General features: G+C 33.3%; 5 protein-coding genes across 7 annotated transcripts; 3 read left to right on the plus strand and 2 right to left on the minus strand.

The window, feature by feature from the left end:
* Positions 1-19,563: 19,563 nt before the first annotated feature.
* LOC11422178 (E3 ubiquitin-protein ligase RGLG5) lies at positions 19,564-23,739 on the minus strand. Of its 2 annotated transcripts, none has more exons than XM_003601845.4 (12): positions 23,583-23,739; positions 23,090-23,410; positions 22,156-22,240; positions 21,934-22,074; positions 21,723-21,836; positions 21,333-21,430; positions 20,963-21,042; positions 20,789-20,894; positions 20,570-20,697; positions 20,270-20,459; positions 20,057-20,113; positions 19,564-19,955 (listed from the first exon to the last, which is right to left on the minus strand). In XM_003601845.4, exons 1-12 carry the CDS (start codon positions 23,592-23,594, stop codon positions 19,875-19,877), a joined length of 1,413 nt encoding a protein of 470 aa, XP_003601893.2. In that variant the 5' UTR covers positions 23,595-23,739; the 3' UTR covers positions 19,564-19,874. The 2 variants fall into 2 exon arrangements, with proteins under 2 accessions (XP_003601893.2, XP_003601891.1); XM_003601843.4 differs by having other exon boundaries at positions 23,517-23,670.
* A 2,694-nt stretch (positions 23,740-26,433) lies between these two features.
* On the plus strand, positions 26,434-31,142 carry LOC11415007 (serine/threonine-protein kinase AFC1). Of its 2 annotated transcripts, XM_003601846.4 has the most exons (12): positions 26,434-26,793; positions 27,736-27,925; positions 28,470-28,496; positions 28,595-28,748; positions 28,836-28,884; positions 28,981-29,095; positions 29,422-29,513; positions 29,661-29,817; positions 29,961-30,025; positions 30,120-30,217; positions 30,301-30,403; positions 30,483-31,142. In XM_003601846.4, exons 1-12 carry the CDS (start codon positions 26,707-26,709, stop codon positions 30,630-30,632), a joined length of 1,287 nt encoding a protein of 428 aa, XP_003601894.1. In that variant the 5' UTR covers positions 26,434-26,706; the 3' UTR covers positions 30,633-31,142. The 2 variants fall into 2 exon arrangements, with proteins under 2 accessions (XP_003601894.1, XP_024635685.1); XM_024779917.2 differs by lacking the exon at positions 27,736-27,925 and having other exon boundaries at positions 26,437-26,793.
* Positions 31,143-37,986: 6,844 nt separating this feature from the next.
* On the plus strand, positions 37,987-42,078 carry LOC11418094 (protein-tyrosine-phosphatase MKP1). Its single transcript, XM_003601847.4, has 2 exons — positions 37,987-40,322; positions 41,202-42,078. Exons 1-2 carry the CDS (start codon positions 38,391-38,393, stop codon positions 41,217-41,219), a joined length of 1,950 nt encoding a protein of 649 aa, XP_003601895.2. The 5' UTR covers positions 37,987-38,390; the 3' UTR covers positions 41,220-42,078.
* On the minus strand, positions 41,107-47,783 carry LOC11427783 (coilin). Its single transcript, XM_003601848.4, has 13 exons — positions 47,441-47,783; positions 46,972-47,036; positions 46,615-46,875; positions 46,057-46,245; positions 45,654-45,690; positions 44,988-45,101; positions 44,528-44,699; positions 44,381-44,412; positions 42,886-43,506; positions 42,589-42,660; positions 42,342-42,503; positions 41,717-41,912; positions 41,107-41,618 (listed from the first exon to the last, which is right to left on the minus strand). The coding sequence occupies exons 1-13, from the start codon at positions 47,669-47,671 to the stop codon at positions 41,422-41,424; spliced, it is 2,349 nt and encodes a 782-aa protein (XP_003601896.1). The 5' UTR covers positions 47,672-47,783; the 3' UTR covers positions 41,107-41,421.
* Positions 47,784-52,734: 4,951 nt separating this feature from the next.
* On the plus strand, positions 52,735-60,068 carry LOC11427785 (protein PECTIC ARABINOGALACTAN SYNTHESIS-RELATED). Its single transcript, XM_003601850.4, has 11 exons — positions 52,735-53,194; positions 53,401-53,451; positions 53,543-53,633; positions 54,370-54,446; positions 55,126-55,214; positions 56,939-57,058; positions 57,933-58,049; positions 58,136-58,279; positions 58,370-58,493; positions 58,622-58,813; positions 59,095-60,068. Exons 1-11 carry the CDS (start codon positions 52,910-52,912, stop codon positions 59,452-59,454), a joined length of 1,650 nt encoding a protein of 549 aa, XP_003601898.2. The 5' UTR covers positions 52,735-52,909; the 3' UTR covers positions 59,455-60,068.
* Positions 60,069-60,732: the final 664 nt, after the last annotated feature.

Raw genomic sequence — 60,732 nt, forward strand, 5'->3', positions numbered from 1 at the left:
TCCCTTATGTATTGTGTTTATTTATGACATAATTTTTTAGCAACCTATTAAATATAATTCTTTTTTTGGGAGTTGTCTTATCATGGATTTGGGCATATTACATTGTCGAAGACTCTCTAAAATTACTATGAGACCGTGTTCTTCAATTCATTGTTGATCATAATTTGCATTTCAAGTTTGTTGGTGAACGGAAAAAAAAAATCTGCATTTCACGTAGAGTCAATGAATTTGGGTGTAATAAAATTGATATTATTTGATCTCATTATGTGATTCTTTGAACGCTAACCTCATATATTGAATGTTGTTCGTTGAATCATTACACAATTGACTTCAATCTGTTCAATACATAAGTCTCTAATGAAAGCTGTGTGTGTGACTTGGTTAGACGAAATATCAATTGATTTAGTATACACATTAACTTTTTTTTTTTAAGAAGGCAAAATGAAACTTATATCAAATGACATAAGGTGTGTCAAGGAAGATCAACAAAGTTCAAATACAACATTTCACCAAAAAGAAGAAGCAAAATAAAAACATCTAACCAACATCCTAGCAATCTAAAGGACTCCGTCATCATCCAAATAACTCAATAGAAACATTTACAATATTTTTCTTCAGTCACCACATCGATAAATATTTGACCTTATCCAATAAATTAGACATAGATTTTGCTTTATTATTAAAGATTCTATCATTTCTTTCTTGCCAAATCACCAATTATGGTGTGCTACAGTAGCATATGCATTAATTAAATCATGAAATGGTTACAAACAAAATACAAACACTTTAGTGTGGAATGTTTGATGATACAACAATTAATTCTTGCCAAATCACCCAAACTATAGCAATCTTTTATACGTGAACTGTGGCTTGCTACAATGGCATATGCATTAATTAAATCATGAAATGGTTACAAAAAATTTACAAACACTTTAGTGTGGAATGTCAAAGCAATTGATGATACAAGAATTAATATTTCGTAATGTGATCAAATGGTATCATATGATATCCTCTCTTAATTTCCACTGTTTTTAAATGTTAAAGAAATTTCTTATGTCCTCTAAAAAAAAATCATATGTAACCATGATACAACAATTGATAGCAATTAATGTAGTATATGATATCTTCTCTTAATTTCCACCTTAAATTTGCAAACGGTTACAAAAAATTAGAATTAAAGCGATCAAAATACGGTGATATAAAAAAATTATGTTTATTTTCATTACCTATGAATACAAATAAAATATGTTAAATTCAAAACAACCATGTGTATTAAAATTTATACAAAATTTTAATACAAAATACGGTGTTTGATTTTTACATGAATGTAATCCAAATTTAAAATGTTTTTGCTACACAAAACCGTATATTAACTTTTTTAACATGGTTATACAAAAATTATAAATAACAAACGGGTCTTTTTAACGAGTGTCCCGGAATACTCTTTAAAGATTTCTAAAGATGTTTTATAAAAAAAAGTCAAATATTTTCTCAAAAAAAAAAAAAGTCAAATATTTTGATTTAAGGGTCTTAAAGAGTGCTCCGGGAGCACTCGCTAACATTTCTCATAACAATATTGAGTGTGTAGTATAACCGTGTAAAGGAAAAGAATTTTACAAGTACTAGTATGGAAACCCGTGCCAAGCACGGCTAGACTTTCACCAAATTTAATATATTAAGTGAAGATATGGCATCATGCACATTTGTATGGTCGCTTTGTGTTCAATGAGTCAATCCACACCAGTGTTGTCTCTCCTGTACGCTCCAACGACAATACCACAGTTTGGTTCAATTTTGTGGGGGAAACAATAGTAGTTCTTGGTGGTAGATTATAGAGATGCAGAGAGTCCCATACTTGAGAGAAAGAGGTTAACGTGTCAAGTGTGATTTAAAGTTCTATATTGGATGCAATAATAGATGTTGAACAACATATAAGTGATATAACCCATATATTAATGACTTAAGGTTTAGGGTGAAGATGTGGTGCCAAACTCACTTGTGTGGTTTCTTTTAATCTAACGTGATGATCAAACTCAATATAGGATCCCCCAAAACTCACAACATTAAGATGTACTGTTTTTTTTAGTTTTCGGAAGTCCATTTGTTTAATTTTGGCTTAATTGTAGCTTTGGTCATCCCACTTTCACTCACTCAGATAATTTGTCCCTCCATTTCAGAATCACCTAGTTTTAGTCCCTCTTTTAGATTTTTAAACTTAAAGATGGTGATATGTCATGTTAAAATTGAAACTTATAGAGAGTTTTCAGATAATTACATTGGTATTGATCATTTTACATCATTAGATTGTATGTCATGTCATTTAAAATATGTCCATCACTGTTTTTTAGTCTTAAAATAGGAGAAAGAGACCAAAATTGAATGATTTAAAAACGAACGGACCAATTTCAAGAGTTACTGAAAATAGGGGACTAAAACTGCAATTAAGTATTTAATTTTTCAATTTTAAATTTTAATTTTTGGATGCTATTCTCTTTCTTGTGATTTTTGGATGCTATTTTCTTTTGGTTAATGGTGACAAATGATAATGAAAAATTGAAGATGTGTTATGCTGGGTTGATAAATACATGTTTATTACATATTTAAAATTATGTAGCGTTTTTTAATTGAATCTAATTTTTTTGGTAAAATAATTATTCAAAAATCTCCAACTTCTTCAACAAACTCGTAGATTTATCAACTCACGCTATTTTCTATACTCTCACAAACAAAACACACAATACTTATTTTTTTTCATTTAGCTTCTCTCATATTCAAATTCTTTTTTGTTATCCTTGTTTTTCCATCTAATTTCCTTTCCCCCCTTCTAATGTAAGAAAGGAACATAGACCTCTTGCAATGAAACCATCACAAACGAACTTTTTTAAACATATTGCATCTTCCTTTGATCTTATTTGACTATATCACATAATTATGGACACAGAGAGTTGCAAATTTGAATAAGAGGTATAAATGTGTCAAGTGTGGGTTTAAAGTTTATATTGGATGGAAGGGTAAGTTTTGGACAACATATAAGCGAGATGAAATGATATCAATTTCACTTGTGTATCGTCTCTTAGTCTAATGTGGCGATAAAGCTCAAGGTAGGATCCCTTAGAAGTCTCGAAATTAAGATGAATTGTTTTGTTAGCTTTTCGATCTCATTTATTTAATTTTTGTATTTTTAATTTTAGTTATTGGAAATCATTCGTTTTCATGCTATTTTTTTATTCAACCTCCCTTATTTCAAATTCTTTTACTTTTGGTCTTTGGTAGAACTTCACACTGGAAAAATGCATTTGTGTTTTGCTAAGTTGACAAAATACATGCTTATTTGAAATTTTAAATTGGTGTTGCAATTTTTTAATTGAGTCTAATTTGTGGTATATTAATTATTCCAAATTCTTCAACAAACCCACAAAATTACCGGCAACGAACAATATTTCATATACTCTCACGGTCAAAGCACCCACTCCTTAGTTTTTTCCTAACCATTTCTCTCAAGTTAAAATATCTTTTTCATCTTATTTTTTTCTGGTTTAATTTCTTTATACTCATGAATAAGAGGAATAGAAACATCACTTCATAAAATTACTGTCGATCTATCTTTTTAATCATGTTGTGACTCAATATGACTTTATTTGGTTATGTTACCAGATTACAGATGTAGAGAGTCTCACATTTAAGAGAGAAGTTAATTTGTCATATATGAGTGAGTAGGTGGTAAGAAAAATATAAGTGAGATGACTCATATACATAATGCTTTAAGGTTATAAATGAACATGTGGTGTTCTTTTCTCTTTTATGGGTTCTCTTAATGTAATGTGATTGTTCAACTCAGTTTATACTCCCCTGAAAGTAACATTGTGATAAACTATTTTGTTAGTTTTAGTCTTTTAGATGTCCTTTGTTTAATTTTTTTATCTAAAATTTTTGTTTTTGGATGACATTCGGTTTTATGCTATTTTTTAGTCAATCTTTATTATTTTAAGATTATAAAATTGTAGATGTGTTATGCTCAGTTGACAAAATAAATGTTGAATGTTAGTAACACTCACTTTTGCACACTCTCTTTAGCACTCACTATTTTATTTGAAGAAATCAATGTAGGCTTAAATATGATTTTCGTCCCTGTAAAAAAAAAGTTTGAAAAACATCTCTGTAAATCTTTTTTTGTTTGAAAAAGTCCTTGACCCCACTAAAACGTTGAAGTGGCATGGTTTTTGCCACGTGGCAGTTGCTGACTGTGCAACTTATGCCACGTGGCATGCCACATAATATTAATTTTTTAAAAATAATTTTTAAATTCTAAAAATTGTTTTTAAAATTTAAAAATATAAAAATAAAAATAAAAATCTGAAAAAAATTTAAAAATATTAAAATAATTTTCTGAAATTATTTTTATCATATAATTTTAAAAAAAAAATATATTTTTTAAATTATAGAATCTGAAATTTCTGAAAATAAATTTTCGAAAAAAAATGAAATGATTTTTTAAAATATGAAGAAAAAAATATAATTTTCAAATTAAAAAAAATTAATGGTCGAAAATTTAATTTTAACAGTTTTTTTTTTCGAATTTTTTTAAAGATTTTTGAATTTATTTTCATATTTTTTTAATTTTTAAAAATAATTTTAATTTTTTAATTACGTGGACTGCCACGTCAGCGCCACATGGCAGAAGTTGCACAGTCCGCAACTGCCACGTGGCAAACCCATGCCATATCATTAAAAATGTGGGGCCAGGGACCTTTTTCAAACAAAAAAAAATTATAGGGATGTTTTTCAAACTTTTTTTTTACAGGGACGAAAATCATATTTAAGCCATTAATGTATGTCTCACCACTTTATGCGAGTTCTATTTCCAAAGTGTAGATCTGCAATGATTTAAATCAATAAGAGAGAGGGTATTGGAGAGAGTATTCAAAAGAGAGTGTTGATAGCACTACTCTATTAGACATTTTAAGTGCATATGTGGTGTCAGTCTCACTTGTGTGATTGCTATTAACATAATATAATATTTCAACCGATTGTAGGCTTCCTTTGTAGACTCAACATTATGATGAACTATTTTGTCTGTGTTTGGATGTCATTTGCTATTTTTTGTAGAGTAAATTAAATAAAATGTCTTTATAAATATCAAGAATTTCATTTTTAATTCCTGCCAAAATAAATCGCACATTTTGGTCCTTGTAAAATTTTTCCGTCAGCATTTTTAGTCCCTATAAAATTTTCCGTCAACAATTTTGGTCCATAAAAAGTTCAAAGTAAAATGTTACAACGATTAAAAATGTGATTTATTTCTAGGGACTAAAAAACCATATTTATATGGAATATTTATTTAATTAACCTTTTTTCTGTAAAGCTTTGTTGTTGGATGTCATTACCTTTCATTATATTTTTGTATTCAGCCTCTACTATTTCAAATTCCTTTACGTCTAGTCTTTGGGGGGTGTGACAATGGAAAATACAAATGAGTTATGATGACTTTACAAAATACATGTTTATTAGATATTTTAAAATGATGCGATGTTTTTTTTAATGAAGTCATACTTTTTGGTAATAATAGCCCAAAAATATTAAACTTCTTCAACAAAACCATATAATTACCGATAACTCAAACTATTATATACTCTCACCGATAAAACATAGTACATATGTTCCTCTTATTGTTTCTCTTATGTTCAAATTATTTTTTATCTTCTTTCCTTTTCTAATTTATTTTCTAACTTCTCATGAACTTAAAGAACATAAACCTTCATCCATTAAATCACCATCAACGGCCTTTTTTACTATGAAATGACTTCATCTAATTTTATTTGGCTGTGTTAATAAATCACTAATGCGGAGAGTCTGACACGTAAAGAAAGAGATGTTAATATTTTTTATATCAATTAAAGTTCTAGCTTTGATGCAATATTAGAGAGTGGAAAATATATAAGTAAGGCGACCTTTATATCAAATGCCTTTGGAATTTGGATGAAGTTGTGATGTTAATCTCACTTGTCCAGTTTCTCTTAGTCTGATATGGTTATTTGGCTATGTTGTGCTTCCTTCTTGCCTTATTTGGCTATGTCTCTATATCGTAGCCGCAGAGAGTCTCACACTTAAGGGAGAGATTTTAATATGTCAAGTGTGAGTTAAAGTTCTATGTTAAATGCAAAAGTATGTGTTGAACAAAATATAAATGAGATGACTGATATATCTGATGACTTAAGGTTTTGGTTCAACATGTAGTGTCATTTTTTCAATTCCTTAAAAAAAAAACCATAAAGTTACCAACAACTTTTTGAAAATAAGTTTTACGAAGTGATGCCAATCAGCAAGAATAATTAAACCATTAATTTTTTTTAAGTAAAAAATCAAGATGAAAGATGTTTTAGGTATAAGGGATATTTCGTTTTCCATGATTAATTTGAAATAAAAATCCATTTTTTGGTTTATTGCAATTTTCCAACTCTAAGGGTTTAGTCTAGTAGTAAAACAACAAACCTTGAATATAGAGATTCCGAGTTTCAAGCCCTGCTAGTATCTTAAAGATATGTAAATATAAATATATTTGTGAGAGCTCTTTTATCTCTAAGGTCTTCCCTACATTGCACAAAATCATCACTCTTTTATCTCTTGAATATTTTTCAGAGAATAAATGGAATGTTTAAGGTATATTATGCAATGTCTCTACCAACTCGAGACAATATAATAATCATTTACTAAATGATTTTTAATTTTTGAAAATAGGTGCATATAATGTCTTATTAAGTAATTATTCATTGTAACAAAAAAAAAAGTAATTATTCATTATTATTTTTTTAAAGAAGTAGTCATTCATTATTGTTTTATGGTTTTAAAGAACCATATTCAATTACCTATCTGAATTAAGGAACATATTAATTGAGGAATCAATTAACGATCCCTCTTAATAATCCATTATAATATTGTTTTGTGGTTTTTAAAGATTTCTTTAAAAAAAATTCATTTAGAATACGCCGAACAAACTTTAATTTTTCATAAAAAGATTGAGGCTTTTCAACAAATACTATCGGAATCTACAATTTACAATTTAAACAAAATTGTGTTTTTTTTTATTATAAAATATTTTGGTGAGTTAGACTCTGGAGAACACATTAACGTCAGGACATGTCATATGACTCAATGAAAACTTACCTACCTGTAAAGAGATTATCATGCTAGTAGCGGGGATTGAATCCACGCCCATAAGATTGAGTCAACTCATTATTAGTTGAGCCAACCTTGATTAGGAATGCTATTATTAGTACTAATAGCAAAAATAGTCAATCAAAAGATGTTACCATATAATGATATAATTTAAATAATGTTTCTTTTCATCTAACCCAATAAATGAGACATTTAATATAATCATTTTAATTTAAATGACCACATTAATTTAAAATGAAAAAAATCACAAAAAGGAAAATATTAAATATGTTAAATTATTCAAATTAAAGTATTTGAAATCGAGATTTGATTTTTTGAAAATTTAACGAATTTTTTTTCAAATACATGAAATATTCCCAAAAAACAAAAAATAAAAATTTTGTTTATTTAAAAAAACTTAAAATATTAAATAATTTTTTCTAACTAATCTAAATTATTTGAATTTCGATAGCACATCATTCTTTCTTTACAATATAATTTAAATTTTTTATTTAGTTTAATTAATGGCTGCAATTAAGGATATTATTTAAAGAATATTTTAATTTTTTGATGACCTCTTTAAAAAAAATGTCTGGCCTATTAAACAACACAATTTAATATTTATAGGATCAACCCAATTAAAATGACGCATAAAATATAATTATTATAAATTATAAAAATATAATATTTTAAAATTAATGACAATTTTTTTTGTTTGTAAATTAAATAGTACCTCAAAAGAAATGAAGGTAAAACATTAATAAAAAAAAGTTAAAAGATTCAAATAATTTAGTTTTTTTATACGGATAGAAAAATTGAACTTTTTGAATTTTAAATATCTTTCATTTATTTGATATAATATACTTCAATATTGATTTGTTTCCATCTTTTTTTGGTTAAGTTGTTTCCTTTAATTAAGGGTTATAATTAACGCTATTATTTAATTTCTTTTTCTTTTTCCTTCTCATCCATCAAATGAGGTATTTTCATTCTAAAATAATTAAATGAGACATTTTAACCTTTATAAAATCATTCTAATTTAAATTAAATGACATATTAATTACTCTTAAATTACTTTATCATTATTAAGTATACAAATATATGAAACTTTCGTGTAAATATAATTCATTTTGCCTTGTTAATAATATCAAATACGTGAAACTTAGAAAGAAAAAAAGAAAACAAAAAGAAAAAAGACACGACATTGAGACAAAAGATTGAAAAGAATACAATTTTTTATTGAAATTGTGCATGGAATTGCTTGCAAATGGATGTTATTTATAATACAATGTAGATAGCAAAAATTTTAATAGTCGCTGAAAAAATTATTTAATAGTAACTATCTAATTGACAAATCAAAGGAGAAAAAAAGTCATATATTGATTGTCAAATAAATGAGATGAAATGACACTTAAAAGATTATGCCCTATATTGTCAAAAAAAATAAACCATGATAATTGATCGATGTTACTTGGACTTATAGCATTAAACACCATGTCTATGAAAAAGGACAGTGCTTCGGGTTCGTTCCCAGCCTTGAAAAAGCCCTGGATGAGTGTGTGTGTGTGTGTGTGTGTGTGTGTGTGTTGTATGTGACTACGTCAGCTTGAAGCTGGTTCTGTTCCCTCATTTGATGGAAGAACGTATATGCACAGTCCAATTCCCCTTCTTTGCAGCGACCGTAGAGAATAGTGTTGAAGATGTAATTGTCAGGCCTCACGAAATTCCGTAGAGTAGGTTGATTGCGGCGTTTGTGCCTTCACGCCTGCAAAGCCCCTCAATCAAGGTTCCATAAGTCACCTGGTTCAAAACGAAACCGCTATCAACCAGTTTGTGGTGCAACTCCATGGCACCAACCACGGAGTACCCTCTGAATAAGGTGGCGAAGGTCCACACGTCTGGTTCCAGACCAAGTATCACAGATTTTCCCAAAATACACTTTGCCATTTTCAAATTTGCAACTTGAACCAGTGAGTTGATGATTATATTCATAGTAATTACATCCGGTCTAACCCCTGCCACATTCAACTTCTTGAACAGTGAAATCGCGACATTGTGTTGGTGAGATTTCATGAAATACGATAATACCTGGTTGAATTTTATAATTGAAGGAGGGGAGACTTTCTCGTCATTCTGTTGAATTCGGTGATCTTATCTATATCACTTGACCGCAGAAAAGATGTTGTCAGGATGAAGATTGTTGTAATTTTTAATTTTTATTTTTAGGAAATTAAAAAATTATGGAAAGACAATAAGAAGTTATCATATGTTTGTGTCTCCATTGTATACCATGTGTGTTTTTAAATCCAGCAATTAATCACAAATCGTAAATGACATGTGGAAAGTGTTTAATATATTTTGCAAAAAATTAACGGAGATGACTAATTTGATGGATGGAAGTAAAGATAAGAGACTAAATTGAGACACTTTATAATTAGGGGACCAAAATAAAATCTAAAAATAAGTTAAGGAATCATGTATTAAGCCTAATAATTATTCTCAGGAGGATATATGCTGATTTATTTTATTCGTACAACAACTTATGTATCTAGTCATCCAAAATTGAGAGTTATGATAGTTGGATGTACTTAAAAATGAAGGTCTTTGGAAAGAAGGAACCCGTGAAACATTGACAAGTTAAAAAAGTGAAAGAATGGAGCGGTGCACTAATTATTTATGGTGTACAACATTGGAATGACGTGTTTTGATTAATGCATATTATAATTTTTCCATACTTTAGTGTCTCAGTGGTTTTTTTAATAAGTCATTGGAAAACAAATTTAGAATTTACGGCTATAGGATAATTAATGATGATTCATATTTATGTGAGTTTAAAGTGTTATTCATTTAAGAGGGAAAAAAGTTTTGTTAGTCGTTAGGGTTAGAGTTAAGTTGTAACAGACTTAACAGACATTTATACTAATAAATAGATAGATAGATAGATGTTTGGTGGACCTTTTTCTTTTCGAACTTGTAAAGGATCGATTGTTGTAGTTTTTTGCTCTGAAGATACAATAAGATACATTGTGGAAAAAGAGTATGGTGATGTATGAGTATGTATCGCCCAATATGGTTGTACGATTGAGTGCTAGTTCTTGGTGAATTAGAGTTAAGATTATTTAGGTGATGCTTATGCTCACCTCTTTCCTTCTTGAGATGAAATATGTTCATAATCTTCTTTATCTATTAATCCAGTTTTTTCATAATATTATTTATGTTTTCTTCCATCTTCATTTTTGTGGTTAAGCCCAAATCCTCTTTAGTGGTTAAGTTCATAATGCAGTTCAACTAGTGATCGAGTCATACGATTCAAACTGATTCACTCATGTGGTTCAATTAGTGATCCCGTGTCCTTGCCATGTCAACGACCAACCCAATTTTTAAAACATTACTTTGCGATAAAATTGAATTTTTATCTCATGTCTTTCTTGAAATGGTTAAAATTTATAAAATATTTTGGCTACCAAGAAACATAATTTAGGTTTTCCAAAAGTTTATTTAATTTTAGAAAATATTTATGTAGTGAAAATATTCTGTGGAGTGAAGTCAAATGTGAGAAGGGGTAAAACTGAATTTTTCAATGGGGTGAAAATACAAATACGAGGGAAATTTTGTAAATTTTCCTTTTTTATTGAATCGATACCTATCATATAAAACCATAAGATAATTTGTTATAGATGTCATTAATTTTTTTAGAATTTGCAGGGTCCGTGATTTTTATAAGGGTAATGCTACCCAGTGCTCCAAAGGCACTGATTAAGGAACATTAAATTAAAATGTCCCACTTATTTTACCTCAATTAACATGAAAAATAAGTTAACTAATTAAATTAAAAAGAAAGTTGTATTCAATGCTCTTTAAAAAGGCACAACCATTTAACTCAGCCATTTAATCTTGCTTCTCAATTTCATAAAGTAAAATATCTCTACCACCAATTTTCTACAGCTCTTTTTTTATTATTGTACGCTGTTTCCTATAGATATATTTTTTGTGTTTGAATAAGGTTTGAATTTTCTCTTTCTTTTATATTGGTATGCATACGTGTGTATAGGCTTTCCATGAATTGTTTTCAAAGAAAAAAATTATTAAAAAAATTCACGGAAAAAAAATTGGCTTGTTTAAAATTTACAGGAAAACAAACTTTTGATAAGAAATGAAGGGAGGATACCAGAGATATAATGGAACAATTACTGAAATTGAGTGTGTAGTATAACCGTGTAAAGGAAAAGAATTTTACAAGTATTAAATACAACTGTTTCAAATTATTCTCATTAATTAACTTATTTAAATTTTAATTGAGGGAATTCAATTATTTATTGCTCCTTAACCGATGCCCCTGAAACACCGGTTAGCAGCACCCATAAAAATATATCAGCACACATGCGTCGCGAGGGTCACACTCTAATAAATCTCAATTCATAAAGATGTTGAACGTCTGATGCCCAAAAAAAAAGATGTTGAACATCATCTCAAACAACTTTTTAGTTATTCTAAAATCACATGATATACCAGAACCCAAGATGATTGTTGTGAATATACAAGCTTATATAGAAGATACAAAATTCCTTCAAGTAAATGGAAATACCTTTGAAGAGAGACTAAAATGTTTCTTTATATTTTTAAAATAAATTTAATAAAATTGAAACATAAACTCCCTTTAAAACAGAAGGAACAAGGCCCAAACACAACGTGTAGAATAACAAGCATACTAATCAACAAGAGAATAATCTACCTAATAGTGTAGATGTCTAAAGTACCAATCCAAGTAGGGCTGTTTTGAGGGGGATGTACCATATCCAATTGGAAGAACTAATTTTGGCATTTTATTGTCATCCCCTTTATACTCTATGTATTTGTCAGATGGAAGATCAATGACATACACATTATTGTTTTTATAACCCCACATGTGTGGATTGGTCAATGCATAATACCTTTTTTCCGGAGCATAAAATAATGCAATGTCATCTAAAGTTTTCAACTTGACATAATTCATGGTTGAGAAATCTATCTTGTACACATTAAATATTGCATTGGACCTAATATTCAGCACTAAAAGATATTCATCACATCTAACCAGCCTTACGTGTGACATAGCAGGAGTTACACTACGAGTACTCTTGAATTCTAAAAAAATTATATTCGCAGAATTCAAGTTGAGTATCCCTATGTTGGCTTTGTTAGTGACAACGTATATGGTATTGTGCAAAACAACAAAGTCAACAACCTTATGTGATGTCAAATAAGTAACCCAATCAAGATTTCGAGATTGATAGACATGCAAATTGTGATAAATTTTAAACAAAACCACCAAGTCAAATTCAGTTGAGCCTCTAGAAAAAACAAGCAAGACTTGGCAAGCAAAACCATAGATATCAACTTCAAAGGGTGAGTGGTTGATTACCATCATTCTTCTTGTAAATGGATTAAGTAGTATAAATGACTTATATTCTGACAATATCAAATATCCGCTAGAAGACCCTTGATAGGCATACATGAAGTAGTTATTGATCATGAATTTGATTGATAAGCTTTATGATGTAAGCTCAAGAAGAAAAAAGATTTCTTAGAAGAGCTTCACCTTTGGACAAGTAATGGTTCTTGGGATGTTATGAAATTCCTCCAATAAATTTTATGAAATTCCCGCCAATTTTCGCATACACTACCAAATTGAAACATGTCATCAAAATCTAGCATTCTGGTAATGATATCAAGCAAATCCCAAGGAAGTTGACAATTCCTTGCTACCTTCTTTTTTTTCCTTTGATAGCCCAATTCAAACTAAGCCTCTTTGTTACGCGAGAAATAGAGAAGAGAGATTGAGGGAAGAGAGAAGATAGAGAGAAATGTCAAACTCACCCGGTTTGGTTAGGATAGAAAGAGGGACGAGAGATAAAAATGAGCGTGGACCCCACAAGAGTTTGGTTCTCTCCAACTATGAGAAGAAACAAGGATGGAGACAGCTTTATCTATGTTTTTCCCTTAATACCCTTCAACATGCAAAGTTGCAATATTGTTGTTGCTGTGCTTAATGTTTTCTTCTTTATTTCCACGGATTGGTTTTTTCTTGGGTCCACATATTAGTACTACTTGGGAAAGGGTGCGGTTATCATGCATAAGGAATTCTTATGCATCCTGAATAAATTCCAGCCTATTATGCCAAAATTATTTTGCAGTGGAAATGATTTCTGTGAGTTTGGACTCCAAAACCATTTTGATGTGGAAATGGTTTATGTGAGTTGTACTCCAAAACCATTAGATGTACTTAATGATTTTCTTTGATCCAGCAGGGTGCAATTGAAAACAGAACCGCCGGAAATCAGCCTCGGGTAGAGGAGGCGACCACCATCAGCTAGTGCCAAAGGTCACCTAAACCAAACCCAAAGCCCAGATTCAAGTCTCGATCAAGCACTCGAACGCCGCCACAATCAAGTCGCCGGTCACAAACGTGACCAAGAAGAACTTCTCCTTTCCACTAATAACAACAACCGCTCCTCCGATCCCAAAACCTCTGATTCCGACCGCCGGGATCGGGACCGTGACTGTGGTCACGATCGAGATAGTTACAAAGAAAGAGAGTTGTTGCTGTTGAGCTTCGATTGCGTCCGAAAACGAACAATTGCTTTCCAGCCTCGTTCGTGTTGATTTCCTCCGATCCGGTTCAATCGAGCTTTGTTTCTTTTGCATTGGATGAGTTCATTGCAAAATTAGTGTGGAGAAAGGAAGAAAGTTGCCTGATCGGTGAAACATATTCCAAATTTGATGGTTATAAAGTGTTCATGCAGGGTGCATGAGGAAATGACTTATGCATAATAACTTTGCCCCTTGAGAACTTCATATTAATATTAATTACCTGCATTTCATCTATTCTTTTTTTTTTGGAATTTTCATTTTCATCTAATAATAGTTTATCAATATATAACAAATATGTTAAGAATTTAATCAATCAATAATTTACTTATATCTTATAACAAAATTTTGAAAGATATCTCAGAAAGTTATATTTGATTAAATATAATAGTTTAGTTAATTACCTTAAATTGATAAAATTAGTTTAAATAATCTAACAATATCAATTAGATTAGATAAAATTTATTTTAAAGGTTTTTGATTGAGGGATATTTTAGTACTTTTGAAAGTAATCTACACTTCTCTCTCTTCAACTTCTCTTCTATCAAATAATACACAAAATCTACTATATTTCTCGAGATTTTTTTTTTGCTGCCCTACTTCTTGCCAAAAAACACAAAACTGCCTTACTTTTTCGAAAAATTGCATAAATACCCTACTTTTTCTGATACCCCTGGCACCACACAACCCCAAGTTGCGGGGTACCCTCAAAGTTGAGGAATTTTTTGTCCTTATTATACCCCACAACTCCAAGTTGCGGGGTAGTTTCTTTATTTATTTTTTTTAATTTTTAACTACCAAGCAAGATGGACTTGCGAGGTAGTTTTTATTTTTTATTTTTTTAAATTTAAATACCCCACAACTTGGAGTTGCAAGGTATTTTTGTCATTTTTTTTTTAATTTTATAATTAATTAAAATATATTATTTCATCTACTATAAATACTTTCTTTCATCTTTCAATTTATCACACCATTTCATTTGTTGATAATTAGTTGCATTATTTTGGTCAGGATATTAATAATGTTAATTTAGGCATTAATAATAAAGTAATTATAATAATAATCATAATATTTATAAAATAAAAAACATAATCAAATACAATAAATATGAAATTATAATAATTTCTGCTACTGATGTCTAATATTAATGCAATTTTTGCGGGAATGGCCAGACATCCTACACATGCCGCATCTTCTCTCAGTTTCCACATCGTCCATCTCGGTCCTAATGCGAGTAATTGGTGGACGACCTTTCTTCACCCTACGCATGGACTTGTTAGGAACCACCTTTAGTCCTGCATAATCAGGCCAATATGTCCGGTGGTGAACAACATCGAAGTGGATGTTGTATACGGCGTATACACACTCATTTGTGAACTTGTTATCGACAAAAGTCTTGTAGTCGTGACAAAAGCTAGAACAGGCAGCAATGACATGTGAGCATGGTAGATGTAACGCTCTGAACCGTCCACAGTCACACCATTTATTTTGCAGATCCACCTTGTATTCGCCCTTTGGTAATCCTTCTTTATGGTCGATGGTTTCACGGACGGAGAAGGTATACCGATCTCGGTCAAACTGAGTGACATTATGACTGTTGGATTTAATCACCTCAGCCTTCAGAAATTTCATGATGTTTGATGAAAATGGCTCACCAGAATTAACCCTTGCCGCTGCCTCATGTCCTCTTTTAGCAAACAAGTCCGCCAACCTGTAATAGGATGCTTTCACAATTGCTGTGATCGGGAGTCCTCGAATTCCCTTATACACGTTGTTTTGTGACTCTACCAAGTTACTTGTCATGTGGCCTCATCGTCGACCATCATCATGTGATTGAGTCCACTTTTCTTTGAGAATGTTGTCGACCCATGCTAAAGCCTTTCGGTCCGTGACAGCGATTTCAAAGCGGTAGTATTCGAATGTTGGGATGTTCATGGCGTAACCTGCATTGTTTTGAAAAAATTTAGATGTGTCTTCTTTAAACAAATAATATGTCGAAATTACAAGGATAGAGATATAATTTTTACTCATGCCTTCAACTTTCTTCTTAAGTTCTCCATCCTTGAACGATCGCATAAAGTTTTGTGCAATGTGTCGGACACAAAACACATGGCTTGTCGGAGCATCATGCCATCCATTTTGTGGATCATCATATGCGCTCTTTATCGACACATGTCTATCAGAAATGAGGCATATGTTCGCATGTGGGGTGACATGTTGCCTTAGATTTTTCAAAAAGAAACTCCATGCCTCCTTGGTCTCGCCTTCCACTATTGCGAAAGCAATGAGAAATATTTTGTTGTTCCCATCTTGCGCAACAGCTAACAACAATGTTCCTTTGTATTTACCATACAACCAAGTTGCGTCAATCTTTGCGCCTCCTCCTTTGTATTATAATTTCATATTTATTGTATTTGATTATGTTTTTTATTTTATAAATATTATGATTATTATTATAATTACTTTATTATTAATGCCTAAATTAACATTATTAATATCCTGACCAAAATAATGCAACTAATTATCAAAAAATGAAATGGTGCGATAAATTGAAAGATGAAAGAAAGTATTTATAGTAGATGAAATAATATATTTTAATTAATTGTAAAATTAAAAAAAAAAATGACAAAAATACCTCGCAACTCCAAGTTGTGGGGTATTTAAATTTTTTTTTAAAAAAAAAAAAAAAAACTACCTCGCAAGTCCATCTTGCTTGGTAGTTAAAAATTAAAAAATAAAAATAAAGAAACTACCCCGCAACTTGGAGTTGTGGGGTATAATAAGGACAAAAAATTCCTCAACTTTGAGGGTACCCCGCAACTTGGGGTTGTGTGGTGCCAGGGGTATCAGAAAAAGTAGGGTATTTATGCAATTTTTCGAAAAAGTAGGACAGTTTTAGGTTTTTTGGCAAGAAGTAGGGCAGAAAAAAAAAATTCTATATTTCTCACATAATTCTCTCTTCTCATACTCTCTCTCACCTCTTTCTCTCTTTACAACTTCTCTTCTAAACCAAACACACCCTAAACTAGAGTCCTATGGTGCGTTGACAATTAACACAATCATAGGTCAGATGATTGGAAGAGTTTAGGACAGACATACATCACCCTATAACTAAGAAATGGGATAGCTGGGATTATTTCAAGTCACTGTAAGTCTATCTTTCAATAAAATTATTTCAACTCCAACTATTTATATTTTTTCAAGTCGATAAAATTATTCAAGTCACTGACCTAATTTTATTATCAATAAAATGTATAGTGAGAAAATTAAGTGTTGTTATTGCCATAAATTCTTGATTTGTTATGAGAAGCCGGATAAAAAAAACTATTGTCAATATATCATTCTTATTCTTACTTGTACATTTGAATTTTTTAAGGGAAAAACTTTATTTCCTGCATAGTGTTTAGACCGGCCCGTTTGTCCATTGTTCTTATTTAGCTTAAATACTATTTTGGTCCCTTAATTATTTAATTGGTATCGCTTTGGTCCCTTAATTAAAAAAAAGATTGTTTGAGGATTTTAAGTTTTTTTTTAGTCTCGTTTTGGTCACTTCTGTTAGGTTTCCGTTAGTTTTAATAAAAAACATTAAGTGTGGACACGTGTCACCTTGTCATTGGTTCTGAGTTTTTTTTTTTTACAAAAAAAAATAAAATTTAAATATATATATTTTATTTTTTTGTAAAAAATTTCCAGAACCAATGACAAGGTGACACATGTTAACTCTGGGACATGTGTCACTTTGTCATTGGCTGTGGGATTTTTTTTTTAAAAATATATATATTTTAAAAAAATAATAATTTTTTTTGTAAAAAAAAAAAAAAAACTCAGAGCCAATGACAAGGTGACACGTGTCCAGGAGTTAGCTTTTTTTTTAAAACCCTAACGGAAACTTAACAGAAGGGACCAAAACGAGACTAAAAAAAAACCAATCTTTTTTTAGGGACCAAAGCGATACCAATTAAATAGTTAAGGGATCAAAAGAGCATTTAAGCCTTCTTAATTTACTAATGAGTATAAATTACGAACGGTAGTTTTTATGACATTTTGATTAAAATTATTTTGATTTTGATTAAAATTATAGGTATAGATTATTGACATTTTGCACTTTCATATTGTGACAAACTATAATTATCTTTTTTATTGATACCAACAATATAACATACATCTTTCAAAAAAAAAAATATAACAAGGTATAATATAAATTCTTATTTTTTTGAATGACAACAACAAAATATCATTCTTATTCTTATGGTTAGATTTGCTTAAAGGATATGTAACTATGAACTTGTTAAACTTTTGAATGATCCTCAATATCCTCTACATAGTTTACAGGTTTTTCATACTGTACATGCCATGCTTATCATTACATCTCAGGTACACCGTGTTTAATCTCTAAGTCTTCAAGGAAACATAGAATGAATATGAATGTTTGTTTTTATCTTTCTTTTATGATTATTTGTTTGTTTTTGGCGTTTAATTTGTTTATCATTTGCAAGACAGGTCCCACATGCAATGGATATTTTGTTGGCTGAGCTTCATAGGGTCTTCCTAATTCCTATACACCATCCCAAAGCACATGGTTTACGAAAAGGTAACATAGAACATGAAAATATTACTGACTGATATTTTGCTGCGTAGCTTCCTAGCCTCATGTTAAGGAACCAGTTTCTGTTCTTCTGCAAATACGGATGCTGTTGAATTTGAAATTTTTATTTTACCGCTTCAGTCTATCTTTCAACCAGAAGGATACTTCAGAAGTACAGGTTATCGAGCAGTCGATGAAACATTATTTAAAGCGACTAGAATCCTATATGAAGGTGTATGATTCACTGGTTCAGGTCTGTTGCGATAGTCTCAAATTCATTCGGACAATATTTGCAATTTGTTGACTATGTTTTCTCATCTCACCGACTGAGCAGCTTACTATGCTTGCTTTGACAAACTGAAATTCAGCACATTCAAAGTTTGCACGGCTTGAAAGAAGATTGGGTGTGGCTTGCAAGGTTATTGAGTTCTATTCTATGCCAGCCAATCAATATACAGTTGTTTCACTCGATGCATTCTTGCAAGGTATGCAAAATGTTTGGTGTTTTGGTATATGGATCTTCTAAGATTAACTAATTATACTTTGTCTGCAGATGGCTGGATTCGCTCTATTTAAAATATATAAGTCTCAGTCGTAGAAGATGTTGAACGTCATCTCAGACAACTTTCTAGTTAATCTGAAGATGTTGCAAATATACAGGCTTATATAGAAGATAAAAAAGTGCCAGAAGGAAGGAACCTGCGGTAAAATACATTATCTAGGAATGTGCAATCAAATATGTTATCTAGGGACCTCCAGTAAACAGTTAAGTCCTGATTTTGCTGAAAGAAACAGGCTCAGGATGGAACAATTTCAGTTGCAGTGTTATCACCCAATCATTGGTTTGTAATTTTGTCAAATTATATTTCTGTCGTTTGTTGCATATTGTTTCGGCAGAATAAAGTTTGAGAGCCAGGTTTGTTTTCGTTGTGTCAAATATATTCATAAAACTGGTCAAAGTATATTTGAAATATACCAGAAGTATCTGTAAAAGGGATGTGAACAAGCTCTGCAAAATTTTACATATCATCCCATTAAATGTGATACGCATCCATTGCATGATAAGCAACCCCAATATTATTCGTTATAGTAAGGTATGCTTATTTATTCAGTGAAAAAGTAAAAGACCATTTACCTTTTGTTATTCTAGCATGTTAAAATTACAACGTAAGTTTAGAATTATTTTTTTCAGACGAAGGTAAATAAACTACACAGATTCCATACTTTATAGAAAGAACGACTAACAGAAAGTACCAAGAAAAAAGTGTTCGTTGAAACAATCCTGACAATTTGTACAGAGACAGTTTACTGATAACATGATGCCTTCAATCCGGACAATGTACAGGAGGACTGGACGCATATATACAGCAATCTAAGGCTCATTCTTTTATTCTTTTATAAACTATAAACTCTTCCTCACTCTGATGTTCTAACTTATCATACTTTCATGGCTAACCTTATTCTGCCAATGAATTAAAATTTCATTGAAAGCAGGTCTGCATACAGATTGCTAGTAAAGCTTTATCTTAGTAGTGATTGTGCTCCGGCAAATGGGACAGAACTCGAGGTCTTCTCCACATCCACAACAAGTCTGTCATGTCATGTGAGGAAATGCAAAGGAAAATAACTTAATATATATTCATCCCTTGATATTTATAACTTAATATAGCAGCATGTAATTAAATTAGTTACCTGATGTCCACAACCGAAGGCCATATCCTTCGCATCGGTAAGACAAATAGGGCAAACCTGCAGTCAACCATGTCATAGGTAAACCACTATTACTATTGGAAGTGAGATAGAAATGATTATGAATGGTTATGATGACATTAAGGAAGGGAGAAAAAACTGTCTTGATTTAATATAAAAGACACCTTCTCACATTGTAAAGCATGATTTGAATACCTTATTATCATGTAAAGAGCTTGTAGATGGCTCTGTGTGAACACTGCGTTCATATTCATAGCCAGTATCTCTAGGGATACTCTGCTGAAAACTGTTTGCCCGAAAAGAATTTCCACTGATGCTTGAAGAAGTCCTATTATAAAGAGGAGCAGGTAGAGGAACCCTATCCGGTGAATGTCCCCTCCGTGCACTACTCATATCAATGAAAACATGAGATTTCCAAATTCAGTTATAAGTTATTACACCAGATAAAACCCTGTCTAACAAATTTTAAGTACAGTATTTTAGTATTTCCATTACCCCAATAAGCCAAGTTCTATGGTTGCCTTATATTGAGAAGGTATCTCCATCAAAGCATCAAGGGCAAACTCCGTCTCTCTTCGACTTGGATTTACATTCTTCGACATTATCTTTGTAAAATTCACAAACTACATCCAGCCAGCCACAAACAACATTATCACATTTGAGCATAATACGAAGATTTAACATTTATATATGGCAAATGAATTACACCCAAACCTGAAAATTGTCAAACGCCCGAGAAGGGATGTTGTCATCAAATTCCTTCATCATCTCCCACGGCCCATCTCCAACTCCTACCAAAACTATTGACAATGGATACTCACTGCAATTTAGAAAGAGTATGAGAATGCAGAATGGTCTACACATGAAAGAAAACGAAAAAAAACTTACCTGGCTTTTACGATCGCGTTTATTGTCTTCTGTTCCTGTGGACTTAGGTTGCCATATTCTGTATCAATGCTTCTGGTCACCTGCGGAAACATGTTGATCATCAGTTTTTGAAGCCCTGTGACTGAGCAGAAACAATGACTATCTAAAACCGACTAATTTCATTCATCAAAGCATTGCAGAATTGCATGCATTTAGTTTTGCACCGTAACTAATAAGACGTGTGTAAATATTATGAACATGACTATGCTTGCATGGTACAAACTACATTGCAGTTTATTCATGTATATATGAAAGTTAAGATAATTTGTAAAGAAATAATGTACTTTTAAGTGTAGATATGAACACTGTGAAATATGGATTAAAGAATTACCTGTCCATCAGCAATTATTAGCAAGACATGATATTGACCAGCACTTTGTTCAACAATAGTCATGGCCATCTCAATAATAGGGGCGAACGAAGTCGGTCCTGTTTTATGAATGCAACGAGTTATAATATGCCTAATTAAAAACAAAAATCAATCTAAGATAACAGGTCATGTTTTAAGATAACCAAGTGGTTGGGCTCAGGTGATTAATGAACTTCAATTAAGATTGAATCGTTCAGGAGAACTCGGGTTCAAATCTTGACTGGAACAATCCTCTTGACCAAACTTTTCTTACCTCCCAGCCGAACTCAGATTTCTAGGGGGTCTTCCCAAGGAACCGGAGGGTTAAAACCAAAAAATCTAAGATAACAAGTGAATGAATAAAGGAAACACCTGCAAGTTTGAGCTGAGGAACAATTTCTCTGTATCGTGCCAATACTTCCTCAAAACCATTGCATAACCTCTCTTCTGAATAGAAGCTAAATACATCTTGATCATGTGTAGATGCTGACAAATAATAGACAGAAAATAAACAATCATTTTTGGTAGCTGGAAAAAACAAAATTACATTTGAAAAGGTGTTTAGTTTCACATCCGTCATTACCATCTCCAAATCCAAAACATGGAATCAAGTTATCTTCATCAAAAGTAGATAGAGTTTTCCCAATAATAGAGATTGCTTGTTCATAAGGGTTTTGACCACTTCCAATGTGATGTAAACTTTTTCGATTGAATGAACTCTTCCCTGAAAAGGTGAGGTATATATTTAGCTTTAAAATTCACAAAATAAAAATTCGAACATGAAAATATGAGTAAGAGATAACACCTGTCCACTCATTGCTCTTTGTGAAATCAATTCCAACAATGAGATTAGAAGATTCCAGCCCAGCATTTGCAAGAGCAGCAGTAACCTGTGTTCAATTCACTTCATTATTTGACAATAATAATGTATAGTTTCTCTGAGGGGTAACCTTGGCACAACTTGTAAAGTTGTTGTCATGTGACTGAAAGGTCACAGGTTCAAGTCCTTGAAACAGCCTCTTGTGTAAAACAGGGTAAGGTTGCGTACAATACACCAAATGGTGGGACCCCTTCCCGGACCTTGCATATGCGGGAGCTTTAGTGCACCGGGTTGCCCTTTAATGTATAGTTTCTCTCTAGAGTTCCGAAACAGTTAATTTTGGTTGAAATTCTCAATGAATTAGTTTATCTTCATGAAAACTTATAGAAACAAACAGCTTATACAAAAGTTATTTATGTTTACCCTCCTTTTCATTTTGACGATTATAAAACAGCTTATACATAAGTTCTTATATGATAACAACTTATTAAATAAGTACTTAATTAAGTGGTTTATCCAAACTCCTACTTTAGAATCTTATGCTATAAATTTTATTACAAATAATTAAGAGCTTAAATATTCCATTCCTCATTGCTTATGTAGCAGAAAAGTGAACTCTGATTCCAGACATAAAATTCAGAAAGCCACCTTTGCTGTTATCTCAGTTTCTGTTTTTTCCCCTTTTGACTCTAAAATCTAAACTTTATACATGTTGCATTCACATTATCACCCCAGAGTTTAATTCTTGTTCAAGTCAATTATAAAAACAGTATCCTTTGGTCCCATTCTAACCCCACAAAAAAAAAAAAAAAGACTAATGATAATGACAAACAAAATCAAAGGGATAGATCAAACAATTCCTTATACAAACAAGTAAAAAAAAACACTATTACATGCAATGATATAATTCAATTCTTACCTCATCCAATGATTGGTAATTATCAGCAATTCTGGAATACCTCTTATCTAACTTCTTTTTTGGCTGTGAATTCTCATAAAATGGAGCTGATGCAGATGAAAACTGATGCTGAGGTGTTTGATATGGACTCTGTTGAGGATGTGGTGGATATCCATATCCATCATAGTTATTATTCCATGAAGATGAAGAACCTGAAGCCTCATATGAAGGAACATGCCTTCTCCTAGGAGACCCTTTTGAACTATTCCCTCCCATAACAATCTCCTTCAGAATAAAATAAAGTAAACACAAAATTGCTACCAAAGCTGTCCAAGTTTCTAGCTGCAATTCCATAACAAAGACATGAATGAGTTGATGTTTATATAACTTGGCTGAGGAATCAAAGTAGAATAATTGAAAAGGACAAAAAAGGTAACAAATATTCAACCATTAATTGGAGAAGGAAATTTCTTGGTCATTAGACTAAGAAAGAGAGTGAGACTTTTTCATATACCTCAAGATGCATTGTTTCAATGGAAATTGCAAGTGAAAGAAGAGTGCTGGTAGAAGGAACCTAGCAAAGTCAAGTCAACTGGTTTAGCTTTTTCACTTCTTTCTTCCAGTTCAAACAAGTTTCATTTTTTTAAAGATTTAATCTTTGTCATAATCCATAATTTATCTTTAATTAATGAAACATAATCTTTGTCATAATAATGTACTTAGCACTTTTCAAAAAAAAAAAAAAGAGGTATATGGTATCATTTTCTATAATGAAACTAAATTTTAACTATGACATGTGTCATGTAAGGTTAGATAGAACCATCAATTTTAATGAAGATTTACTGTGACATTTATCAATGGTGAAATTTTAACTTAAACACAAGTCACAAAGTTGATTATCACTTTTGGATTATGTGGGCATATTGCATATGAAAATGTTTATATGAAAGTTAACAAGAAACTAATGATTGTGTTTATCAGTACTTTTCAATCATATCACAAAGTTGACACGGAATTTTATTTTATGAATGTATTCAATATAATAAAAATGAAGTATGCATTATGCAATAAGTACTATATTTTTCATACAGAACCTTCCTAGTAAATACGGTGTAATTTTGTAACCTAGGTCACAGTTGACAATGCCACGTTACGCCCACAATCCGAAACTACATAGAATGAGAGCATGTTGGATAAAGTTTTATTTTTTAGAAGAAATCATGGAAGAGATAGAAAAAAATAACAAACTTTAATGTGAGCTCAATTCAATGGATAATGTTTTTGTTTTTTTGTTTAATTTCATTTTCAGATTTTCCTCTTGTCGTCTTCCTCCAAGTTAGGTTTTGAGTTCGGTGAAGATTTGGTTGGATAAAGATTGATGTTTTTTGTTGGAAAATCATAGATACAATATATGACAATAGAGATGTTTAGTAAGGTGTAACTGTTATGGTTGCTAGTATTGATAGTCGTCTTGGTGAAGAACGAATGTGAAAGAATCGTTGGTGAAGTGGTGACTATGGTTAGTCTTTGGAAAAAACATACTCAATATGGTAAAAAAATTATATTATGAGGAGTCAGAAGCTCTTTTTCTTTTTTTTAATAAAGGAGTCGGAAACTCTTAACTCTTAACAAACTGATCAATTGAATTGTCCAACCCATCGCATGTCTTTCATATATTCTAGTCTTTTTTTTGTTACATATTCTAGTCTAAATCAATAATTCTTTTATTTATAATTTAATGCATTATCATAACTTTAAATTCAATATTTGATATATAATGATTTTCTTTTATTTTTTTAAAAAATTGATATATAATGATTTATTATTTTAATTATTGCTTAAGAGCAGTTCAAATGTTTTCGTGAATTTTTTTTATTTTTTTTTGAAAACTCGATATCCGATCTAAGAATCGACTAATTCGAGGATTGATGTTGCATACTATACACAGTGATTGATGTTCAAACTTCAAACATCACATTTATCGAACTTAAAATGTGAAATTTTAACGATGTTACTTAACAAATCTGTAAAATAAAATTTACTGTTTCTTTCACTTGTATAACTTTAACCAACTATTAAAATATATTGTATAAAAAAAAAATATAAAAAACATGAAGGGTAAAATATCAAACATTTATAAAAGCACTTGTTAAGAGGAAGAATAAGAAACAAAAACAATATTGAAGTTGAATCCAAGAGGAAAAACAAAATCAAACATGTTAAATAGTTACATTTTAAATTCCATAAACATATCCAAATTCCATATCATTTTCTCCATCTTTGTTGAAGACGTCCACTGCCATTTTTTAGTTAAACTCAAATTGCATGTCGTCAACCCAACATATTTATTTATTTTAGGTGAAGCACTTGATCTATATCATGCTATCAACATATTATTTACTCTTGATTGCGAAAAAATAAAAGATAATGAATATGGATTAACATAATATAAATAATAAATATGTAATCCAAGAATGCTCCAAATTTCTAAGATCTTATGAGAGATATGATTATAAAGTGAAATAATCTTATACATATCTCGTAAGAAACTCTCATTAACCACCAAAATTAGCAAGAGATATGTAGTTAGTTAAATAAATGATATTGAGTGAGAATAGAATAATATTCGGAGTTGGCTCAATATAAAGGAATGTGGAATGTGTTTGCGGGAATTTTCAATTATAAACAACATCATCAACTACATGCATCCTACATGTATTATTATTTTTTTGAAATGATGCATGTAGTTATGGTATTATTTATAATTGATAATTTACTTCTTCATCTTTCTCCTCTTGTATTTGAACATATGAAATGTGAACAAAACAATTAAAAAAAATCTACTCATAACACACTTCAAACGATGCGAAAACAGGATATAGAAAAACGAACAGTTAAATCTTTTATAAAAAGAATTCTTGTCTATTGTATTCTTATCCGATTTAATGGATTAATACATATGATTGCTCCTTGTGAACATTGATTCACCCCCAATGATTGATTGTATTTTGAATGCACGTAAACAATTGTTTGATGTTAGCTTTCACAACTCTCATGTCGAAGTTAGTTAGAGGCAAGTATCGCTCATACATTAACGAATGTAACCTCATTTTAATGTATCAACGTTGTGGATTTGTCCGTCGTGTATTTGTTGTACTTTTGTTTACTTTTTTTTTTTGTGGTGGTCGGGTTCGAACCGGAACCTTACATATTTTATTTATTATTCACACCAACTGAACTAAGCTCATGAAAATACGTACTTTCGTTGACTTTGTTTTGCATTAATCCTACGATTTTCAAAGAAAAAAGGCATTGCAAGTTAAGCAATAAACACAAAGTGTGACAATAATTGTTTCACTTAAAAATCAAACCAAAGACAAAGGCACCGAAGTGCTACCGATAACCATGGCTTCCTCATCAAAATAAAAACATCACAAATTGAGCATAAATGGGATACTGAAACGAACGGTGAAGATTTATCCATGATTGGAAAATCGAACGACGTAGAGACGCCTCAGGATGAGGAATGATGGTGATGTCTGATTCCATTGTCAACTCAAGAACTACACAAAAAAAAAAAAAATCAAATCGATCGAAAGATCAATCAAATTGGGATTAGGGTTTGACATTGCATTGAAATGGACTATGCTACAGAGTTTTCGATGGATCGTCGTCCTCGAAAAAGACCCAAATTGGCTTGGGAACTTCCTCAAACTCACTCTAAGGTAATACACACCTTTCACTTTCTCCACCATCATCAATTTCATCTTTTTTGCATTTTTCTATAAAAAAAAAAGTTTTGTTGTGGAAAAATCCACCGTCACTGTGATTTCAAAAAAACTTATAATTTTATTTCATATTGCATTAGTTTTTGAAGAAAATTTGGAAATTGGGGTTCAATTTATCATTCATACGTAATTAGCTGAAAAGGGGTTCAATTTACTTTATATAATCAATTGATTGTTAATTTTGTGCAAAAATATTGTTTTGAATTTATTTTGTGTCAAAATTGTACAGTCTGATGCTTTAAATCTAATGGTGTTATGTAGCATAATTCAGTATATTTAATTAGTTCATTTCAATGATTTAAACATTATAGAATTTTTTCGATAAAAATCCATGTTTAAAAGTAAAAGGGTAGATACATTTTCAATTGCTGTTTGAAGAAAAATTGGAAATTGGGTTGTTTTTTTAGTTGTGCAAATCATGCATGTGTAATTAGCTGAAAACGGTTCAATTTACTTTATTTAACAAATTGATCGTGCAAAAATGTTGTTTTGAGTCTATTTTGATCCTGAAAAGAGAGTTTTCTCATTGTTAGTTTGTCAAAACTTTGCAGCTTGATGCTTAGCATTTAATGGTGATTCGTAGCATAACTCAGTATGTTTAAATAGTTTTCTGAATAGATGTTCATTTCTATGATTTTTTAAACATTATAGTATTTTTTTCTTAAAACTCAACGGTTTGAAAGAAAAAAGGCGAGGGATAGTTTTCAATTGTTGTTTATGTACTATAGTATAATGAGTAGGATCCAAATATGGTTTATGATAGAACATTATGACGTAATTTGATCCATGTAGAGGACCCCAGTTAGTGGGATATGGCTTGGTTGTTGTTGTTGTTGTTGTTGTTTCTGTAGTGTAGTATGAATAAGTGATTATGTGTAGGCTCATTCGGGGATATATTGTGGACAAGAGTTTGCTAGTGCGACAACAAGCTATGGAACGCTGAGGGTACTTCCTGATCATACTGGATTTTCAATTAAGGGATTGGCTGAAAAAGGTTCTCCCCAATGGCGAGATGATGACAAAGATGGCCATTACGTGTTTGCGCTTGGAGAAAATTTAACTTCTCGGTGTAAATGCATTTAACCACCATTAAAAAGCTTTTCTACATTTTGTCTTTCCATTAGACATCCTTATGTTGCTTGTTGAGCACTCTAAAGTTATTTTATAGTCATTGTTTATACGATTGGTGCATAATTTTTTCTATTATCGCTTTACAACGTTCACTTTTTACTTTAAGACTATTTTATGATAAGCAGTGGTTGTTGTTGTATATTTATCTCGTTTTTTATGGATACATTTTTCCACATGCATGCTCAGAATGTATATTTGAAGTTTGGTTAAGTTGCATGATTACTTTTGCTTTTTTACCCCAAAAAACATGTATCGTCTTCAATATGTAACTTTACTTAAACCTTCATCTGATCTTATATTATGTAATACCACATTGAAAAGATATTTCTTTCTTTATAATTTTTCTTCTCATACTTGCCTATTAAAAAAATTCTCAAAGGGTCCTTGGGAATCTTGACAAGTAGGGGATTTGTTTTGATGTCTTAATTCGTATTTATTTTCAATTTCTTGTGATCCTAATGTCTCTGTTTCTATACTTGCAGATAAGATTCTCAATAAAATTGGTGAAGGTTGTTAACATCATTATCTTCTTTACTTCTTTTAGTATTGTTTTTGTATATAGAATTTCAGTCTTATCCTCACTTACATATCTGATCTATGTTTGCAGGGACTTTTGGTCAGGTTTTGGAATGCTGGGATAGAGAAACGAGGGAAATGGTTGCCATAAAAGTTGTGAGGAGTGTTAAGAAATACCGTGAAGCAGCAATGTTAGAAGTTGATGTGCTCCAATTGCTTGGGAAGTATGACAGGAATGGCAGTCGGTAACTGTTTTCTTTTTCCTGTGTATAATGTACTACCAGCTGTTATTTGAAGCTTGTGTCAATTTTAAATCATTTTATCATATGCAGCTGTGTTCAAATACGCAACTGGTTTGACTACCGGAACCATATTTGTATTGTGAGTATCTAATTGGCATATGGCTACACTATTTCCAAACTTCACAAACATTTGTGGGGGCTAAGACTTGTCTGTGAAATTTTAATGATGTTACAGGTATTTGAGATGCTTGGACCAAGCTTATATGATTTTCTCCGGAAGAACAGTTATCGCCCATTTCCAGTTGATCTTGTCCGTGAGCTAGGAAGACAATTATTGGAGAGTGTAGCATGTGCGTAATTGTTACTTTCACTATCTCCAGAGTCATATAAACAATTTCTTCGCTCGTCTTTAGGATAGTTATGAACTTCAGATGATTACTTGGGATTTAATCAATAATTTTTTTCAACTGTTCACTTCTTTTCCCAAATAACACTTTTACAACTCTTCTTATGATTTATCATTTAAAACTATTTTACTTATTATGAACGAAAATAGATATTTCACATCCCACCCCATCCCCCATGAGAGAGTTGGAATTTGGAAAGAAAAAAAAGGAAGGAATTGTTGAATTTTTCTATGGTATTCATGTTGACTAGTGTGTTGCTAAATTGGCAGTTGTGCATGATATGCGCCTCATCCACACCGACTTGAAGCCTGAAAATATACTTTTTATTTCCCCAGAATATGTAAAGGTGCCTGACTACAAGGTATTTCTGCTCTCTCTGTGGTCAATTTTTAGAGTTGTTTTTCTCAGTTCTTCAAAAATGTGTTTGTGAAGGTGGAGCTATGATTCTGCTTTACAACATGCCTAAAAGTGTAACTTTGTCAAATTATCACAAAATCTTAAACCGCAGGTCATGTTCCGGTCACCAAAAGAGGGAGTCTCTTATAAGAGACTGCCAAAATCAAGTGCTATTAAGGTTATTGATTTTGGTAGTACATCCTATGAGCACCAAGATCACAACTATATTGTCTCAACTCGACATTATAGGGCACCCGAGGTTATTCTTGGTAGGTTTCTATATCTCTTATTTTCTTGGTAGTATGGCCTATATTGTCTATACCACACCTATGATCTTCATATTCACGGTATTTAAAGCTTTATTATTTTGATACAGTTCAAAAGTAATTGTAGCTTGCTTACTTGTTTCTAGGACTTGGTTGGAATTTTCCTTGTGACATATGGAGTATTGGTTGCATTTTGGTTGAGTTGTGTTCGGTATGTTGAGGTCCTCCATAAAGTGATTCATAAGCCATAAAATTTGATCTGAATATACTACACAAGCGATGTTATTAACTGTAAGCGGTTTCAGGGAGAAGCTCTATTTCAGACACATGAGAATTTAGAGCATCTAGCCATGATGGAGAGGGTTTTAGGCCCAATACCTCAACACATGTTGAAAAGAGCAGAGTGCGTACCATTCCAAATGAATAGATTGGTATTGCTTTTGTTGTTATTCTCTAACTGCTTCTGTCTTTTGATTTCTTGCACAGCCACGCTGCAGAGAAGTATGTCAGAAGGGGTAGGCTAAACTGGCCCGAAGGAGCAGTCTCTCGAGAAAGCATCAAAGCTGTCTTGAAACTATCTCGCCTTCCTGTCTGTAACATATTTTAGTATCTAGCTTAATTTTCTCTTTTGTTCCACGTTCTAAGTGTTTCTGTTTTTCTCTTTCCAGAATCTGGTGATGCAGCATGTGGATCACTCGGCCGGGGATCTTCTTGATCTCTTGCAGGGTCTACTTCGGTTTGATCCCATGAGCAGGATGAAGGCTCATGAAGCACTCAGGCATCCTTTTTTTACTGGGGAGCATTACCAGAGGTATTAAATATAGGGTTCATCATGCCATCGGCGATAGATAACTGGTTGTTGTGTTGCACTATAGATAACTAAAAATCTGTTACTGTTCTCCACTGGGTGGGTTTTTTTTTCTTGATATATAATGGTGAGTTTCACATTCCAAGGGGGAGCTTTGGCGCAATGTAAGTTGTCGTTATGTGACTGAAATGTCACGGGTTCAAGTCCTGGAAATAACCTCTTGTGTAAATAACAAGGTAAGACTGCGTACAATACATCAGATGACGGGATCCCTTCTCGGGTGTATGCAGGAGATTTGTGCATTGGGCTGCCTTTTATACAATGATGAGTTTGAGGGGTTTATTACCCCCTATAAATTTACCTATTTTTGTAGATAGATTTGTTGTCAGGAGGATCTTTCTCCATCTCCGTTTTTGTACCATTAAAATGTACTATAAGCATTTTACTTTCGAGTTGTCTGACCAGCTTGCCTGTCTGGTGATTAATGAAATATTGAACTTATAAATTATAATTTTGGTCATTAGCAAACTTATTCCAGCAAATATCTGGTCGTAACTTTGAAACCAATGTTTGAGATCACTTCTTGCAGAAATTTGATTTTTAAAACTAGGATGTAGTTGATTTTTTTTCTCTCAAAAATAATATTAAAACAATCCAAGGTGGAGTTTGAACCCAGTACATTTAGGGAAATGAAAGAGAGCGAAACTGTATGTATGTCAAAAAAAAAAAAAAAAAAAGAGCGAAACTGCTAAACGAACAACCAATACTAAGGAGAAAATTTAGGTGTGTTTCTTTAATGATTTGTTTGCAAGGGGATTTTGGAGAGCTTTGAAGGGGAGAATTTGGAGGACTAAGTGTGTGTTTGGTTTAGAGTTTTAAATCCACGGCTGTTGAAAACCTCATTCTAATGTGAAGAAGATTTCCTTCTTAGACTTGACTAGGTTTTTTTGATTACAACATCACAAAAAGAAGAAAAGCACATGGAGGATCAAAGTTAAAGAATAAAAAATTAAGGCTTAGACTTTATTGTTACTTACTTATAGAACAATTTAGAATGCTTAGAAAATAATTAAAAATATTTTTTTAAATCCACATATAAAGCAATGTCTAGAAATCTCGTGAAGATAAATAACACACTCACAATCATTTTTATTTAAATGTGAGTTTGCCTTAAAAGATTTTTGCATGAAAATGTTTTTTATTAGAAAAATCATTTTTGTTTTTGGAAAAATCATGTAACCAATTATGCCACATATAATTTTATTTTAGCACATTTATCTTTGTAGGCATAATTATGTATACATGCTTTAACGTTCAACATATTTTTGAAATCCAGTTCATGTGTAGTCAACGGTTAATTCTTTAGAATGTGCATAATTGATTTCGGCTGGTTTTCATTTTTTTGGCAAACGGCTAGTTTTTCTTTAAAATGAATTTCATATTATTATTATTTTTTTTTTATGTTTTTATTCTTTGGGAACTCTTTTGAAAAATAGTATTGCTTCATAAACATCTTTTTGGTCTCTTTAAAATTAATTCAAACAATTTTTTAAAATGAAACATTTTAGAAACTTATCAAACCTTGATCAGTTCATATTTTACTAAATAAAGAAAGATAAAAACACAGTTAATACATTATTACTTTTAATTAAATCAAAAATCAACTTTGAATATCAGATAAATAATGCACAGTTAATTTTCTCTCATTCTGATAAATTAAACATTACTTTTGAAGTCATATATTTAAATCACAAACATCGCCACTAACTACTTTCACAAACGATCAATACATCTTGTAAATATTACATATCTCCCTCATTTATCATGTATTAAATGTGACAGTCTTTAAAAAATATATATCGTGTGAAAATGAATATTATATATGATAAAAATACAATGTGATTGTAAATTTTAAACAAAATCATCCAATTTAATATTATTGCAATGAGTCTGGAGTTTTAACTCATTTTTAAGTCGTCGGATCGTAACCACGAATTTCAATTAATTTGTTTATTCATCGTTGATTTTGGATTGATCGACGGGTGACATCAATCGACTAAATACAAGGTCTTGAAAAGGTCATCGAATAATGTGTGAAGAGAGTTGAATGAACAAAAGCCATCAACAAGAGTGGACTATATCAATTGCTCAGAGTCATCCGTGTGAGGTTCACGATGATGGTTGGTCCTCCCAACCTAATATCTTTCTAATACCGATATTAGATCATTTGAAATAAGTTCAAAAGGAACTTCATTATACACCTGTAGCTACAACAATGTGTCAGCTCTCTAATTAAATTGGATGTTTCAAAGTAAATTTAATGAAGTTGATTTATCTTTCCTTATTTAATGAAATTTGTGTTCTTCCTCAACAACCTTCATCCCTTTCCCCACAAAAATAGTACATTTGAATCATTATTGTGTTCATGAAGATCACCTAAATCTACTTTTTCTATCGAGTTTAATGGAACTATTTGTTGTAAATTAAATCAAACTGTCTAGAATAATGGAGTTAATTGCAAAGTTTGACTTAAGGATTTTGTTTAGTCATTAAGTGAAGACAAATCTACAGCACCGCCTCTATAGTATAGTTGCAGCACCACCTCTTATTTACTTAACTTATTTATTAAGGAACCAAGCTTGTATAAAGGCATGTCATAGCCATTGTGTAGTATCGATTTCGTGAATGACAATATAGTGTTTGAAAGAAATTTTCTCCTTTGTTTTCTCTGTTAGACAAAGCAACTATTACGGTTAAAATCTCATAGAATCATCCATATTTTAAAAACTATCAAAAGCTTAAATGGGAATAAGGCCATATGAAAATGTTAATATAGTCTATTATAACTTAAAAACAAAATTTATAAACTTATAAGTGACATTGAATCAAAGTAATTTTGGGGCTTAAACTATTAAGATGAGAAAAAAGTTCAAAGTTTTATAACAAACGAGCAAAAACCGTGTAAATTAAACTATAAAGATGGAAAATTGAAAGTAGAAAAACACATTAAGACAACAAATTAAAGCCAAAGTTGAGTTGAAAATGAGGTGACTGAAACTTCAATTGTTGGAACAAATTAAGAAAGTTAAATTGAATAGAAAATGGGTTGCTGAAAATTTCTACATTATCTATGGTTGATTCATATCTTTTTTTTTTTCTTTCCCAATTCCTAATATTCTTCTCTTGGATTTTTTGGGTTTGAGTTTGAAGAGGGGGAGAAAATGATGAATGTCGATGTATATGAAGAGGAAGACGATGAAGATCATAGAAAACTCAGGAAAAAAATTAATGATTTGGTCGGGCCACATTAGTGTTTGACAACTGCACAAGCCTCATTTAACAGGGTTGGACAGAAAAAGGTAACGTTGCAGACGTTGTGTGACTTAAAGATTAATTTGAAACTTAAAAAACTTAAAGATTAACCCGATAAAAATGTTAAATTGAAAGGACCCCGAGAAGTATTTAACCTAAATAAAATATCAAATTGTTTGAGATCAAAATTCAAGAGAAATACAAATTCGAAGTAATCAGACAAAATTCGTAATAACTGAAATACGATTTTTAAGTTGTTCAATACTTGATTTGTAAAACTGTTTCAAGAACAGGACAAACCGGAGGTAAGGGACAAGACAAAAACTGAAATTTTTACCCCTTACCGAACCAAATCATAATTTTTTGTCCCACGTACAAGTTGTCTAAAATACCAAAATAACATTTTGTCTAAATTCAATTTATTAGTTTTAATATAATACTTTTTAATTTGTAAATGAGGTGGACAATATTAGAATGCAACATGCACTTTCGATGTGGTGTGAAAAAAGTTTTTTTAGGGGTAAGAAAAATGATATGTGTGTGAGTGCACGTGTGTTTGTGATGTGTGCATGGATTATAAAAACTTTAGGCGCCATGTTGTTATATAGCATGAAATGTGACATTAGAGCTCACATTTTCATTGATGTTCCCATATGTGTTATTAAGTTGTTACCTAATGAAATGCTATAAATTTATACATCTTAAAAAAAAAACACTAAGAGTGTGTTTGGATGGGGAATATTTTTAGGGAATTCAATTACTTTGAGGTGAATTTTATTGTTTGAATCCACCTCAAAATAATTGAATTTTCTCAAAACATTATATTACCTCAAAATATTCTCTCATCCAAACACACTATAAGTGTGTATTTTATGCAAATATGTCCACTATATGTGTATGAGAGCGCGCGTGTTTGTGATGTGTGCATGGATTATAAAAACTTTAGACACTAAATTGTTACTTAGCACGAGATGTGACATTCGTGCTCACATTTTCTTTGATGTTCTCATATATTATTGAGTTGTTACCTAATGAAATATTATAAATTTATACTTTTTTTTTAAGGATAAGTTTATACCTCTTAACAAAAAAAGAAAACTAAGTGTATCAGATATGTCCAAGGACATATACAAATGTATTAAATTGGGGGCATGCCTCCGCTTATCTAATTTTTATTTTTGTAAAGATTGAATAGTTTTAAGTATCACTGAAAATATCTTAGCTCAGTTGGTAGAGAAAATGCATAATATATGCAAGATCGAGGGTTCATACACTGACCACCAACAAAAAAAAAGTTAAATATTATCCATTAAATTAGTGATATAGTTTTGTAATCTTCGGTTTTTTCCTCTTAATATTTTGTCTATACTCCATATATATAAAGGGATATCAAGTCTTCGACTAATAGCTTTTTATTTAGTTTATATACATTGTAAAACTCTTTTACGCATGTATAAAATCAAATTAAACAATGATGCAACTATGCTACATTAGTTCTTAAAATAAATCCACAATTTTCTACTTGTTGTAATTTCACTCAATACATATATAAAAGAATGTAGTATCGTTATGATTTTTACTTCCACTGGATTAAAATTTCTAGATCCGTCTCTGAATATGTCCTAATAACAAATTTAAGGGTTTTATTTAAGCTGCGCCGTGTAATGTTGTTGACACGAGAGAGTGGGTACCTAGAAGGAGACTTAGGAGAAGACAAACCAAGAGTTGTTGAATTGTTGTACTAATAAGGACTGTTATTTGTAATGTAATGTAATGGGAATTATAGGATCATGTGAAGACGTGTTTAGGAGGATTATTCTAAGGCGGCTTCTAGTTGCATCGCCACCCTTTTTTGACCCTTTGATATTTTAATTAATTTTCATACACTTCTTTCCAATAGAGTAAGCAATTTCCTATTTTATGTTTCTTTGAACTGAATATTCACTCTCACAAAAACAACCCTCCTTCCTTGACCATGTCTGAAAACGACTCCATCTTTATATAATATAGTTTTGGCATTTACCTGAAAACTACGATGTGCATGATATGCTTTAAGAATTAAGACACAATCAAATAGGATAACTTATATATCCTTTATTTCCTTAATTATAAGCATGTTTAGAGAAGAAAAAACACCTTAAGTCCTTAACTATAAATTCAATTAAAAATAATTATCGATATTTATTAATATTACGAATGTCTTTGGAGATGAAAGTAAGAGTTATCTACATCTATACACAAATATTTTAGTAACATTGATATACAAAATAGACAGATTAAATACCTTACAATTTTTTTAATATATATGAAAATTACCAACAAAACAAACTTATAAAAAAGGACGGAGGTAGTAGACAGTACATGGTACATATTACTGATATGGAGCTAAATAAATAGATACATCTTCCCTAAAAAAAATAAAATTAGATATATCTAATATGAACTTCAAAAAAGGGGTTCAAAGCTGATTGTTGGCATTTTTATCGAATTTTAATAAAATATTATTCATCTTTCCCCTTTTTATATTGCACGATTTTTTTTTATTTGTAAAAATAAAAACTTGTGCATGTTATTTTTTTCTCAATCCTGTATAGTTTTTTTTTACTGTACTTATAAGTTATAACTTGTAAGATAAGAAACATTGAAATAGATACATCTTTCTCTTATGAGCCTTCCATCCAAACAAATTGTGTTGCTCTAGTAGTTTGTTTTTAGTATGCGTCCTCTATATTTCCAATGTTTTTGTATCATACAAGCTATAACCGTAGTAAAAACGTACAAGTTAAGCATAGTAAAAAATCATTCATGATGCAAAATTTGGTGGATGTAAGAAAATGAATTCAAAAAAGGTTCTCATCAACAACAAAAAAATTGCAATCTTAGTCCGTCTTTTTTGCTTTGAGTTTGTTTCGACAACTAATGTGTCATTGCCGAAGCGCTTGATTATGTACCCGAAGCATAAATTTAAATACTGTTATAATGTTTTTTTTTGTTTTTGAATAGAGAATGTTATAATGTTATAGATTGTATTTCAAGTTAAACATGATCATTATTTCAAAATAAAAAAAGTTAAACATGATCATATTATTGTCAACTTAAGGTATGGTGATAGAAATATCGACTGGTTACTTAGTTACCACTTCTTACGAGTAAGTTATACTTTGTTAATAGATAGTTAGTTTGTTGATTCTCTATTAACTTTATACGGAACATTTCATATACTCATTTACTATCTTTTATTAATCGGTGTGATTATAATATTTCTTTCTTCTTATAAGAAATTTACTATCTTTTATTAATCGGTGTGATTCTCTACTAACTTTATACCGAATTTTTCTTTCTATCAAGTTCTCAAGCTTACTTATTCTATATCTACATCATCAGATGAACCTTCATCTCTTCTCTTCTTGTAATATTTTTTGCTCATGGACTTTTCCAAGTCTAAAAGAAAAATAGCATTGATTATCATTTTTCATGTGTCCTTTGCCATGCTGCTACTTCTAATATAAACAAGGGTTAATAATGCTTTATCCACTGTAATATAGCTTATTTCCGGTTTTCTCCTTGTAAAATATTCTTTTTGGACACCGTCCTTGTAATTTGAAGATTTTTTTGTTTTAGACCTTCATGAAAAATTTTGCCCCCTATAATTTGAGAAAATTTCGGTTTACCCCTTGCAATTTGAGCCCCTGTTAATTTGAGAAAATTTCGATTTACTCCCCTCCCATATCATCGATTTTATACGGTCAAAATTTATGAAGGTCCAAAACTAAAATCTTCAAATTACAAGAACGGAATCCAAAAAGAAAATTTTAGATAGAAGAAAATCAAATATGTCTTATATTACATAGTGTACATAGTGTAGACCACTATTAACCCTATAAACAATCAAGATACGACAAAAGTGAGCATGATGGCATGGCACTTTGACGCGTTCCCTTGCATGTGTAAGACCACGACTCTCGACAGTGAGAAATTCTTAGGTGGCATAGCTACGTTTTCGTGGGCTCCACTCAACCAAAACTATAAACTATAACTACAATTACAAGAACAAATACAAGTGCAACATAATCTTTGCACTTTCTTTGTTTCTTTTGTGTTCTGTTCTAATTGATTGGACAAGATCATAGAGAAAAATATGCTCCTAAAGTTGTTCTTCCAAAGCTTCAACATAATCATTCTATTTTTGTAGCTGGCTTTTGCTATGTGCTGCTTTGTTTGTTTCTTTGTTTGAATTTTCTTATTCTCTCAGCCGAAGAATGAGTCAGAGTCAAAGACAAAGACAATGTCAAGTGGTTTAGGTGGGAATATGGAACACAAAATTGTAGACTCTTAACCGCAAATGCTTGTTTTGAACCACCACAATTCATTACCCACTCAATAGTCAAAACTATGGCAACAATGTTTTGATGGGTTTGGATCAAATTTCTATCTTTTTCATCACCCTTTAAGCAACATGTTAGGAGAAGAGGATAAGGAGAAAAAACTCTCCATCAGGAGAACCTATTCACGTTCAGTTTCATGGACAGATCGTTCTCCAAATAGCCATAAACCACCACTAGGAAATAGTAAACCAAGACCACTTTTACCACCTCTTCAACCTCTTTCAATCAATAAACGTAGCGTTGAAGAATGGCCAAGTGCTGGATCTGATGATCTTGGTGTTTGGCCTCTTCCACAGACTCCAAGAGGGTCTATTACAATCAATGAACCTACCAAAGATTTTCAGTTCAAAAGAGATAAATTAGCTTTCTTTGACAAAGAGTGTTCAAGAATTGCTGAACATATTTACTTGGGAAGTGACACAGTGGCCAAAAACCATGAACTTCTCAGAGAAAAAGGAATAACACATGTGCTTAACTGTGTTGGTTTTGTTTGTCCCGAGTATTTCAAAAGTGATTTTGAGTACAAAACACTTTGGTTGCAGGACAGTCCAACTGAAGATATAACAAGTATTCTCTATGATGTGTTTGATTACTTTGAGGATGTTAGAGAACAAGGTGGTCGTGTTCTTGTTCATTGTTGTCAAGGGGTTTCGCGATCAACGGCTTTGGTGATAGCTTATCTCATGTGGAGGAAGGGACAGAGCTTTGAAGATGCTTTTCAGTTTGTTAAAACTGCAAGGGGAGTCACAAATCCAAACATGGGTTTTGCTTGTCAACTCTTGCAGTGTCAGAAACGTGTACATGCTATGCCTGCAAGTCCTAATTCTGTTTTAAGGATGTATCGAATGGCTCCTCACTCTCCTTATGACCCTCTTCATCTTGTTCCTAAGATGGTTAACCAACCAGGTTCACTAGCACTTGATTCGCGTGGTGCTTTTATTGTTCATGTTCCTTCTGCTATCTATGTGTGGATTGGGAAAAATTGTGACTTGGTTATGTCATGCAACGCAAAGAGTGCGGCTTTTCAGGTTGTGCGCTATGAGGGAGCAAAGGGTCCAATTTTGAGCATCCGTGAAGATCAAGAATCAGCTGAGTTTTGGATTGCTCTTTCTGATCAGCAACGTTTGTCAGGTGATTCTGATAAACAACTGGTTTTGCCTACTGAAAAGATGGAGATTGGTCTAAGAAAAGTTGATGCTTATGATTTGGATTTTGAGATTTTCCACAAGGCAATTTCTGGTGGGGTTGTTCCACCTTTTTCTGTAGCTAATTCTGGATCAGAAACTTCTCTTCCTGCTACAGAACATGGTTGGGCAAGATTGAGGAGGAAATTTGCTAGTGGTGTCATGAAAGAAATCTTAACATCTCCCAAATGGAAGTGTGATGTGATTATGGAGGAAGAAAAACAAGATTTTGCAGCTGATGATGATCCCTTGTCAGCGTCGCCGTCATCAAGTCATCCAAGTGACTGTGGTTCTCCAGATTCTTTTGAATGTTATCCGAACAGCTTAAGCAAGGCAAAAGATACTGATGAAGCCATGGACTTGTCTGAATCTGATTCTGGTGTTGCTTCTTTGATGCCACTATCTCCTTGTGGCACTTCTTTTCCTTGTTGTTTTCCAAGCAGCAGCCCAAGATTCAATTCCAAGTCGCCAACACTTTCACCTTCAAGTTCTGATTATGCGAGTTCGTTTACATTTTCGCCTTCCTCTACCAATTGGTCTGACTTGTCATTCATGTCTTCTCGGCAGCCATCACCATCCGGCCAGGAATCAATTGAACCCTTGTATGTTAAAGACGTGTCTTTCTCAACAATACTTAGCAAAGAAGTTCTCTCTTCACCTTCGGAGTCATTTTCGACTGATGATACTTTAGGAGGGGAAAACTCCCATTTGTCATCGAAAGGGTCTTTTTTCTCTATTGCTGAGCGTAGAGGGAGTAGTATACCGCCTCGGATGATGCTACCCTCAGTCAATGAATCCTCTAAGGTCCGTAAGAACCTGGTAAGATCACGATCATTCCCTTTGCCTAATTTAGATGTTAATGTAATGAAAGATGGTAGTTGCAATCAATCTGATAATAAAAACAGTGGGAAATGGCCGATAGCAGGTAATGATAATATTAGTTCAGGTGTTGAACAGCAGAGTGAGATTAATGATAAAGAGGATCATGGTCTCATGTTATGTAATATGATAGCTGAGCTTGAAGTAGAGGAAAAAGTGAATGAAATCAGTTAATCCCCAATTAGCTAATTTATATGTAAATTTGCACTCATGCTCAGACTATATTCAGTGCTTGCCCAATAAAGATTGCATGCGTGCTGTGCACTGATTTTGTTGTAGCACAAAACAATATATAAACAAACATTAAATTTAAGTGGATATGAAGCCTATCTTTCTCTTGTTTTTATACTGCTTTAGTTGTTTTTTATTCCTGTTTATTCATCAATTCAGCATGAGTGTAACGCTATTAATGATGGAGTGAAAGCCAGCCATCAATTTATCAAGCACTGATATTCAGTTGTTGTGTACAAACTACCTTTGCAGGAAACGATAGCAGAACTAGGTTGTATAAAAGATCTATTATTGTGTTGTAGAATGTTATTATCATCTGTTATTGGTCTCAGCGTACACTGATGGCCAAAATGACGTTTAATTTTGCATGATGGAATTCTTCAAAAATTTTGCATGATGGAACAATGAACTATTTTCAACAGCCAACATTAATTTATCTAACTGCAATTCATTATATGTATACAATACGGTTGATCAACTAACTACACAAATATTAACAGCAATAAATTATGTTTGTCACTTTAAATGGGAAGCAATCATGTCTACATTTTGTCAAGCAGTTGATTCGACTTTCTGCTTCATTTTCAGGAGGAATGCACCTACTAACACCAAAAGTTGAACGATAAATAAGCCCCCAAATATTTTTCCCACTAGCATACTGAAATCAGGACATGTAGCTTGCATTACAGATGGAAATATGGGAAATTTGTTCATATATATATATATATATATATATATACCCCCAAAAAAACATGTAATACTAATCTGCGGAAAAGGGACATGCAGTAAATAAGGCCCAGGTGTATGATTATTTCTTAAAGCCGTTCTGCGATCTTAAAAGTGCCATTGTGGGACCAAGTGCACTGCATCTCAAGGCTCTCTGAGACCATGACCTATTCTCTGAACTATCACCTTCTTTCTTCCAGCGATCCTCCTGTGACAGCCTGGTCTTCTTTGCTTTTAATGCCTCGTTGATTTCATCCCAAACATTGACTTCCCCATTTTCTGTAAATGAGAATCCAAATACTTAGTATAGTGCAGGTGCATCATCATGTTTATATACAATAAATCATGTACTTCAAGAATTGTAAAATGTACATTACCTTTAGCAGTGACATGACCCTCTATTTGTGGCTTCGAGCTTCCCGCAGCAGTTTCATTATCCGCAGGTTTTTCATCAGTGCTATTGTTAGTTGCTTTTGTTGGAGTTACAAAAGCATCGCTATGAGCAACTACCGTTGCCAAATCAGAGTGGCCATGCTTAATAATTCGAACATCAGCAAGAGATGCATAATCTATCTGTTGAAGGAAAATACTTCATCATTTTGTCAGATAGACAATTTTATTGGACATTCACTGTCGATAAGGCTTTTATGTTATGCCAGGATATAATGTAAGATAAAATTAAATACATAAATGACTTGTCAGAAAATGATGGATATCTAAAGAATAGAAAATTTCTGGAGATTTTTTTTATACACTTTCTCAACTTTTGGATTAAAGATAAGAACAAAACTTAATTGTAGTTTTTTTTTTTTTTTGGATTGAGAACTTAGGTGTAATTACTTGTGTGCAATTTTACTATTCTTCAATCGCCATTTAACACATTATCTGTATATGCACTATGCAATACTATAAATTAAACCATTTTAAATTTGCATTTGACTAAAAAAAGGAAATAAGCTACTACGCAAAATGGTTTAAAGAAAAGAAAAAATGTTGCTTTACCTCTAAAGAACCATCTTCCTGGTAAGGGGATGGGTCAGACTGTGAAGGTGACCCGTCTTCATCCATGTCATCTATTTTCTTCCAAAAATCAAATGGAAATTCCGAAACTGGCTGCAGCCATATCCTATTTGATTTACTATCATACTGCGTTGTTTTCCCAACCTGCAAGGACATGAATGCAGTACATAAAACATCCGATCCAAATAGATTTATATAAGATAGTCCAAAAGCAGAACTTGATAATTACTCTGAAGGAGGAGAGCTCGGGAGTCCAAGATTCTGATAATTCAATCAGTCGATAAGCAATAACATTGCCTTCCTGCAGTATATGAATAAGCTACTTATTAGTATCAAACTATCAAAAGAATAAAGTGAAACACATTTCAGATTCATGGCACAGAAAAAAATTGAGAATTTGAATGATATAACCAAGAGCAGCTGAAAAAACTTCAAACACACGGCTGCTGGTTAATAACATCTTGGGAGCTTAGCAGGATGAAACATGTCACAAGGTCACACTTGAGAGAAGAAAATAAGTAAAAACCTTAGGCAAGTCTGTATAAGGTGTAAGCTTTTCAAAATCTACTGCATCAAATGTCCGTTTTTTCCCAGCATTCTGATCAGTAGGACGGTCTTGACTGGATTGCTCACAATCATCCTGTTTATGGGCAGAGGTCTTCTCTTTACCCCATTTCTGGTCCTTGCTGATAGTACCATTCCACTGAACAGTAGGACGGTCTTGACTGGATTGCTCATGGTCATGTTTATGGGCTGAGGTCTTCTCTTTACCCCATTTCTGGTCCTTGCTGATAGTACCATTCCGCTGAACAGTAGGACGGTCTTGACTGGATTGCTCATGGTCATCCTGTTTATGGGATGAGGTCCACCCTTTACCCCATATCTGGTCCTTCTTCTTGCTGGCAGTACCACTCCACTGAACAGTACGACCATCTTGGCTGGATTGCTCATAGTCATTCTGTTTATGGGATGAGGTCCTCTCTTTACCCCATTTTGGGTCCTTCTTGCTGACAGTACCCCTCCACTGAGCAGCATGACCGTCTTGGCTGGATGGTTCATAGTCGTCCTGTTTATGGGATGAGGTTCTCTCTTTACCCCATTTCTGACCCTTCTTCTTGCTGGTAGTACCATTCCACTGAAATGTGTCCTGAAACATCCATATAACATGTGCACATCAACAAGTAGCATTAGCATACCTTCTGAAACTCAAAAACCACAGAGACAAATCCTTGCCTTCTGTGAGGTTTGGACCTTATGGCCAAACAGACATGGAATTACTTTGTGCGGTAAATTTCTTGAGTAAATAATGAACAAGGTCAGTTGAACTATTTGAACTATTCTGGGCCCTTCGGTTAGAATTAAGATATGGATTACATGAGCTGTTTTAAAGGAACCAAATCAAATAAGTGCTAAAATAATGATGTTAAGCAAAAGTTTGATTCTTTCTCTTAGAATTTGGGTTGGGCCTAACTCAACCTTACAAGACCGGTTTGTAAGGCGAGAGCTTCCCAATCTTTATATGCACTACAAAGGCCATATCTCTAGGCAATGCGGGACTAAACCCACGCCTTCACACCCAACACAATGAAGGTGTATGTTGGAGGCTGCAGTGAAGGCAACCCAAATGCCGCAATTAGGCGGCTAGAGGGAGACCACAATGAAGGTGAACTACCAGCACTTTGCAAGGTATCCGCCAAGAATTGTCCTAAAGAACTTTAGCTACCCCCCTGACTCTCCCCATTTACCCATAACAAACCTAGAAAACGAACTATGAGTTTGGAAATTTAGTACTATGATATTTCAAGTCACTCAAGACAGGTACATTCTATATCCTCCATCAAGCTACAGTCTAAAATCCAATTAAATAAAAAAAACAAAAGATCAGATGCAAACATGCTAATGTTCGGTACAATTTTGTGCAGATTGATTATATCACATAGACATATTTGATGTTGACTCTTTAAAACAGTAAGTTAAACACGGCCAAAATTGTAAATGTTATGGAGGAAAGTCAAACAAACCACTGGGAGCTGATTCTCCGGCGCTGCAAGATCTGCATCAAATAGACCATAAATATGTATCATATAATCAGATCATGAAACCAACTCTAAAGTCGAAAAACGGACACTAGTTATAAATCTATATGGCAAAGAGGGTGCTTTAAAAACCTTTTCCACGGGGCTGAAACCGAATGTGCCCTGGCCTGATCTCCACAGGAACCATGTCGTCGTCTGCTTCACTTTCTTCATTGGATTGTTGACGCACGTCAGAAACTTTGCCATTATTATCTTTGATGGGTATTTGTTGATCATCTTTTTCAAGCACCTGACTCGGATGAAGCTGAAAATACGGAAGAGAAAAATATTTTATTTCAAAAAGAATGATCAGATACATTTTGAAAATGGTTACCTAAGACAAGTGACCCCAAGAAGACTGATGTATGATTTCCACCCTTTGCAATATTATGAGCGGGGCATCTTACTAACCAGACTATAAGTATATAATCCAACAAGTAAACAGCACCATATACAGAAATTGTCAGTAATAAGTAGTATCAAGAGTAACTTATTTCCAATCTCCATATAAAAGGTAAATGAACTTTGCAGCAATATCACTAGATTATATTACCTTGTCCTTCTCATTCTCGTTCTCCTTTTCCTTTTCCTTTTCCTTCTCCTTTAATTTTAGTTCCCTCAACCATTTTCTCTTGGCCTTTTTCCGTCGAGCACTTCTACTGGGCAACTAACAAAACATAATAAAAACAATAAATTAAAGCAAATAAATTTGAACACCCCATCTTCTGTCAAGGGATGGGCTAACGAATGTGACATGAAGTATCCAGGAAGATGGCCCGTAAAAACATAAACAACTAATTCAATGACCATCAACAAGTCTCCGAGTGCCATAATAGTATATACTAGCATGAACTGAGTATAAAAGATATGTTGTTTTATTATCTCAAGAGATGCATATTTTTACTAAAATGAAATTGATCCTCTAAATACACAGGGGACATCCAGTCTTCTAAACAATTTTATATATCAATTTGGTCATTGAATTTTCAAATGGACATCAATCAGTCCCTAATCGTCTCTTATGACATCAATCTAACTTATCTAAGTCTCAAATTGATGCTGATTTTACACTACAAAGGACCAACTTGATGCCCTGTGGACTTTGGAGGCTCTCTAATTTGAGTATGTACTCTGTTTTATTTAAAACCTCTGAATCAAGCCAGTAATAGAACCTCGGTTAAATGTGTATTCAAATCAAAACCATAAAATAAAACAGTACCTTTTTAGGTTCGCCTTCATCTTGAGGTTGAAGAGACCTGTGTGAAATATTGAAGAAGAAAAAAAGGTAAGCAAAATATTTTGTACTTCAAATATGCTGGAAATCAGTGTCATCATAGTAGGGGAACAAGAGTCAATTTAGGATGAAAAGAAAGGATTCTATAGGAGTAATCCCAGGAATCAAACAGCTTATACATGAAAGCTTGTTTCTTACTTCGTGAAAGCACTGGTCTAAATCAACAAAGATAGATAGGAAAACCATAATGCCAAGAACACAAGATCACCAAGCATGCAACAAATTGCCCATAAAATTTTATCAGCCCAACTTTCTTGCCCAAAATAAATGGACCAAATATATACTGTGATTCACAATTAGAAATGGAATGTGTCTGAGAAAAATGCACCTGGTTTCCTCGCTTGTTGACCCACTTTTGTCATTTTTCTGACAAGATAAAGTGGATGACTTGCCGATGTCCTTCTTGGCAAGACTCGCTTTGCGGTGAGTGCAGTCTTTAACACTTCCATTTTCCTCCTCATGGGCCTCGGGAATGTCTGCTAAGTTTTCGGTGGTAGACATCTTAATCTTCTTCTTACTGAATATAAAAATAATGGAATCAAATTAACAGCTCAGATAATAATGTTTACATGCAAAAAGTAACTGCTTTAGAAATTCCAAACTAGAAATAACAACAAAAGGGAGATCCCCGAGCAATTATACACTGGAAAATTAAAACAAAAACAAAATAAGAGCAGAAAGAATAATGCCTACATCTCAACATATCCCGCAAACCCCAGACAAAGAGATTGGCCAAAACATGTTACATAGTAGACACGTTATAAAAGCATCGTTACAAAAGTTATTATTTCAATAAAAATAGATTCTATAAAAGATGAAACTCATACAACTTAACAAGTTTGTAAACTTACAGGCACCAACAGTTAGAAAGTTTGAGGAAACAAACCTAGGGCTCTTGAGCTTCTTCGATGCTTTTCTCTTCTTTGAGGTTGCATTCCCATCCAGTTTAGATTCCACATTAACCACATCTTCAGACTGATCATTGTCATCATCATCATCTTCAGATATTGTTTCATATTCTTCCCTCTTCTCCTGAAACCCCTCGATTGCGAGAAGTTTTGGAAGCTCAATCAACTGATTCTCGTGAGTTTCAGATGGCAGCATTGCAGGTTTACTACCAGTTAACATACTTCCTTTTTTTTTCACACTACCATATACATACACATACATGCAGGATAACACAATTAGTAATATGAAAGCTATAACAACAGCATCCGAAATTCAACCATAAGACAAAACTTACCACACAATGTCTTTATCCTTCAAAATACAAGTGGACTCAAATGATGGTAAAACAAAGCCATCCATCTGCGTTAAATTTTTGGGGGGAAACAAAAGAATAGCAGTTAAAATGACATTTTTAACAGTGAAAGTTTTTATTATCTGATAAAGTTAAGGCTGTGTTGGACAAACAACTTAGTTAAGTTTCTTTTTTAAAACTTGGTATCCAGCCCAAAGACCAACTAATCCGGGGAACCAGGTTCAAACTCTGTAAACTAGAAAAATATTAACCTAACAACTAATCACTAACATTGACTATTCAAAAAATAAATAAAAATGTTCATATAAGCTATAAGTTGTTTTCGTAAGTTAACATGAAGAGCTTATGTTGTTTTCGTAAGCTAACATTAAGTGCTTATGTTATAGGTTGTTTTGATAAGCTATCAGAAAATGAATGAAAAGGGCATGCAAGTATGAAGAGAGAGATGTACCGAGAGGGTGATTCCATCGGGACAATTGCGGTGGAGGCGGAAAACGGCGAGGATATGAGAGGCGAGATCGGAGATGGTGGTGAGATGGGGTTTGAGAAGAAACCAACAACATTTCAACCCTTCTTTCTTCTTTGACTTACTCAGCATGTTGCGATCATCGAACAATAATCGGAGTCGAACTTTGTTCGACATCATCGTCAATGTCGCGGTTTTGTCACTCTCAGTGACCATTTCTTAAACCCTTGCTTTCTAGCAGCTGCTACACACTGTTCTTTCTTCACCTGTCTGAGTCCGACTGTATAAGACCTACTCACAACAAGCACTAATTCTTTTTTGGCTTAAAAAAATGGGGAAAACAGTAATCACTTTAATAACCTAGAGAAATTGCAAAACAGTTCTCCTTGAATATAGACTCTGTTGGTCTATTTCATGGACTAAGGTACTTACATTCAGGGACTAAATTAAATTGACCAACGGATTCTGTATTTACGAACTAAATGACAACAAAGTCTACATTTAAGGACTATTTTGCAATTTATATGTATCTTGTGACTAAAAAGATGGTTTCTTTTCTATTCAGGGACTAAAGTGACTAATTTTGTTCCCTTAATTTACTCTTTCAATTTTTTTTAAGGGTTGCTCTTTCAATTTCATCTCATCTCATACTTTAAAATTGGTTAATTTGATCTCAAAGTTATTTATAGCATACTATTAGTTTATGGGTTTTGCTAACCAGTGCCCTAAGGACAATGGTTAAGAGTCCATCTTTGCTCCATTTAGAGAGTTTCCATTTACTCCTTTTTGCTTCTTTGATGTGTGACATGTGGCTAAAATAGAACCAAAGACTGAGATTAAAAGGTTTAGAAAAAGCTTTGTTTAATGGAAAACAAAGGCCACGCGTGTTTTTGTGATGGTACCTACCTTCCTTCTTCTTCCTTCACCAACATCGTTGTATCTCCCTTTTGTCCATCCCCTCCACTGCTTCCCCCCTTCTGACCACACAAAGGCAGCACCCTCCCCATTCTCCTTCACATCACCTCTCCCATCTCACCCTAAGTCTCAATCATCACCGTCGTCGCTGCTTCAGAGAAAGATCAATGGACCACCGAAAACCGTTGCTTGCTGGAGCACCGTGTGTAACACCCCGACTTCCCAATAATTATATTAATAAATAAAATCAGAGTTAAATCAACAACGGAGTGTTACACCGCTTTTCAAAATTTCTTAAATAGGATATAAACTATTTAATAAAACATCCTTCATAAATAGTAATAATTTGCAGCGGAAAATATCTTTCAACGTTAAACAACTTCCAATAAATCCTTGGCACTTGGCCTCAACAAAATATCCTTAATGATTAAAATCAATATCAACAGGTTCATAATGATACATAAGGAATGAAAACATGACAACGATATCCCATCCCGTTACGTATCAGAGCCCTAAGACACTTGAGCCACCACTTCTAATATTCTTCAATACCTGCAAGTTACCCATACGAAGGGCAACAATTCCAAGCAGAAGGGGTGAGATTCACAAACAATAATAATAGATATATATATAAATCATCAACTTAATTAAATAACATAATTAACAACATATACCCAATGATAATATTCATACTTCTTCAATTTTAATAACACTTACTAATCCAATCAACAACAACGACACATCAGTATTTATCAACGACTACAACAGCTCATTCAACAACACTCAACAACATCAACCACAACAACTCTCTCAACAACATCTACAACAACAACAACGTGGTACTAATTTCAACGGGTTGAATGACTAAGCATTCCGGGGCATAAGCCCCCAACAGTTGAATGACAAGGCATTCCAGGGCATAAGCCCTCAACAGTTGAATGACATAGCATTCCAGGGCATAAGCCCTCAACAGACTCCTAATCATGAAGGACTCAACTTGTGTATATCAGCATACAACTCAACTACGACAACGACAACGACCGTGCATAATAACTATGACTCACTCCCCAACTTGATCAACATCAACAACCTATGACTCCGTTACTTAGAACGACAACTCGCCACTTACAACTCGAACCAACACATTGTACATTCTAATTGAATGCAGTTAAGTATAAACCAGCGGTCATTAACAATCATAATCAATCAACAACAACACAACAGTATACAACAGCATGATATAACAATATCTTATACAATCCAACGATGTCTAGCATTTTCACATAATCCAAGTATTACTTATACAATTTTTATCACATTAATAACCTCAATTTACCCTATCCAGCTTCACAGTTCATCATTTAAATCCTATACATCTTTCATTGCTATCTCAAGGTTCAACTCACAGCCTCTCGTGCGACAAAGTCACATGAATTCCTAACAACGTAGTCTGTCAAGCACTAGCTCGCGAGGCGAGAGCCTCTACTCGCCACGGCGAGTTAGGGTAAAACACTCTAGAATCCATTCTGACCCTATTCCGAGTTCAAACTCATTCTAAAACTTTGCCTAATCATTAAGGTACATGTTCAGGCCCTCACAAACACCTAAGGTTAAACTCACAGCTCAAAAACACAGAATCTTGCAAGCTCTCTGCCCACACTCGCCACGGCGAGTAAACTTGCTCGCTATGGCGAGCTGTGAAATGCAACTCGCGAGGCGAACAACTCCTGCTCGCGAGGCGAACGATGATCCTCATCACTCGCTATGGCGAGGTTCATCACTCGGGAGGCGAGCGATGAATAACAGTACGGCCAGATTACAGTTTTTCTCAAAAATTCACCAAAACCCATTGTTCTAACCTTAAAACTGATTCTAAACATCAATATATGAAACATCTAAGGTCTGTTCATCATTTCTACATCAATTCACCCTAATTCCATCATTTAATCATCAATTCTCATCATAACCCTAATTCCCAATTCTCCAAATTTATTCATAACTTTTGTTAAAACATAATCAGAATCATATACACTAAAATTAATGTAAGTTAGCCTCACCCTTACCTTAGATAATCGAAATCGCAGCCCTTCTTGGTTCTCTTCCCTTTTCTTGACTTTTCTCCCTTTTCTCTGTTGTACGTAAAAACTGCTTTTCCCACTTCTATTTTCTAATTCTTTAATAAATATAATCTCCCAATATTCACTTTACTCCCCCTAAGTTTACTTAATTCTCGTATAACCCCCAAACTCCAATTAAATCCTATTTCTCACTTATTCTATTAAATAATAAAATAGTCATTTAATAAAATATACCACACCATAAAATCAACGTAAATCATTTAAAAATCATATAAAAGACTTTAAATCAACTAAAAATAATTAAATAAAAATGGGGCGTTACACCGTGTCTGCATTCTGATCGGAGAAGACAACTTCATTCACCAAAACATTCTTCGAGGTAACATTATTTCGATTGTTTAATAGCAATTTTTCCCCTTTTCCATAAATTTTTGCGTTTACAGTAACAGTTGAAACGTGGCTCAGGCAAGGAACAGTTACGGCGACGACAAGGGGGAGAAGCAGCGACAATGATAATGGTGAGAGGAGGAGAAGGAAGAATGAAACACTGTTGTGTACCAGGAGAGGAAACGCGTGTGGCCTTTGTTTTCCATTAAACAAAGCATTTTCTAAACCTTTTAATCTCGGCCTTTGGTTCTATTTTAGCAACATGTCACACATCCAAGAAGTAAAAAGGAGTAAATGGAGGCTCTCTAAATGGAGCAAAGATGGACTCAATGGTTAAGGATATCACAAATATAAATTTTTTATATGTAAAGTTAAATATAAAGATTTGAATACAGAGATTCAATGCAGAGTTGTACCTGTTACAACCACTAATCGATTATATTTGTTTGAGTTTTAAATTGATCTTAAACATATTTAAATAATATTTGTCCTTGTCTAACCCATTAAATTTGGCCATATAGGCCTAAAGTCTATGTTAAAACAACTTTTATGACTTATTCGTCATTTTATTTGAAAACCTAAACTTTCATACAACCATTATGGCTTTGGTACATCTACTTGGAAACTTAAACTTTCATACAACCATTATGGTTTTGTCGCCTTTGTGTCATTAAAATTGTGTTGAGATCTTCGTTCTTCCGGCATCTCTGTCGTTTTTGTTTCAGTCTTGATGTTGTTTAGATAAACATTATTTGCTTCTATTTTGAGTTTGATTGATAAAATACATATTTTTTTAACCTCGTTTCTACTATCCTCGTTGAGGGTGAAGCCTAAGACTTTGTTTGCGAGTTTCGAGGGGAGGGGAAGGAAAGGCTTAGAAGGGGAAGGGAGAAAAGAGGGAAAACCTTTTCCTTGTTTGGGAGTTAAAGAGACCAACAAGGAAAAGAGATGGATGACTTATGTAATCTATCTTGTAAATTATAATTGAAATTTTGAATTATTATGAGGATAAAATTGTCAATTTGTATGTTTAACCCTCAAAAACCCTAATTTGGGGGAACTTTAAAATTTGACAAATGAAGCCCTTCAAAACCCCCAAAACCTTTCCCTGGTTTTTTAAAACTCTCAAACAAGGGTTTACCTCTCCATAAGCCTTTCCTCCCCTTCCCCTCCCCTCCAAAATCCAACTCGCAAACAAAGCCTAAGAGAATAAACAACATCAATGAGGAAATCAAACTTAGAGAGAAAGAGCAAAGAAAATTTCATACATTGAATGAAATAGAAAGTTAGTTATAAGATTGCTATATATTCAAGTGATGTAAAGCTAGATAACTTGGAGAACAAGTTACCGGTTTTAAATAACTTTGAACTAGCTTATATTTTATGTATAACTAACTCAAATTTATGAGTTGTAACCCATTGATGACCAGTAGTAATTGGTTGTGAATTGGATGAAGTAGTATCCTCTGGTATTAGAAAGTCAAACGTGTTGAGCATAAATGATATAAAAACATGCTTATCAGAGCACGTTTTTTCACGTCTGACCACTTTTCTTGAAGCAACTTTGAGGGTTACTTGTCCCACAGTAAAAACACTGATCTTTATTTCCACTAGCGGAGAAACCCTAGTAAAATCCACACATTCATGTTTCTCTCGTACCAACACGTACATCTAAATATTTGATGGCTTAAATGTCGATCTTTCTTACCATGGGTCGGCCAAAAAGTCCATATATTTAAGAGATGCATATGGTTTTTTCTTATAAGTTTATTCAATGAATTTAAAACAAATCTTTGTTTATATTGGAATGACCGCAATGCCCTCAGAAGATAATGGTAATCAAATTGCACAATGGAGTACGTAACGTAATCTTACACGATTGATCAGGATTCAGAATGAATAATGGTTACTTGCTGTGGAAAAGAATATAAGTGGATCTGAACTCATCACATGCGACTTCCCCAGAACATGATTCTTGGGTAGTTATTACAACTTCTTACACTAAACTAAAAAAAATTATTACATTAATCTTCATAAGAGAGAAACTTAGAGAGAGAAAGCACCGTCCACCTCGATGGCGGAGCTCCGTCACTCCTCCTCACTCGGCGCCCGAGCCACTTCTTCTCCGATGAAACGCGACGGCGATTCCTCCCCTCTCATTCCCGACAACGACCTCTCCGACGATCGCCACTCTCCCAAAGACCGTGACCGTCCTCCCTGCTCGCATTTTCATCACCTTTGTTCTTTCTTCACCGACGACCCTAGGGTTTCTCTTCACAACTCCAAGATCTCTATATTCCTCGTCTCACTTCTAATTCTCGCTGGCGTAATCTCCGTTTTTACCATCCTCAACAAATTGGTCAGTACCGCATTCTCGTTGTAGAATCTCAATTTCAATTAAGCTTTTTCTTCTTTTGATTTGCTACTCATAAGGGATTTTTCAGTTTTTTTTTTTTTTTTTCTTTCTTTCTAACTTTAGTAATAACGAGTAGCTTCACTAGTTATTATGTATTGAATTTTCAGCTTTTCTGATAGTTGATTTTTTCTGGTTTAATTCTGTTGTAGAATTCACCTTACTTGTGTAAAAAAGATGGGATTGTTCTTCACTGCCCTCATGTAAGTTATCTCCAAAAGGATCATTGTTTCAATGACGACGATGATGTTTTTACATTGAAATTTCACTAAGCATGTGTGGCGTTTTTTGTAGGTTAAAGAATCGGCATCTCTTTGGGAAAATCCTTACTCATCCACAACGTCGTGGAAGCCGTGTGCTGAGCGCAGGGATGGTGCCATATCAGGTTTCCTGTCCCCTAATTTGTTTTATGCATTACTGTCTCATCGGCATTGCAAACTATGCAAAAAGGTCTATTAAACAAGCAAATAAGAATTAAGAACATATTCTTAACCTAGTAGTTATGACAATTTAACATAGGTATCATTTATCAGTTGCACTGACAAACTACAGTTATGATTGGTATTTAAAGACAGATATTTGAACTCATTTTCTTTAACCCACTTTAATGGTATTCACGGATCAATACTGTCCTTAAAATTGAATTCTGTATGTCTACATTCTATAAATGGTAGAAATAAAACCTGTAGAGAGAAGATTCTAGAAAAGATGGTAGAAAATAGGCTTAGGTGGTTTGGGCATGTAGAGAGAAGACCTGTAGATGTTGTAGTACGAAGAGTAGATCAGATGGAGGAAAGTCAGATCAAAAGAGGTAGAGGAAGACCCAAAAAAACTATAGGATAAACTATTAGGAAAGATTTAGAAGTTAATGAGTTGGATCTAAATATGGTTTACGATAGAACATTATGTCGTGATTGATCCATGTAGCCGACCCTCTTAGTAGGATAAGGCTTGGTCCGTTGTTTGTTGTACATCCTATAAACGGGTCTTCAAAATTTCCTTTTCAATGTAATATTCCCTAATAATCTCATAGTATATGTTAATGAGGACATGTTCATTGTAGTGCTATATGTTCTTAATACTACCGCTAATTCTGATAGTTCTTTTATACTTTCCTCTAGATCTTCCTCATGAAAATGAAACAAATGGCTATATATTCATTCACGCTGAAGGTGGTCTAAATCAGCAAAGAATTGCGGTATGAGTAGTTCTTTCAATTGTGATACGCTCTAGTCTAGACTGTTTTCTTTTTTCTGAAATGCACCTTGAGTTTTGCATTTTCACGGTTGCTCGTTTTCTTTTTAATGGACACAATTACCTGGTAGACTGGTACAGTTTAGTTGGAAATTTTTATTCCTGCTGTCCAATATGTGAATTCTACGTGCTTTGAACTGACTGCTATAACTGAAAAGGAGCATAATTAAAAATTAAATATATTTGCATACTTGTTCAATACTTCTATTTCATGGTGCTTTTTTAGATAGAATATATTGAGTGAACTATTTGACTATATGAAGTCGAGATTTGATGCTTAGGTAATATTTTCATAGAGCATCTGCATTCTTATCTGGTTTTAAGCCATCACATAACTGTGCTGTTTCGAATTTGATGCACAAGCAATACCACTAGAATTATCCTTTAAAATTGAGTTTTTACTCGGGCTCAATGTTCCATTTGATCCATGATGTTGATTTTACTGTCATGCACATAGAAGTGGGTTATATGAAATAAGGAAATGACACTTTGCATTTGTAGAATCATTATATTATGTTATATAATGCATATCTATGAAATGACACCTTGCGTGAAGTTTTTAGAATCATTACATAACTATTTATCTATTGATGATTTACTTTAGCACCTATTCCAAAATGCAGATATGCAATGCAGTGGCTGTTGCGAAAATAATGAATGCCACTCTTATTTTGCCTGTATTGAAACAGGACCAGATTTGGAAAGACCAAACGTGAGATCTCTTGTCCAAAGCTTCTCTAATGTTGTTTTGATTAGTTAAATTGTTGCCACCATTTTGCTAAGCAAATATATGATATGACATATCACATCATAAATATAGTATATTTTTTACCCCAAAATGTAGGTAGTTTTTGAATTTCTAATCACTCTATCTAATCTTTTTATCTATCTACTGCTACTTTCCTCCTTTCTCACCAGTAGATTTTGTCCTGCCGCCTTGCCTGGAAGATTTCAATAACAAACCACCTTGCCGACTGCTGTTAGAGTAGTAGGATACAATACAAGGCAGTTAAAGTAGTTAGAATTGGTTAGGTTAGTTTGTTGAGGAGAGACAATTAAATTAATTAACTAAACGAAAGATAGTAGAAGAGGATTGAGTCATTGAGTTCTCTAGAGGATTGATTTCTCTCCATGTTCTGTTCTTTTTCAGTTCAATAAAATCATCTTTCCTTTTCATTCCCAATTCTCCATTGTAAATTCTTTACAAATTGGTTTGACCTGCCTCTTCTCTTGCGGGGAAGAAATGGAGAATGAGGATTGTTCTTGAAAGGAGGTTTAGTGTTATATATTACAGCCCCACTCATGGTGATCAAACACTATTGAGCTGAAGATGTTAAAACAACCAACGAAGATGCAGAGACCCGGTTGTGACAAAAGAAGGGTTGAGGCGCTACCCTCCAAGTTCAAGGAAAGTGCTGAAGGGACAGGAAAAATCAGGCACACATTGGGTAAGGGGGTGAAGAAACAGATACATGTTTGTGAGGCAAAAAGTTTGGAGCCACGATCCTCTCTAGAGAAAATAATTTAGAAGTAGGTTAGGGGGGAGTGCAGCTACTAAGAATCCTTTTTTCGTGCAAAGAAGACCAAATTTCCCAATCTTGACAGTAGCATTTTGTTCGAATGGGTCACTGAACCCAAATAACTTCTTAAAGGTGCATCAAATAAAGCCTATTGAAGAGCTGCAATAAGAACCGGACAGAGATGGAATTAGAGCATGACCCAATGGCAGAGAGCTGGACTTGAGGATGAGATATACAGTAGAGGAGATTAAGGTAAAAAGACAAAAAGGGAGATACACACTGGTTCATGCAGCAGCAACTTTGAGGATCCAGACAGGTGGGGAGATTTTAACCAAATGGGAGTTGTTGGAATATCTTTTGTTGGTTTGCTTAGCCCAATTCAAGGCAAGGCCCTCGTTGGGCCCGACACAGAATTCAGACGGGAGCATTGGTAGGGGCTAGGGAGTCGGATCAGGTTTCAGTCTACAGCAAAGTCTACATAAGTATTCTGGTGGAAGATGAGCAAGGGGATAAAGAGGGGTACTGTGCTGGCAGATTTTGGAAACCTAGTTAGTTACTGGTACACTGTCAGCTGGTTATTTTCAACCTTGAGGACAATGTTGAACTTGAAGGGAGTGGTATTGTTAGGATAGAAGGATGGATCAAGATGGAATTGAAGTAGTTTGAATTAGGCTGATTAGATAGTTGAGGTGAGGAGATTCATTTGAATATATAGGGGGGTAATGGTAGAAGCGGATTGAGCTTTGAATAATTTAGAAAAAAACAGAGCAATGGCTCTATTGTAGAAGGGGAAACCCTTAAAGGAGAGAATTATTTGTTTTGTTCATTCTTCAGTTTTTCAATAAAATCATTTTTATTTTTCTCTATTCTGACTGTGGATTCCTAACAACAACGATGATGCATTTCATAATTACAGGAAATTTGAAGACATTTTTGACGTGGATCACTTCATTGACTACCTAAAGGATGATGTCCGTATTGTCCGTGATATCCCAGAATGGTTTACCGATAAAGCAGAGCTATTTTCTAGTATAAGGTTTGATAGATTCTCGTCCCTTTGAGTAGGTTCTGTAGAAAATCTAAATCCCAAGTTGTTGCAAGTGATAGATAACTATATTCCCTTTACACACAGACACACAATGGATGCATCATGTATCTAGTAAAGACTTTTTTATATGAAAGTGAGAGGGTAAATCTTGGCCGTATAACATTTTTTGGATGGTTAAGATTGAAAGTTTTTCATTGGTCAATGGTTACATGACTACTTTAAAAGTTGCAGCCTTGACCTTTCATTGTTATATAGTTTATGTATAAATATATATAATTGAAGGATTGGTTACTCTTCAAAAAAATAATAATTGAAGGATTGATTAGTATGCTAAAGCCAATGTCATGCCGGTTTGCTGTTTCATTCATGGAATGACCGACATTAGGTTTGGTTGATGTGCTGCATTTTATCACCAAATGGCATGATAATTATGATTTTGTAGTTATGTTCTGTGCCTTTTAATTTGAGTCTGTTGAATACTCAAATCCCCAGTTGATATGCCCTTAAAAGAACATATGTCAAAACCAGTTTTTATGTTGGTTTTCTATTAAATCTGTTGATTTATTAACTCAGGATTTTGGTTTAAGTGCTGGTTGTTTGAGCAAATAGCTTGACTATTATGAATTTAAATTACGTCCTCGCTGTGAATATCTTGCATTGATAATGATTTTGGGGCCAGTTTTTTTTTTTTTTTTGTAAATGGACAGAGAAGACACAAACTGAATCTCCTGTGTATATGTCTATACTTTTTCATGTTACTCTTAGCTTTGCCAAATTATTACCACTGTTATCGACATTTTCCAATAGTTGTTCAATATTGATACATTAACTTGACTAACAAAGCAAGACTGTTTTCTTTCAGACGTACTGTGAAGAACATCCCAAAATATGCACCTGCACAATTTTACATCGACAATGTTCTGCCCCGCGTCAAGGAGAAAAAGATCATGGCTCTGAAACCTTTTGTTGATAGGCTTGGGTAGGCCAAGAATGGCGCATGCTAGATTCAGCTTTTTTTTTTTTAATGTGGTTGATGTTGTCATGATGTCCCTGTTCTTGTTTCAGATATGACAATGTCCCATCAGAAATCAACAAGTTGAGATGTAGGGTCAATTATCACGCTCTGAAATTTCTTCCTGATATAGAGCAGATGTCTGATTTACTTGCATCAAGGATGAGAAACCGAACAGGCAATTCAAATCCTTATATGTATGTGATGACATTCGTGATCAAGGACTTGTAGCTGAATTTGAGTGTATTTTTTGATTGTCAATAATTTAACCGTTTTACTGTAAACAGGGCACTGCATCTTAGATTCGAAAAAGGAATGGTCGGCCTATCATTTTGTGATTTTGTGGGGACAAGAGATGAGAAAGCTATAATGGCAGAGTATAGAAAAAAGGAGTGGCCTCGACGGTATAAGGTGCCATACTATTTTTTATTTTCAATCAAAATAAGCCCTAGGAACCTTTCGATTTTATTGGAACAGAGCCCTAGGAACCTTTCGATTTTATTGGAACATTTTGGTCACCGTCTTTCTTGAAAATGTAGAATGGTTCCCACTTGTGGCAATTGGCTCTGCAGAAGCGAAAGGAAGGACGATGCCCTCTAGAGCCTGGAGAAGTGGCTGTTATTCTTCGGGCTATGGGCTATACGAAGGAAACTCAAATTTATGTTGCTTCTGGACAAGTTTATGGTGGTCAAAACCGGATGGCTCCCCTAAGGAATATGTTCCCTAATCTGGTAAGACCTCTCCACTCCCACGTGCATTAAAAAAATGCGCTTGACACTGCCTTGAAGTTCTAAAATGATTAGAAGCTTTATCGTCTCCTTTTGTTTGTTTTATGAAAATCAAATCCATTATTATCTAGTGAATTTAACAATGTCACGGCATGGTTTTTTTTCCTTGTAATGCAATGATCTCTCGCTCTATGTCATGTTCAATTTATTCATCAATAACTTAACATATGAGTCCGTTCGCTTCTTTTACAATATGATGAATGTTATTCACTTTTGGTAAATAGGTCACAAAGGAGGAATTGGCTACTAAAGATGAGTTAGATGGTTTCAGAAAGCACGTGACTAGCCTTGCAGCTCTTGATTTCTTGGTGTGCTTGAAGTCAGATGTATTTGTGATGACCCATGGAGGTAACTTTGCTAAGCTGATCATTGGTGCCCGCAGATATATGGGCCACCGTCTAAAATCAATAAAGCCCGACAAAGGACTAATGTCCAAGTCTTTTGGGGATCCGTACATGGGTTGGGCTCCTTTTGTAGAAGATGTTATTGTTACTCACCAGACACGGACGGGATTGCCAGAAGAGACTTTCCCTAACTACGACCTGTGGGAGAATCCTCTGACACCTTGCATGTGTAGAGCCTGATCACAGCTATTTTTATTGATACATTACACTGGGACTTTCACATTTCCAAGAATTATGCCATATAAGTTATAAGTTCTACATATCTCCATGGCAAACGTGACAACATGGGCTGCGGTTAATACTTAATACACCTTGAGGTAAGGAGGGACAGTAAATAGAGATTTGGAGTGGAGGTAATGGCTTGCAGGAAATGAGATTCAACTGTTGGTTATCAATTTAAAGAATAGATTTCCTACTATTGAGTGTTCTCTTTGCCAAGACACCTGGTGGTTTTTTCTCTCTTCTTGTCATCTAGCATGTAGCAATACCTCACGTCCACTTTTCTTCCTCTTGAAAAGAAACTGACAATTTTTTTGTACGAGAAAAACTGCAAATCCTTGATGAATTAAATGTTATTGGATCCCTTTCGTTGTTCGATTTATGAAAGAGCCCTTTAGCTATAAAATGTGAGGGCGAATTAGAGGCTTTTCAGGAATATAGGTTATATAACATAATATGTATGTTGGCGAAAAAATATGGAACATTTGGGTGTATACTCCAGCCAAAAACGTCCAACTGAAACTTGTTGACAGTCATTGCAATTTTGTGATAAACTATTTAGTTAAAACATTATAGTTACATTGTTATGACAGGCAGGTATGATGAGTTTCATTCTACACTCAAGTAAAAAGTATTTTAAATTTGTTAATAAAGTTTTCGCTAAATTACATTTTTGGTCCTCTAACTATTTAATTGGTATCGGATTGGTCCTCTAACTAAAAATTGATTTATTTCGGTCCTCTAAGTTTCTCACTGTTACTACATTTAGTCATTTCTGTTAGTTTTATTCAAATAAACGTTAATGTTTGTGTTATGTGGGTCCTCTAACTTTATTTATTAGTATCATTTTGGTCTTATGTCTTGTTAAGGTATTATGATTAAATAGTGACTGATATTATTGATAATTGTTATGGTTCATATGTATGTGTGAAACAGGAGGTCAGGTACCCACATAACACAAATTCTAACGTTTATTTGAATAAAACTAACAGAAAGGACTAAATGTAGTAACAGTGAGAAACTTAGAGGACCGAAATAAATCCAAAAAGGTAATTGAGCCTAAAGTTTTCTATATTATGAAGAAAAAAAAAAGTATACTATCAAGCCAATCATATTTTACACAATACGTTCATTACAGTGAACCTTAGAGCATCTATAATAGATCATTCTCAGATTTGAGTGTCTAAGTGGATCTCTCACATGTATACTTCACCGCTTTTATAACTGTTTACTGTCAAT

The sequence above is a fragment of the Medicago truncatula genome, chromosome 3 (genome assembly GCF_003473485.1).
Source record: "Medicago truncatula cultivar Jemalong A17 chromosome 3, MtrunA17r5.0-ANR, whole genome shotgun sequence".
NCBI lineage: Eukaryota > Viridiplantae > Streptophyta > Magnoliopsida > Fabales > Fabaceae > Medicago > Medicago truncatula.

What these genes read in the sequence shown, in the direction of transcription:
- LOC11427783 (XM_003601848.4), bottom strand. Translation starts at nt 47,671, where the DNA reads ATGGTCACTGAGAGTGACAAAACCGCGACATTGACGATGATGTCGAAC. An exon ending in CCGATGGAATCACCCTCTCG is followed by an intron (nt 47,037 to 47,440) that starts GTACATCTCTCT and finishes AATTTAACGCAG; the next exon opens with ATGGATGGCTTTGTTTTACC. An exon ending in CGGAGAATCAGCTCCCAGTG is followed by an intron (nt 43,507 to 44,380) that starts GTTTGTTTGACT and finishes TGGATGTTTCAG; the next exon opens with GACACATTTCAGTGGAATGG.
- LOC11415007 (XM_003601846.4), top strand. Translation starts at nt 26,707, where the DNA reads ATGGACTATGCTACAGAGTTTTCGATGGATCGTCGTCCTCGAAAAAGA. An exon ending in TCTCAATAAAATTGGTGAAG is followed by an intron (nt 28,497 to 28,594) that starts GTTGTTAACATC and finishes CTATGTTTGCAG; the next exon opens with GGACTTTTGGTCAGGTTTTG. An exon ending in ATTATTGGAGAGTGTAGCAT is followed by an intron (nt 29,096 to 29,421) that starts GTGCGTAATTGT and finishes CTAAATTGGCAG; the next exon opens with TTGTGCATGATATGCGCCTC.
- LOC11427785 (XM_003601850.4), top strand. Translation starts at nt 52,910, where the DNA reads ATGGCGGAGCTCCGTCACTCCTCCTCACTCGGCGCCCGAGCCACTTCT. An exon ending in TTGTTCTTCACTGCCCTCAT is followed by an intron (nt 53,452 to 53,542) that starts GTAAGTTATCTC and finishes CGTTTTTTGTAG; the next exon opens with GTTAAAGAATCGGCATCTCT. An exon ending in AGTGGCCTCGACGGTATAAG is followed by an intron (nt 58,494 to 58,621) that starts GTGCCATACTAT and finishes TTGAAAATGTAG; the next exon opens with AATGGTTCCCACTTGTGGCA.
- LOC11418094 (XM_003601847.4), top strand. Translation starts at nt 38,391, where the DNA reads ATGTTAGGAGAAGAGGATAAGGAGAAAAAACTCTCCATCAGGAGAACC.
- LOC11422178 (XM_003601845.4), bottom strand. An exon ending in AAAGAGCAATGAGTGGACAG is followed by an intron (nt 22,075 to 22,155) that starts GTGTTATCTCTT and finishes TCACCTTTTCAG; the next exon opens with GGAAGAGTTCATTCAATCGA. An exon ending in ATGTTTTGGATTTGGAGATG is followed by an intron (nt 21,837 to 21,933) that starts GTAATGACGGAT and finishes ATTATTTGTCAG; the next exon opens with CATCTACACATGATCAAGAT.